At 54.6% G+C, this 55,000-nt stretch overlaps 1 protein-coding gene across 1 annotated transcript; it reads left to right on the top strand.

Annotated features, from left to right (window-relative positions):
* Positions 1-6,094: 6,094 nt before the first annotated feature.
* Positions 6,095-54,985, top strand: LOC133755553 (general transcription factor 3C polypeptide 1-like; the record flags this gene model as incomplete). Its single annotated transcript, XM_062185631.1, has 23 exons — positions 6,095-6,507; positions 11,652-11,861; positions 13,775-13,951; positions 14,200-14,343; positions 16,390-16,486; positions 20,738-20,861; positions 36,113-36,274; positions 37,634-37,749; positions 38,681-38,990; positions 39,422-39,633; positions 42,023-42,156; positions 43,108-43,261; positions 45,928-46,076; positions 46,479-46,663; positions 47,775-48,032; positions 48,546-48,691; positions 49,965-50,062; positions 50,382-50,478; positions 50,577-50,754; positions 52,991-53,132; positions 53,468-53,603; positions 54,369-54,450; positions 54,566-54,985. Coding segments are annotated over exons 1-23 (4,144 nt in total), but the record flags the coding sequence as incomplete, so codon positions are not given.
* Between the last annotated feature and the right edge of the window lie 15 nt (positions 54,986-55,000).

The following is a 55,000-nucleotide window of genomic DNA, read 5'->3' as shown; positions in this document are numbered from 1 at the left end:
GTCACCCACACGGGTGCAGGGGCCCAAGCACTCGTGCCATCTTCTACTGCTTTCCCAGGTGCATTAGCAGGGAGCTGGACTGGAAGTGGAGTGGCCAGGACTTGAACCACTGCCCACATGGGATGCCAGCGCCGCAGGCGGTAGCTTTACCCATTATGCCACAGCGCCTGGCCCCCAAGGCTAAAGTTTTTAAAGACTTGTATCTTTAAACAAATTCACTCTACAGAAAAGTTCCAAGAACAGTACAGTGAGCTGCTATCTCCCCTTCCCCTGGACTCCGGCTGACTCGTTTTGGCATCTCTGGATTCCAGTGCACAGAAGGCACTGAAATGCTATTCACTCACGGAACAAACACCATCAGGGAAAAACAAGCAAAACGAAGTGTGCCAGGTTCCGGCGAGCAGCAAGCTAAAGTGGCGGGGCAGAACGCACGCTGAAAAACTTCGAGAGGAAAAGACAGGCATCAGATGGACAGACAGGAGCAATGAAGACAACAGGACAGACACACAGACCACGCGGAACGCACATTTATTTGGCCTACTGAATGTTTGCTTGGGTTTATTCTGTCTGGTTTTTGCCTGGTTTATTCTGAGTAGCAAGAGAAACACACAAATCACCAGGAGCCCAGGTAAATATCACACAAGACAGAACAGGCCAGACACACAGACACACACTTGCATCCAAACCTTACCAATCACCCAGCGCCTTTTTTATAGTTTGGGATTATTTGGACAAGCCGGGTGAAATTTCATGTTGGTATTATTAATTCTCTGAGAAAGTTTGCTAAGCAAATGAACAGTACAAACAGGCAAGTGTTGAGTATTTGCTCTGGGGCCAGCAAAAGCAAATGCACAGCTTTAAAATCCTCCCTAATTACACGGATGCGCTGAACTGCTGTCTAATTATTATGTTCCTCAAAGACCGAGTACTTCTTTTTTTCCCCCTAAACCATCTCATACTTTAAAAGCACTGGGGAAAACCTGACTTTAACACAAAGGTGAGCATTTTCAGAAAGAAGACTCAAGTCCTGCCAATTACCTTTATGTAAATTTAAAAAAATGTCAAACATGGGGTTTTGACTTAAGCAAAGAGTGAGCTAATGACAAAGGTCACTAATTGCTAGAGACCTTCCTCAGAAGTGCCTCCGTCTCCTCTGAGCATGGCGGAGGGAAGCTGCAGACAATCACAGCACCCGCCGCCATGTAGAACCGTGTTTTTATGCACCAGACGGGGCCGCACGCTCTTTCATCCACTCTTCACTGACGGGGGTCTTCTTCATCATCCCCATTTCACTGACAGCAAACCTGAGGCTCCAAGAGGACAAAGGACATGTCTGGGATTCAAATCCACGGCTGCACGGCCCCTAAGACCTCAGCGCATCACACACTGTGTCACCGAGACAGACAGGCGGGAGCTGCTCAAAGTCAAATCCGACGGGCCAGGGAGAATGTCCTAGAAAGCTGTAGTGATCCTGGCATGCAGAATCAATCAGACTATAACCCGGATGGGGGCACCTGCTAGACATGGGGGGCTTTCATCAGTCTGGGAAGTAAGCATCTTTTTTTTTTTTTTTTTTTACAGGCAGAGTGGACAGTGAGAGAGAGACAGAGAGAAAGGTCTTCCTTTTTCCGTTGGTTCACCCCCCAGTGGCCGCTCCAGTGGCGCCCTGCGGCCTGCGCACTGCACTGATCTGAAGCCAGGAGCCAGGTGCTTCTCCTGGTCTCCCATGCAGGTGCAGGGCCCAAGGACTTGGGCCAATCTCCACTGCACTCCCGGGCCACAGCAGAGAGCTGGCCTGGAAGAGGAGCAACCAGGACAGAATCCGGCGCCCCGACCGGGACTAGAACCCGGTGTGCCCACACCACAGGCGGAGGATTAGCCTAGTGAGCCACGGCGCCGGCCGGAAGTAAACATCTTTCTAAGAGGGCCAGGGTTAGCTTCTCTGGGTGGCTAGAATCACAATTCCTTAAGGCCTGCTTCACTTTACCCAATAGATACATGCCTATACAACTATGCATAAATCACAATTTTACAGACTGGGAGGGGCCGGCGCTGTGGCATAGTGTGTAAAGCCGCAGCCTGTAGTGCTGGCATCCCTTATGGGCACCAGTTCATGTCCCGGCTGCTCCACTTCCCATACAGCTCTCTGCTATGGCCTGGGAAAGCAGTAGAAGATGGCTCAAGTCTTTGGGACCCTCCACCTTTGTGGGAGACCTGGAAGAGGCCCCTAGCTCCTGGGTTTGGATCGGCGCAGCTCCAGTCATTGCAGCCAATTGGGGAGTGAACCAGCAATGGGAGACCTCTCTCTCTCTCTCTCTTCTTTCTCTCTCTGTGTAACTCTGACTTTCAAATAAATAAATCTTTCTTAAAAAATGAAAAAACCTCTTTCTCTGTCTCTCCCTTTCTAACTCTGCCTCTCAAATAAATAAATAAAATCTTTTAAAAATTATGTATTTACAAAAAAAAAAAAAGATTGGGAAAGAAAATGGGATTCTTTGAAGGTCATAGCTAATCTCAGGGTAAATGCTTTCTTAGAATAAATTATTCCCCTTTGTAAGCAATCTGAAAATCAACAGATTCCTCCCCGGGGCCACAGGCATATTCTAGGAGTACAGAGATAAAGAGACAAGACAGGCTTCTTGAAAATGGTCTATTCCAGGGCTGGGGAACCCTTTGCCACCAAGGGCCATTTGGACATTTATAACATCAGTCATGGGCCACACAAAATTACCAACTAAAGCAGCCTGCTTTAGATCTACTAAATTTCAAGTTCTACTTTGTTGGGGACAGACCAAATTTCTTGGGCCTTCCCTGGTACAGCAACGTTTCTCAAAGCGTGTTCCACAGATCCTAGGAGGAGGAGAGGAATGCAAAGAGAAAACTGCTCTCATCATAATTCTAATCCTTCTTCCCTAAGCAAAGCCAAGTAACCTGGGTTAGAACTGCTTGTAGCTTGAATCAAGGCAGCACAGCCAAACTACACCTGTAGCCATTATATTGTTTACTGTCCCAACCTCGTAATACAACAAAAAATCACTTTCACTTCAGAATGTCCTCAGGAAACAGCAATGATTCTATTGAGCCTCGGCCCATGAGATTCTGCATAAAGACATGGGAAGTACACATAAAGCGTTTCTGTTACAAGCCAAGAACAATGGCTGATCCTAGAAAACCGACATGTGGTTGAGTTGCCAGCTGAACTAACCACCTTCAGTATGGAATGCCATTCTTCCTTGAATGAACAACTAACACACAAATTACAGTCACTCACAGCTGGGCATGGGGCAGACATTTTCACAAATATGAACCAAATGAGTCTGTCCCTTCAAGGTAACAACAGTATCTATGTCAATGATCAAAACTATTCAAGTGGAAAACTTGTTTTCATTACAGGAGTTCAATGGCTTCCCTATACTTAAAACTCTTTTAAAAAGTGAGATAGGTGATGATATTAACAAGTGTGACTTTGATTCCGTGCAATGACATTTCAAAAGTTAACTTGTGGAAGATTTGCATGCTTCAGTGAACCAACATTTTCCCAGTGACCAATAGTTTATGTTATAAAATCCTATGAGTGGGAGTCGGCGCTGTGGCACAGTAGGTTAATCCTCTGAGTGCGGTGCCAGCATCCTATATGGGCGCTGGTTCTAGTTCCGGCTGCTCCACTTCCGATCCAGCTCTCTGCTGTGGCCTGGGAAAGCAGTTGAATATGGCCCAAGTCCTTGGTCCCTGCACCCAGGTGGGAGACCTGGAAGAAACTGCTGGCTTTGGATCAGCTCAGCTCTGGCCATTGCGGCCAGTTGGGGAGTGAACCAGCAGATGGCAGACCGTTCTCACTGTCTATAACTCTACCTCTCAAATAAATAAATAAAATCTTAAAAAAAAAAAAATCCTATGAGTAAAATATTCAGTCAAAGGGCAAGATAGAACAGTAAATTTTAATGGAACAGAATACAAAAGCTTAATGATAAGGGTCTAGATATTGTGACTAAGCTTTAACATACTGCCACTTGCTAAGTTCTGTTATATTATCAAAGAGTGTCTACAGTTACCTAAAAAGGCAATTAAAAATATCCCTCCCTGGTCCAATGATATATCGACGATGTGTGTGTGCAAGTGCTTGTGTACTTCTTCGTATGTGTATTTCTTCGTATGTATATGTATTTCTTCGTATGTATGTCTTCATCCGCATCAGCCCAAATAACATGACAAAACAGTTGGGATGCTGAAGCCGACACAAGTCTAGCTCCTTACTATTAAACCAGACACCACAGAGATTTGAGAAAATACAAAACAATGTCAGGGGTGGCACTGTGGTGCAGTGGGTCAGCCTTCGCCTGCGGTGCCAGCATCCCCTATGGGCTCTGGTTTGAGTCCCAGCTCCTCCACTTCTGACTCAGCTCCCTGGTAATGGCCTGGGAAAGCGGTAGAAAATGGCCCAAGGGCTTGGGCTCTTGCACCCAAGTGGGAGACCCAGAAGAAGCTTTTGATAGGCTTAGCTCCAAATGCTGCAACCATTTGGGGAGAGAACCAGTGGATGGAAAACTCCTCTCTCTCTCTCTCTCCCTGTGTCTGTAACTCTGCCTCTCAAATAAATAAATCTTAAAAAAGAAAAAAAAAAAGTCATTTTTCTTACTAAATTTTTAGCGGAAATGCAACTACTTGTCCATTAAAGATAGTATCTATATTCGGATGTAACAGGTTTATTCTTGACCTGTTTAAGTGAATCCATAAATGAACGTGTTGCGATTCTGTTTCAATTTCTGACATGGCAAATGTCACAGATGTAAAACATGTAAGCAAAGCCCTTTGGAGGCAGGAGCATAAAGGCTTTCTGAGGCCGGAAGGATTGAGTATTGTTTGGTAGCAACAGTGGGTTGTCCTTTCCAAGGAGCAAACTGGTGAGAGACATTCTAGAGCACCTCTGAAGGGCAAAGGGCAAAGGGCAAAGGGCAAAGCTATCTTGACAGCTCAAGCCAGAACGTTCCAGTAAAAGCACTCTTCCAGGCTGTGTTCAGTGTGTATCAAAGGCAGGCAATTTCTTCAGGGACAAATTCCAGAGACACCAGGGGCAGTGGCATAAAAAGAATCTAGCGCTCACTCTAAGGCATGAGTCGGGCCCATATATCTGCGAAGTCAAATAACACTGCACTTTACATTCATGTTCTTTCCCGTGGTCAAGGCCATGATTCCAATCAAGGATCCCTGAATGGTGGCCCACAGGCCACCTCTGGCCTTCAGACGGGTGGGCCAACTGGGTATTTTGAGAAACACCCTACAACTGGCTTGGAAGCTGCCTGATCAGCTTCCGGTTCACAGCCCCAAACCAGCCCAGGAGCCTCGTCCTTGCAGACACTCGCGTTTGTTAGCCTCTGGACTCAAGGGCTCCCCGCAAACCCTGCCACATCTCAGACTCCGTGATCCAGCTCCAGAGTCAGAGTGCCCGGGTTCCCCGCTCACTCTGCCGCTTGCTGGCTGTCCGACTTTCGGGAGTTACTGAACTTCCGGGAGCCTCCGTTTTCCTCGCTGTAAAATGGGATAACCTTGACCTCACACGGCTGCTAGGAAGCTTAGAGAGGTGCTCGTGGGCTGTTGCTAACACTAGACTGCACACTCCCGTGCTAAGTCCCTTCCCAGGAGCGACGACTGAGCTACCCACAGTCACACTTACCTCTACCCAAACTCCCAGATCCCACAGCTCCAACCTCCCGGGACACGCAAGGTCCTCCTCGGCCCTCTACTTCTCCTTTCCCGGAGACCCTGGCCAGTCCTGGGTTCCCACACGACCACAGGTTCGGTACCGCTGACCACTCCCCCAGCCGCTTCTCCCCAACCCGGACCACTAACTCTCCCTTTCCCTCAGATCGGAGACCGCCTTGAGTCAGGAATTGGCGGTCCAGGAGTCTACGGCCTAGGCCCTTGTCTGAAGAAGACTCAGGAATGTTGAAGAGTAACTGCCCGCCCTCCCGGAGGGGCCCTTAGACACTCACCGTCCATCCTTAAAGGCGGCGGTTACGGCGGTTACGGGTGCTCGAACCGGAAGCTGCCCCTACACTGTTTGCAGTTCCCCTGGTTACTGCAGGGCTCCCGACCAATGGCGGTGGAGCGCCGCTTGCTGAGCCCGCCTCCAAAGCGAGTGACGTCACGGAGGCGCGCTAGAACGCCTCCTCAGATCCCGGGGTGCGACCCGCCTCCGGCGGCCACAGATCCTTGTGCGCAGGCGCGCTGGGAAAGGCCGCCTGGCGCCGCGGTGCGCAGGCGCCGGGGGCTGCTAAGTGAAGCGGCAATGGACGCCTTGGAGTCGTTGTTGGACGAGGTGGCCCTGGAGGGGCTCGATGGCCTATGTCTGCCCGCGCTGTGGAGCCGCCTGGAAACGCGCGTGCCGCCTTTCCCTTTGCCGTTGGAGCCCTACACGCAGGAGTTTCTGTGGCGGGCCCTTGCCACGCACCCAGGAATCAGCTTCTATGAGGAGCCTCGGGAGCGACCAGACCTCCAGCTCCAGGATCGGTGAGCGGCCTGGGCCTGCGGGCGGGCGCAGGGCCCGGGTCCTGATAGGGTTGGGGAGGGGGCAGGGAATGGAGCGAACCGGGGCGGGAGAAACCCAGACCCGGAGTGTGGTGGGCAGCACCTGATGTGGGGACCAGGTGGGGCCCAGGAGCTGGGGATCATCTGATGGTAACCCCGTTATATCCGGGCGGGCTGCATTCAGAGAGTATTTCCATGAAATTGGACGTAGGACGGGAGCAGGAAGGCAGTTCCTGTGGAACGCTCAGGGTTGGACCAGGGCAAGTGCGCACAGCAGCCAGTTTAGGAATCGCGCTGATAACCCGAGCACGGACCAGGTACGACTCTGCAGTTCCGTTTTAGGAGCTTGGGGAGGTCGGTCCACACCGTGACCCCCTGGAAGTAGGTGCTGTCGTCTGTCCCACTTTACAGGGGTGTAAACTGAGGCGTGCACAGGGGACAAGCAAGGAGCATTGATTTGAACTCTGTATGTCTCTGGAGTCTTTTTTCTTTCTTTTCATTGATTTGAAAGACAAGAGACAGAAACAGCGGGCTGCCATCTGCTTGCTCACTCCCCAAATGCCCGCAACAGCTGGGCCTGCTGGGCTAGCCAAAGCCTAGAGCCTGGAACTCCATCTGGATCTCCCACGTGGGTGGCAGGGCCTCAAGTACTTGAGCCATCGGCTGCCTCCCAGGGTGTGCATTGGCAGGAAGCTGGACTGGAAGCTGAGGCAAGCAGGAGCCCTGGGGACTTCCATGTGGAATGCAGGCCTGGTGGTGTCTTTATCCCTGAACCAAGTGCCGGCCCCCAGAGTCTGTGCTCTTCTGCCATATTGTGAGGGTGGGGGCAGTCCCCAGAGGTGATACCCAAGACAAGGCTTGGAAGTTGGATTTAGGCAGCCGGTTGGCAAAGAGAACGGTGGACAGAGAGCGGGAATGTGAAAGGCCGAAGGAAGAGAACTAAGTTTGGCTGGAGTGTAGGGTAGAAGGACAGAACAAGGAATAAGGGTTGGCACACAGATGCATGTTAGGAGTTGGTACTGTTCTAAGATTCTTTGTTTTTTTAAGATTTATTTATTCATTTGAAAGAGTTACACAGAGAGAGAGAGAGGTCTTCCATCCGCTGGTTCACTCCCCAATTGGCGGCAATGGCCAGAGCTGTGCCAATCCGAACCAGGAACATTTTTTTTCCAGGTCTCCCACATCGGTGCAGGGGCCCAAGGACTTGGGCCATCTCCTACTGCTTTCCCAGAGAGCAGAGAGCTGGATTGGAAGTGGAGCAGCCAGGACTCAAACTGGTGCCCATATGGGATGCTGATGCTGCAGGCAAGAGGCTTAACTCCCTGCACCATGGCATCGGCCCTTAGAAGCTTAATTTGTTTTAAAGATTTATTTATTTATTTGAAAGTCAGAGTTAGAGAGAGGAGGAGAGGCAGAGAGAGAAAGGGAGGTCTTTCATCTGGTTCGCTCCCCAATTGGCTGCAACAGCACTTCATGCAGTGGCTTTACCTGCTATGCCACACTGCTAGCCCCGATTCTTTTTTTTTTTTTAAGATATATTTATTGGAATTTTGCCTCTCTTGGGGCTCCCCTCCAGGCCACTCTGGCTGGAGGTTTCTGTCTTAAATAAATTTTGCTTTTCTTTAAAAAAATTTTTATTTATTTGAAAGGCAGAGTTATAGAGAGATAAGGAGAGACAGAGAGAGGTCTTCCATCCACTGGTTCACTCCCCACAAATGGCCACAATAACCAAGACTGAGCCAGGCCAAAGCCAGGAGCCAGGAGCTTCTTCCAGGTCTTCCATGTAGGTGCAGGGCCCCAAGGGCTTGGACCCTCCTCTGTTGCTTTCCCAGGTGCATTAGCAGGGAGCTGGATGGAAAGTGGGGCAGACAAGACTCCAGTTGGTACCCATATGGGATGCTGGTTTGCAGACCCAGGCTTAACCCACTGTGCCACAGGGCTCACCCCCTAAGATTCTTTTATTTATTTATTTTTTTAAGATGTATTTATTTATTTGAAAGGCAGAATTACATAGAGAGACAGAGAGGTGTTCCATTTGCTGGTTCACACTCCAAGTGGCTACAACGGCCAGGACTGGGCCAGGCCAAAGCCAGGAGCTTCATCTGGTGGGTGCGGGGGGCCTAAGCACTTGGTCATCTTCCATTGTTTTCCCAGGTGCATTAGTGGGGAGCTGGATTGGAAGTAGAGCTGGCATCTACCAGTGTCACAGACAGCACCTTAACCCACTGCACCACAATACCAGTCCCTGTTCTAAGTTTCTTACATATAGTAAGTTGTTTCATTTTTACAACAACCTTAAGAGGTGGGTAATGTTACCCCTGTTTTCCTGAAAAGAACATCAAGGCACAAAATGACTTGTTCAAGGTCATCAACTAGCAAGAGCAGAACCCACAGGGCCAGCGCTGTGGTGTAGTAGGTTAAGTATCCACCTGCAGTGCCTGTATCCCACATGGCATCGGTTCAAGTCCTGGCTGCTCCACTTCCGATCCAACTCTCTGCTATGGCCTAGGAAAGCAGCAGAAGATGGCCCAAGTGTTTGAGCCCCTGCACCCACATGGAAGACCCAGAAGAACTGGTGCCTGGCTACGCATTGGCCCAGCTCTGGCTGTTGTGGCCATTTCAGGAGTGAACCAGAGGATGGAAGACCTCTCTCTCTATCTCTCCCTCTCTCTGGCTGTAATTCTGCCTCTTAAATAAATAAATAAGGAAGAACAGAACCCAGAATTTGAATGCAGAAATTCTAGGTCCAGAATCCACTCTGCCTTGCACTGGAGAAGCTAATCAACCATCCTTTATTCCCATTTCTAGAGTTTCTCCCTTATCAAAAGGACAGTGGGAAGCCACCCAAGGGAGGGTCAGACACGGACAAAGAGTGAAGCTGAGAGCCTCTTTGCAGTCTGGTCATAGCAGCGAGGCAGGGGCCAGCTTGCCATCGTAGGTGTGGAACAGAGGCTAAGGAAAAAGGATCGAGACAGCCACAACGGCGGAGTCCAGAGGATTGGTGGCTGATCGGCTGTGAGGAGAGACAGGATTCTAGGAGGATGTTGGGCCCCTGAGTGAATCCCGATACCCTCCCCTGAGGCAGGGAACACAGCTGAGCAGCCTTGAGGTGTGCATCTGGTGGGGGCACACAGCTGGGGGTTGGGATGAGGCTCCTTCAGGTTGTCCAAGTGCAAGCTCTGTTTAGTGAACATCTGGCCTCACGGGAGCTAAAGCAGGTCAGAGGGAGGGACCGAGCCAGACGTCGGTGAGTCATCCCCTGTCCTTGGTGATGAAAGCCGTTGGCTGAGATGATCCCTAGGAGAGAGCGGGGCCAGTGCTCCTGGGCTTGCGTTAGGTCTGTGTCCCAGTGAACCCAGGCTAGGTTAGAAGTGCATCCAGGCCACTTACCCGGCCTGGCACCGTGGCTTAGCCAAGCCACCCTGACCGTGCTCAGGACACTTTACCTTACAACTGGGCAGAATCATGAGCACAAGCCCGGTGTGCAGTAAGGCGTTTATGGAATGCTGTACTGCAGTGACAAGCAGGGTGGTTGTGTGCGGGTTGACTTTTGCACGAGGTCAAAAGTGAAAGCAGCACGTGGTGGGGATTGTGTTCTGGTCGGCGGCCTTCAGCGGAGCTCTGAGGTGCGTGGACATTGCAGACAGAGTGGAGGATGAGGAGCTTCAACAGAAGACAGAAAGGCGTCACTGCAGAGGGGCCGGGCAGTCTGGCCAGAGTGGTTACCTGGGAGCTGGGGAGAAGTTGGGATTTGAGAACGCAGAGGGGGGCCGGCGCTGTGGTGTAGCAGGGCATCATGCATGGACACCGGTTCGTGTCCACCTGCTGGTGCGGCTGTGAGGTTCTGCAGGGGGTGGCCCAAGTGCTTAGACCCCTGCTGCCACGTGGGAGACCTAGAGGAAGCTCCTGGCTCCTGGTCTTGGCCTAGCCCAGTCCCGGCTGTTGGCAGCTGTTTGGGGAATGGACCAGCGGATGGAAGACCTCTCTCTCTGTCTCCCTCTCTCTAACTCTACCTTTCAAATAAATAAAAGTAAACAACAACAACAACAAAAATAGAAGAGCACAAAGGTCCCAGAGGGGGCAAGAAAAGGCTTGAAAAGTGGATGTGGACCAAGCCTCAGCTAGACTGGTGCAGGGTGTGAATGAGATTTCAAAGGAAAGCTCACTCTACGGGGCTGACTGGCTAGGAGAGAAAGCACGTGTCAGAGATGCTGAGGCCAAGGGACAGTGTCGCACCAGGGAGGTACTTGATTGGAGGGGGGAGGGGCACTCACAACCTTGGATTTGATAGACAACTGGAGACATTGCACAGACAGGACTGAGGGTTCAGAGGTGAGAATGGTTCACATGAGCGTGATGGTTAACACCATGGAAGTAGATAAGGGTACCCAAGAGATGGACAGATGATGTCTTAGGGGAGGAATGCCCTGAATCGCTCAGTCCCAATGTGGTGGCCTGGAGTCCCACAACCACGTTTGGAGGGAAACCAAAGGGGGCCGTGACTGGGGCCAGTAAGGCAGTTTGGGTCCCAGCACCCAACTTCTTTTTTTTTTTTTTTTTTTTTTTTTGACAGGCAGAGTGGACAGTAGAGGGAGCCAGAGAGAAAGGTCTTCCTTTGCCGTTGGTTCACCCTCCAATGGCCGCCGCGGTAGGCGCGCTGCGGCCGGCGCACCGCGCTGATCCGATGGCAGGAGCCAGGTGCTTCTCCTGGTCTCCCATGGGGTGCAGGGCCCAAGAACTTGGGCCATCCTCCACTGCACTCCCTGGCCACAGCAGAGAGCTGGCCTGGAAGAGGGACAACCGGGACAGGATCGGTGCCCCGACCGGGACTAGAACCCGGTGTGCCGGCGCCGCAAGGCGGAGGATTAGCCTGTTAAGCCACGGCGCCGGCCCCAGCACCCAACTTCTGGGGCCAGCTTGGGAGACCCTGGGAAGGTCCGCATTCTCTCTTCTCTGTTGTTAAAAGGCAGGACCCTGCTTGTCAAGGCTGTTTGCATCTTGCAGTAGGGACACTGCAGTCTCAGCTCTTTCTCTCTGATCTCGGCTAGAGCCTGTCAGAGGCACTCACTGCGCAGGCGTCATTGCCGAAGCTCAGCTGGGTTTGCCGCCTGTGCTTTTCCCCTTAGGTACGAGGAGATTGACTTGGAAACTGGCATTTTGGAGTCCAGGAGGGACCCGGTCCCTCTGGAGGATGTCTACCCCATTCACATGATCTTAGAGAACAAGGATGGCATCCAGGGCTCGTGTCGGTACTTTAAGGAGAGGAAGAACATCACCAGCGACATCAGGACCAAGTCTCTGCAGCCGCGTTGTACGATGGTGGAAGCCTTTGACAGGTAACTGGTTCACCCCCGTCAGGAACCCCTCACGTCAGGGGTGTGGTCAGAGCACTCGGCTCGGGTCTTTGGCCCCAGCGTCTCTTGGAGGTTGCCAACCCTGCTCTAAGCCAGCTCTTAGCCCGCTTCACCCCACTGCAGCTGGGCTGATTGAGGTCAGGGCTCCTATCTATCCCTCGGTTTGTGTGCATGGTTGTGGCAGGCAGCTGACATTTGGAAGTTGCCTTTTTGTTCTCTTGTCCTAGCTGGGCCCTGGGCCGCAGACCCATCCCTGTGCAAGTCCTCAGGAGGTCAGCCTCTTGAAGGTAGAGACCGGCTGTGTTTATCGTAGCGTTCTGGCACTTGGCTCAATGCTTGGGCAGTATCTGATGTCACAGTCAGCAAACCAGAACCAGCAGGAGTCACTGAGCCAGATAATTGCCAATGATGTCCAGAGTCATTGGAATTACAATGGTGTGGGCTAGGAAAGCCATCTGGGGAAGAAAACAAAGAGCAGCAAAGCCACTCCACTGCGTTCAAACTTTCTCCCAAGTGACCTCTTAGAATTTAACTTAGTGAGGGTTTTGAGAAAAAGGATCCTGAGTTTGTCACCCTGAGCGTCATGTGGACTCTGTTTACTATGTGTTAGCATCCACTTGGAAGACAGGCCATATGGTCCTCGCTGACTTACACAGACAACTCATTATAGGCCCAAACAGTGTATTGACACAGCTTCTTCCTTTTTCTTTTTGTCTGCGTGGTGGTGGAATCAGGGGGAAGGAAAGCCATCAGGCTAGACAGGTCTGGGCGGTGTGGCCAGGCTAGGGCCGGGAAGAAGGGAGAGGCGAGGGCTTGGCAGCCCATGAGCTGTGGCATGTGGACCCTTGGTGACTCCTTCACCCAGGAAAGGGAGGCCTCTGGTCCAGTAACTTGATACCACGTGGTAAGCGAGGGGCGTGCTCTCCACAGCACCTCCTGTGCAGCTCCCTGCTGCAGGGCCAGGGCTGGGCTCCTAGAGTGTGCATGGAGAGGGTCGCTCTGCCCCAGGCATGAGCCTAACTCAGGCCAGCCTCTGCTGGAGGTAGAGCTTCAGCCATCAGTGGGAGCAGTGGACAGCTTGGACTGTGGGCCCCTGCATGGGAATGAGGCGTCTTGCAGCACCTTGCTTGCAAACTTTTTACTTCTTTCTGGACATTATCTTTGACCCATCAGATCTGTTGTGCAGCAGAGAGAAGTCACTGACAGCACAGTTGGGTGTTGCTGACTCTGAAGGTCTATCAGTCCAGTGCACTTGGCATGGTCATTCACTTAAGTACACTTGCTGAGCACCCACCCTGTGCCCAGCTCATTCTAGGCACTCAGGGTATCCTTATGAACAAGTTGGGGGTGTGCCTGTGTTTGAATTAAGGAGGATGGACGAGAATGTTGCCCGCCCCCTCCTCCCCCCTTGGCTGTTTGTGAGTGCTAGGTGCTGTGAAGAGCCTGGGAATGGTTGAGTGGGACTGGAGCTCTGGCTGACGTTTTCTGGAAGGCCTGGGTGATGGGAAGGAATCAGCCATCTGAGGATCGGGGACAGGGCAGCAGCTAGGCAGACGGAAGAGCCAGGACAGTGACCCTGACACTTCTTACTGGCACAAGAAGGCCCCTGTGGGTGAAGATGAAGTGAGCGAGGCAGGGGGGGCCTTCCAGGCCGGGGCGAGGGTGTGGATTTGGTCTGAGTGCCTTGGCGAGCCCTGCAGGGCATCAGCCAGGAAGTAACAGGTCAGCCCTGTTCATTCAGCACACTGTGGGGTTCTAGGACGGCAGACCCACTTCGGAACATGATGGCCTTCTGGGAACCCAGAAAACGATAGTTCTAAATCTGCTTTTTCAGATTTCCATTTTCATAAAATCGCTTCGACCTGTTTCTTCACGTGGGTGTTTCTGACTTGCAGGTGGGGGAAGAAGCTGATCATCGTTGCCTCCCAGGCCATGCGTTACCGGGCCCTGATAGGCCAGGAGGGGGATCCTGACCTGAAGCTCCCCGACTTCTCCTACTGCATCCTGGAGCGACTGGGCCGGTCCAGGTGGCAGGGGGAGCTGCAGCGAGACCTGCACAGCAGTGCCTTCAAGTAAGGGGGAGGATTTGCATGTGGGGCTCACTGACCACCACAACCTGCCTCCCAAATGCAGGGGCTGCTGCCTTGTCTTCCCTGGGGATTTTTAAAAATCTCTGACTGTTCTCTTGGGTTGGCTGGGTCAGTGTGTGTCGGTGCGTACGTCTGGGGGAGAGACTCCCTACACTGTGGTGCTAAAACTACCAGCAAACCAAAACGACGTGACCCACACCCTCCTCCCCTTCCCCCTCCTCCTCCTCCAGGGTCGATGCTGGGAAGCTTCACTATCACAGGAAAATCCTGAACAAAAACGGGCTCATCACAATGCAGTCCCACGTGATCCGGCTGCCCACTGGAGCCCAGCAGCACTCGATCCTCCTCCTCCTCAACCGCTTTCACGTGGACAGGTATGCTAGAAGGGAACAAAGCCTTCGGCGACTTGTACTGCAGCCACGAGCATGATGCTTTCAAAAATCATTAGAGGCCAAATGAGAATATGACTGTGGCTTTCCAAAGAAGACATTTAGTTGTCTGTTTCTGTTGAAAATAAGTCCTGCTCACTTAGAAAGCCTGGAAATTAGAAAAGGACAAAAAAAAAAAAAATGCCTGCTACTCTGTAGCTCAACAATGGGAACTTTTATCATTTTGGTGAGAACTTTTTTAGTTCTCATTAAAGGTGAGAACCAAAGGTGTAAAAAAAAAAAAACATCAAACTTGAGTTGCTGTGGTGGCAGAGTTGTGGTTGGATTATGTCCATTTCAGATTGGAGGTTTTTGCAACACAACCGTGATAATCCACCCACTGGGATAAGAAGGCAAGGTTCTGCCAAGTGCTTACAGTGCAGGATACTCTAGCTGGGTATCATAGCGTGGGCTGTGCTATTGCACAGGCTGTTGTAATAGGCACACTCCTTTTTGAGGACCAGGATGTCTCTGAGAGTAAGTTACCTCTCACCCGTTAATCCTTGCTGTTGGGGAGACTAATTTCCTGGCACAGCGATGGGAGAAAGAAAGCTTCCACCACCCCGCAGAGGTCTCACTCTAATTCTGGCAGCCCCATGCCCTCCTGAGTGAGAAGAACAGAAGCCAAGTGCAGGGAGTGAAGGACAAGTGGGTGCCTTTGAGTGGCCCACGCCTGGCCACCAGTGCCTGGAGTGGAGGTGGGCAGACGGACAGGGTGGTTGAGGAAGTCCCTGCCCTTGACCCTGGTGGCCAGGGCCAGCCTCCAAAAGGAAGGGGAGTGAACAGTCAGGATTAAGTGTCCCTTTCAAGTTGACAGTGCCTACTGCCTTGCCCAGGGCTTGGCCCAGACAGTGCATGATACTCATGTGCAGCCTGTCCTGACTCCAAACCTCCAGGAACAAAAGCCGCCCCTGTGCTCCGGTCACGTGTCTGGTAGTCCTGACTCGCCTTCAAGCACACCCACCATCAAAATGTCCCAGACTCCTAGTTTATCTTTCAGTCTCTGTTTTGGAAACCTGCATTGAAGAGAATTCTGTTTGGTGAATTGGTTTCTAGTTTCTAATTAGTCACACCATCCATTAGTTACATGATGCTGTTACTGCACTTGAAGTTGGTGGGCGGCCTGTAATCTACAAAGAACGTAGGGTGAGAATCCTGGGGAAGGGGAGGAAGCTCCGGATGAAGTCAGGCACTGTACTCCAGTTACTGCCTTTCCCTTGGGCAAAGGTGCTGACCACTATGGACTGTGGTTTCTTCTGTGTAAGATGGCCATGACTCAGTGCTCCTACGCATGGTAGTTCATGTGCTGTACATATCTGCCCCTTCATTCATTCTTTCACCGATTGAGAAGTGGGTGCAATGTTGAGGTCTCATCCGTGTGCTCTGCCTTCCCCTTGGATGTGAGTCAGGCCAAGCTGCCCTCATGTGGCTGACCTGTGTCCCTGCTCCGGGCTCCCCAGGGCACACGCAGCCAGGAGCCCTGAGCTCTTCAGTTGAGTCTTTTGGTGACCATGAGCTTGGAAGTATTTATTGTAACATCCGCTTCATTATAGAAATGAGCTGACAGGTGGAATCGGGCACGCTGTGAAGTCAGATGGAAAGCAGCTCCAGATTGAGCGAAGTGTCAGGAGGGCGTGAAGTAAGCACTGGGTTTAGGGAAGGAAGACTCAGGCTAGCGTCTTGGACCTGAAGTTTGGAAAAAGCTGATTCACTTCTCGATGTAATTATCTCCATCTTTCTTTGCCGGGTGATTTATAAGGAAATGTTGTAAGAAAAGCTTCCTAGACTTCAAAGTGTTATAAAAATGTCAGGGCTCAGGGCTCACATTGTGGTGCATAGAGCATGTTGAGCCACCACTTGGAACACTGGCGTTCCATATGGGTGCTGGTTCTTGTCCCAGCTGCTCCACTTCCAACCTGGATGATGGTTGAGACCTTGAGCCTGGGCCAGACGGTGAGTTTGAAGAAGTCAACTGTGTGGTGTCTCTCGCAGGAGGAGCAAATACGACATCCTCATGGAGAAGCTGTCGGTGATGCTGAGCGCACGGAGTAACCGCATCGAGACACTGGGCAGGCTGAGGGAGGAACTGGTGAGCTGGGGGGGGGGGGCGTGGGGGGGGGGGCCCGGGGTGCCAGGCTGACCCTGACCTGTGCCCAGCCTGGCGAGCTGCCTCAGCCTAGACAAGGAATTGCAGCCCCGAGCCCTGCGGTGCACCCCAAAGGATCGGGCTGTCTTCCCTTTTGGAGGGTGAGAAAAGGCTCCATGCCAGGGCCCGATTTCCCTGCCCTCCCAGCCGTCGCTCTTGGCCCAGCTGTCAAGGTTCACACGGAGAGTGGTAAATCCTCAGGTTTACACTTCCTCCCGTGATTGTCCCCAGCGGGCTTAGGCTGCGATGACGGAGCAGAAGAGGAGAGGACAGGGCCCAGAGCACCTCGGCCCTGCCTCATCTCTGGTCCAGGAGCAGTGACTGAGTCACAGAGTGAGCACGAGAGGAAGAGCAGAAGGGAGGGGGGGTGCTGCTCCCTGCAGGAGTGCACGTCAGGAACAGGAGGGCGCCAAGACAGCCCTGGAGGTTGGAGCACAGAGCGTCGCATGTGAGGTGAAGGTTCGTGGGGACCTGCTCTGTGGTCACATATCACAGCCACAAGGACTGTCGTTGCCACTGGTCCTCCTGTGCCACACTGGTGCAGCTCTGGTCTCCGATTTCCTCGTTCGGAAATCAGAACTCGCTGCAGGGTCACTGCACGCCCAAGTCTCTTCAAAGCCAAGGTTATAAACCAGAGGCTTGTGGGTCACACCTGGCTTGTGAAAAATCAATTTGACTTAGCTTTTTCTTTTTTTTGAAAATGGAGATTTCATATACACACCTAGGTGTGTATGTGGGGAAAAAAAACCTCCATTTTCCTTTCTCCAGCTTCCCTTGAAAAATCCGCAGCTCTGAGCCTGCAGCCTGTCCTGACAACAGTGAGCTGGAGCTAGGTGTGCACTGGGCAGCCCCCGCCCCCAGCCCCCTCCTTTGTGTGACCCTCAGACCCCGAGGCCGAGCGTCAGCGCCATCTGTGATCACGTGCACCGTGCTTTCTAGCTGACTAACAAAAGTAGGAAATAAAAGGCCGCTTGAGAAGGCCTCTCTCAGGAGACCCTAGCCGAGGTGAAGGAAGTCCCGACCCCCCACACTGGCCCTGGCTGACTTCGGAGATTGGAGACCTCTGCCCTGGAGTCGCTGGGGCAGGGAGCTGTGGCTGCTGTGCCCTGGGGTCAGCACTGTGGACTGCATGAGAGACAAGAGTTGACTGCTGCAGGCCATTCTTTCACTTATCCATTCAACAAACACCGTAGCAGGTGTCTCCTTTGAGTCAGAACCGTGCTCCACCCTAAGAGGGCAACAGGGAACCAGGGTGACGGGTCTGTGTCACAGAGCTGTTCTAATGGAGGGGCAGGCAAAGAATGCCTCCGAGCTCAGTGACAGAGGCCGGGGACAGCTTCACAGGGCAAGTGACACTCCAGGGGGGCCCTTGCCCAGGCGGACAGGTGCATTGGCATTTCAGCCGAGGAGAGCAGCTCACGCAGAGGCCCGGAATTGGGGAGCCCGTGGGACATTTGTAGAGGTCACTGGGGGTGGCTGATGCTGGGGTGCTGGGGGGATGGCTGGAAAAGAAAGGGGACCTATGATGCTGTTCCTTGGGCCAAAGCACTGATGAGTGTTTGGGGAAGATGGACAGGCCAAGGGAGGGCCATTGAAATGGGTGGGGGTGGCAGCCGTGGCCAGGGAGGCCTGAATTATTTTGAGAAGCATTTTAGGGGTGAAACGAACCGGTGAGTGGCTGAGCCAGGATGTCGAGGCGCAGGAAGCAGAAGGACCTGAAGATGAAGTCCATGTAGCTTCCATGGTCAGAGCGGGTGCTGCTGGCCAAGGTGCCTGGGAGTTTGGTCTCGGCCGAAGCTCCTCGGAGAGGACAGTGCCCGGCCGTGTTGGGGCCTGGTGGATGTTTGTCAGATGGATGCGTGAATGAAGCACACAGCAGTTGGGAGAGAAGGAGGCACAGGACAGATTTGATTTTTTTTTTTAAAGATGTATTTATTTATTTGAAAGGCAGCATTACAGAGAGGCAGAGAAAGAGAGAGAGAGAGAGGTCTTCCATCTGCTGGTTCAATCCCCAAAAGGCCACAAGGGGCGGATCTAGGCTGATTCATTCCAAGCCAGGAGCCAGGAACTTCTTCCGGGTCTCCCACATGGGTGCAGGGTCCCAAGGACTTGGGCCATCTTCAATGGCTTTCTTCAGCCACAGCAGAGAGCTGGATCAGAAGTGGAGCAACTGGGACTCGAATCGGCGCCCATATGGGATGCCAGCACTGCAGGCAGAGGCTTTACCCGCTACGCCACAGCACTGGCCTGACAATTTTGATTTTAAGATTTATTGAGTGTGCAGATCTTCTGGGACATTCTGCAGGCCATGGCTGTCAGCAGCAGGAGTCAGAGAAGGCTGAGAGGGGTTTGGTGAAGAGTCAGTCTGGGATGAGGCTGGGGCCATGAACTTGGGTGCTGTCTCTTGAAGAGTGAGGAGGCTCCTGCTGCTGCTCCCTCTCTTTGCTGGGCAGATGGTACGAGTCCTTGATGACAGCCCCTGGAAGGCAGGATTACATCATCCTTGCTCACTTAGGGTGGTCCAGGCCTCGTGCCATATGTTGAGGGCTGGGGGATTGATGGATAAGTTTCCATAGGATCTTTCTGTGATGCTGGGGGCCCGGCTAGATTAACGATGGACGCCATTTACAAGCCACTGGGTCTGAATGGGCCCCGTGGGAGTCATCTGTGGTTTTGGGTGCCCATATGTTCTGCTGAGCGTCCACCTGTGTGGAGGAAGCCACCCCGGGCGTCTGTCTGCTCACTGCCTCTCTCTTGGAGGGTAAGAGGAAGCCTAGGAGAGGCACAGAGCAGCCCTCAGTCCTGCGTGCCTCCTCCGGTCCAGTCTACCTTAGAGCAGTGGCACCTTGCCTTTCTCTTCCAGGTGCTACACAATCCAATAGCAGCAGTGGTCAGGAGGGTGGGACACAGGAGCCAGATGGGCCCAGTGTAGGACAACGCTGTGATAGCGGTCGCCTTAGGAAATGCCCTTTCCTCTCAATGACAGCTACAGAAAAGCAGCCCAGAAATGGGAATAAACAGCAGCTGACCTTCGGTTTCACCATCCGCGGTTCTGATAGGGAGCATGAAGGCCGCGGCCCTGGGGACAGCATGTCCTGCTGAACGGAAGCAGCCGGTCCTCAGCTCGCGCCAACTCCAGGGGCAGTGGGGGCTCGGGCAGCTGCACTGCTGGCACTGGTTGCCAGATCTTACATCTTAAGGGAAACCAGAATCTGGTTTCTGGTTTTTTGTCCCCCTGATATGAAATCTTCCACCCTGATGTTGGGAAGTGAATTACTTTTTTCAGAAACACGTAGCCGTGGGCATTTGGCAGAGCAAATGAGACGCTAGTTAGGATGTCCACATCCCATATTGGAGGGCCTGGGTTCAAATCCCAGTGCCACTATCAATTCCCGCTTCCTGAGCTGGGGATGGCTGCAGTACCTGGGGCTCTACCGCCCACATGGGAGATCTGGATGGGGTTCCTGGCTCCTGGCTTTGGCCTGGCCCCGTCCCATCTGTTGCAGGCATTTGGGGAGTGAATCGGTGGACAGGAGCACCGTCCTCTGTCCCTGTCTTTGACTTGCTCCCTCTTTGTCTCTGCCTTTCGAATCAATACATAAACACGTAGAGGGAAAGGCGTGCCTTTGACGGCCCCTGCGGTGAGACAGTGAATGCGATCATTGTGGTCCTCTCCTGGGCAGAAGTAGGAGCAGTACCCTGGATGTACCCTCATCGTTTGTTGTAACGTCATAGCTGAACGACTTTCTTAAAAACACCCCAAAAGGCATTTTAAGATATATTTTCTCCTATTTGTTCCCCTACCTGTAGGAGATGTATGTGTGTATTTATTAATGATTAATTAATATTCTTACATGGTTAAAAAGATTCACACACTGTGCAAGGGCCCATGTGGAAAGTCTGCTTCCATCTCTGTGGTCACCTGCCTCATTCCCACCCTGTGTTCCCCTTGGGGATCTCGTTAGGCAGACACCTGTCCGCGTCTTGGCCTCAGAAGGTGGTGTTTGGAAACCAGGGCTCTGGGCCTCGTTTTATTCCTTGAGAGCATTCCTTGGCTGTGTTTGCTGGGCAGTGCCTCCAGCATTTCTCCACTCGAGAGCCCAGTAGCTCAGGTCCTGCACTGGCTCACGTCCGCAGCTCCCCAGTGGTTTCGGATTCCTCGCTTGCGCCTGACAGTCGCTTTTGTCTTGGCAGGGGCTGTGTGAAAGGACGTTTAAGCGCCTGTACCAATACATGCTGAATGCCGGACTCGCCAAGGTCGTGTCTCTTCCCTTGCAAGAGATTCACCCTGAATGTGGGCCCTGTAAGACCAAGAAAGGTAAAGATCCAAGGCTCGGCTCGGGTCCCGGGTGGGCTGGGCTGGGCTGGCCTATGGCTCCTGTCCGTCTTCCCAGCCCAGCCTTTCTCTCCGGGTACCCTCTGCCCTGCAGTGGGATGATTCACTTATTTATGCAACTCTTTACCCCTCCGTGCCTGGCTCAAGTCCTTCCCTGTAAGAAGCGTGTGGGGAATGTTTGCCGAATGGAAGCGGGGCAGGCTTGCACCCCCCAACATGCCAAGTTCGTGGTGTCCTTTGCTCCTTTTTTTGGGTGGGGGGGACTTAAAAACATGCTATTTTATTTTTACGTATTTGAAAGGCAGAGACAAAAATCTCTTCATCTGCTGGTCCACTTTCCAAATGCCTGCAACAGCCAGGGCTGGGCCAGGTGGAAGCTAGTAACCATGAAATCAATGCAGTCTCCCACGTGGGTGCAGGAATCCAAGTATTTGGCTTATCACCACCGCCTCCCAGGGTGTGCATTAGCAGAATCTGACGCCAAAGGTCGGATCCACTCTTTGCTATTTAGGTCAAGTCTCCAGAGGTCATTGAAAGCAGCATTGCAGCTACTCTGGGTGCAGCCTCCACTAAGCCTCTCTGTTCTTCAGCCAGCCTTCTCCAAGAACCTCTCTTTGTGCCACGTGGCCTTGTCGCCTGGCCCTGTAAGGTCGGTGCTGTTGTCACTTTTTCACATGTCAGAAAATTCAAGTGAAAATGCCGAGTAACTTAGGAGAGGTCAAGTGCTCTGTGTGGCAGAGATAGGATCTGAAGCTTCTAAAGCAACGAAATGAAAGACGGGACGCCCTAAAACCTCCTGGGGTCCCTTCTTGATCACTGTCAGTCCGGATGAGCCAGAACCATTTTAAAAGCTGGGAGTCAGAGCTTTCAGTAAAAGAGGAGGAATAAATGCATTCATTTGCCCTCTACCCGGACACCCCGGTCATGAAGAGAAGGGACTGGCAAGAGAAGATGGGACAGGAAGTGGCGGGGGGAGGGCTGGTGACAGGATTTTGGCGTCAGACACAGGTGGACTGATGGTGACTGACTGAGCACCTGGGGGAGCTGGGCGCCTGTGAAGGGTGGCAGTGTGGATGGATGGCTCAGAACCGGAAATAAATGGAACAGCTGCAGGTTGCAGGCACCTTGGAAGGCGCAAGGGTGGATGGGCCTGGCAGGGAGAAGACTGGTTGGCAATCTGTGGGAGAAGACATCCCCCTGGGCCCCCTTCCCTATACTGCTCAGCCTTTCCCACAAAGACAGAAGTCTGGCGGTATCCCAAGGCAGACATAGGACCAGGCCGGGGCCACTGCGGTGCAGAGAATGGGGACAGTGACAGTCTCTGTTGGTGAGAGTTCCCTCAGTCTCCTTTCCCAGTGGCGCTGCCTCTTGGTCTCTCCTGTCGTTTGATGGTGACATCCTCTGGTAGCTTCCTAAGAGGGAACGTGGACTCCTGGGACACTGACAGGCAGACTGCAGCCCCCTAGACCAAGGCTGGAGGCTGGCTGTTCTGAGAGAAGAGTCCTCCCAATACTGAAATCTGGGGGTCTCCCAGCAAAACAGCCACCTGTGCTGGCTCAGCCCACACTGGTGCCCACTCGATGACAGCCTGTCTCCTCCTGCTCCCCCCACTCCACAACACAGGACCTCGGCAGTGTTTTAGTTTATGTATATATGTATATAGTTTTACTTATTTGAGAGGCAGAAAGAGAAAGAAATAGAGAAAGGTATCTCCCAGCCACTAGTTCACTCCCTAAATGCCCCAACCACTGGGGCCGGGAGCCAGGAATGCAGTCCAGGTCCCCAGTGTGGGTGGGAGGAGCTCAGTTAACTGAGCTATCTCGCTGCCTCCCAGGGTCTGCATTAGCAGCAAACTGGAGTCAGAGTCGGATGTTGAACTCCACTGTGAGGGGCAGTCCCAGGAAGCTAGGCTCAGCAAGCGGTGGAACAGGTACTCTACTGTGGGATATGGGCATCTTCTTTTTTTATTTTAAAGATTTATTTTTATTTATTTGAAAAAGTTACAGAGAGAGGTAGAGAAAGAGAGAGAGGTCTTCCATATGCTGGTTTACTACCCAGATGGCCACAACAGCCAGAGCTGCACCGATCTGAAGCCAGGAGCTTCTTCCAGGTCTCCCATGCAGGTGCAGGGGCCCAAGGACTTGGGCCGTCTTCTACTGCTTTCCCAGGCCATAGCAGAGAGCTGGATCGGAAGAGGAGCAGCTGGGACTAGAACTGGTGCCCATATGGGATGCTGACACTTCAGACCAGGGCTTTAACCCACTGCGCCACAGCACATGCCCCATGGGCATCTTAACCACCTGACAAAATGCCCACCCCTAGGCAGCATCTTAATGCTTCACCAAATATTTGAGGAAAACTAACATTAAAAGAGTGGCGGGAGCCTGTGTTGGGGCATAGCAGGTTAAGCTACTGCCTGCCGTGCTGGTATTCCATATGGGTGCTGGTTCCAGTCCGGGCTGTTCTACGTCTAATCCAACTCACTGCTAATGCACCTGGGAAGGCAGAGGGAGATGGTCCGAGTGCTTGGGCCCCTGCCACCCACATAGGAGACCTGCATGGAGTTCCTGGCTCCTAACTTCAGCCTGGTCCATCTCTGGCTATTGTGGCCATTTGGGGAGTGAACCAGCAGATGGAAGAGCTCTGTCTCTCTTCATCCCTCTCTGTCAATCTGCCTCTAATTAAATAAATCTAAAAAGAAAGAAAATAACAAACAGGAAGTAGAAACAAAGTGGGGAGCAGAAGAAAATTTACAAATAAGAAAAAGATCCTCAGAAAAGAGAAGGTATAGCATCCATGAAAGTAGAGCAAGGGGCTATGAGCAGAAAATAAGAAAGAACACTTGGAAATAAAAGAATTCGGACTAATCGCAATGATAGATTTAGTGAAGAAAACCATCAGATAAAGTCAAATCTCCCAGAGAGAACAAAAACTCAGAAGAGATAGAACATGGAAGAAGCAAGTTGAAGAGACTGAGCTTAGAGGCCCTCCACCTACATAATTGGGGGTGGGGAGGAGGGAGCACACCTAGGACTGAAGAGGAGGTTATGAGAAACGACGCAAGGCGTTTTCTCGGCTCTGAAAGAACTACGTTTCCAGATCCCGAGGCCTGTCAGTGCCTGTCCTAATGAACACAAAGAAATTCACGCCCTGCAACTTCAGAAAACCTAGAGTAAGAAGCCTCCAGAGAGGAGACCTCCGAGGGCCCTGGGGTATCCGAAGCTGGGGGAGTTGGAAGTTCGAGGTGTTGAGCCTTGCCATCGGTCAGGAACCAGGACAAGTTCAGGCATGTCTGTACTCAGGGCCTCCTGTTAGAGGCTCCTGGCGGATGTACACCGTGCAACGATGGGTGACACCAAGAGATGGGGAACTGTGGGGTTCTAGAAGCAGGGGAAGGAAGCCAGGCCAGCGAGTGGCCAGCGAGATGGCCCTGGGGAGAGCAAAGCCCTGAGTGACAGGTGCCTGGCTCTGTGTGTGTGTCTAGGGTTAGCTACTCGTCTGTCAGAGTCATCATGAGTTAGTGGATGGCACGCAGGAAACCAAGCAAACATGAAAAAGCAAAGGCACTGACTCCAAGGAGAAGGAAAAGGTATACAAGAAAAAACTGCTTTGGACCCATGGGCTTGGCCTTGTGGGTGGAGACTGGTTCCAGCAACGTCCTCAGTAGGATGTGCACTGAGCCAGGGCAAACCCACAGCATCCCCAACACTTAGACCAGTGTCCTCGCCAGGGCCGGCAGCCCCATTTGTTGAGAGAGTGCGAGTGCCGGTCTATGGGAACTCTGCCCCTTGGTTTCCCGGCCACCCTGTCTAGCTTCCCTGGGGCTAAGCAGTCTTGTAGGGGAGATGGTGGGGCCTCAGTAGTACAAGGCCACAGGGGTGGGCACACGGAAGGAAGCCTCTGGGAGGTAGGGCAGCCATCCTGGAGTGGAACTTCATCCCTGGTTGTTCACACCCCCTTCAGTGCCGCGAGGATATGTGATTGACTAAATGACGGGCTCGCGGGGGGCGGGGTGCTAGCCTTGACGTGGGGAGAAGGTGAGGAGGGAGGGCTGGGTCCCATGGTGAGGAGGAAAAAGCTCCCGGAACCGAGCGGTGCCTTGGAGAACACGGCTGCTAAGGGATTCTCCAGTGCCTGCCGCAGAGGTAGGATGATCCACTGGGGCCTGTCTTATTCCCTGACCTGCAGGATAAAGGTTGTTCGGTGTAGACTGGTTTGGGCTTTGTTTTTTGTTTGTTTGTTTGTTTGTTTGTTTTGCTTGAAAGTGGAAAGAAAGCAAGGAGCAAGTTCAGTTCCCTAGAGAAGCCTTTGGCTGGGCAGTCGGCCCCAGGGAAGGCTGCTGTGTGACTGCAGGCCCCTGGAGATGCAAGGAACCCCTTGAAGGTCACAGGCGCCTGAGCAGACTGACGCGAGAGCCCTGTGCGCAGAGATCTCGTCTCCTCACTTCCTGTCAGGGTGACCTTCGGCACCTCAGTTTCCCCACAGTACACGTATTCCAGGGGTGTCGTGAGGCTTACAGGCCACGGCGTACACAGAACAGGGGCCGCACACTGGCCGCCCGCAGGCCAGCTGTCCCAGTGTGTTTGTTGAGGCTCCCACTGTCTCCTTTCATGGAGTTTGTTGCTGGTATTTAAGAAAAATTTTCACCCAAAAAGTCTGACCCCGAAGTGCTCTGTAAAAATACCATGAGGCAACCTTGAGTGACAGTTTGTTAATAGCGATTGGCTGGGCAGAGAAGCACCACCCCCTTTGCTCTCTGCCTGGCCCCCGGAGGGGTATCTGTCCATAGAACCTATCCATGGGAATGGGAGAAGGAGACTTCTGGAAGAAGGGTCAGCATGACTGGGAGCACCAGGAATGGGGGCTGTGTCTCCTCGCGTGATGAAGAGGGCAGGCCTCCGGTTAGAATGAGTAACACACGTGCACGCAGAGGCTCGCCCATTCCCAGGTGGTCCCGGCACCCACCCCTGCTGGCACACGGAGTCTCAGTTACTTATCTGTGTGGCTTTTTCCCAGCTAGGACGTGAGCTTCTCGAGGGTGGTAGCCCCACCCTATGTACTTTCTAACCATAAGGCCTGTGCAGTGTCTCCATGGCACAGCTCAAGCGCTAAGTCAGCGTGCGTAGCCAGTGTGATTTAATTAAGCACCACTTCAGTTACTTTTCCTGCACAGGTGGAAGGGTTGGCTGCAGTTTACAGGGGGTTTTGCCTTGAGCCTTGTCATTCTGGTTTGCAGATTAACATAAAACCTTCCTTCTAGGCATTGTGGGGTAGCAAAGGCTTAAGTGATAAATAAAGATGATGCATCACGTCATGTAAATTTGCAGGTGTGCCTGGATACACACGAATTTGCTTGAAAATTCCTGAAACAAAGAGTTTGGGTTTAGGCACCTTCCAAATGCATATTTCACTGTGTGAAGAGATGCAGTGCTCGGTTTTGCACAAAGCTAAAAAACCTTGGTCTTGAAAACAAGCACCCTGAGCTGATCTGTTTTGCAAATCGGGATTCTTCCCTGCAAGTGTTACCAGTCATCCTGTGTTTATTAAATTGTGTAGAGAAGGAAGGCAGGGAAATAGATGTGAACGTGACAGTCCCGCAGAAGCACAGTAGAATCAGGCAGTGCAGAACTGCGTTGATCACAGGTGGGAGTGACTGACGGGCATCGTGCTCCTGCAGCCTGAGGCCTGCGGCTGTCATTTGTAGACTCTCCCGTTCGGTGACAAGGAGAGTCCTGCACCGAGGTGTGCGTGGCAGACGGTGAGGTGTCCGCACTCCCCTGGTGATGACGTGGAGTTCTACCTTGCTGTGAGGATGGCTGGGGCCGGGCTGTTGTCTGCGTCGCCAGAAGGAATTCAAGGATGTAACTTAGATGAAAGGCAGCAAGGAAGCAAGATTTAAAGAGTGATTTACATTCAAGGTGGGCGTAACAGGAAGGAGTGTGGGCGTGCTCACAGGACAGCTGCACTGCACCAGGTCAGGGTCCATCCCTTTATTTGACCTAGAGGCATACAGAGTGTGTCTGGGGCAGGGTTAGGGTATAGCCTTTTCTAGAAATCGCCGAAGCGTCATGGCGTCAGGTGCCTGATGGGAGTGGGAGTGTCGGCCATGGTCATTTTAGTATAATGAGCAGAAGGTTAGCACAGGGATGCAGCCAGTAGCCGTATCGGATGCTTTTAGCCAGTGCCAGTTCTAGCAGCAAACACTGCAGAAGTTGCATTGTTTTTTGCCACATGGACGGGGTGGAGGGTTTGCATGCCGCAGGTGGGGCTACAGCCCAGGGGAGGCTTCAGGGAGGTGCTGGTGGTGTCAGCTCCTCCTTGCCAACATCACCGTGACTCTTCAAAAATAAGCAAGTTCAACAAAATCTCAGGACACCAGATGTTTGAAAATCCACTTTATTCCTAAATACTGCTAATGAGCAATCTGAAAATGAAATTTGGAGGACAATTCTGTTCCCCGTAACTTAAGAATAAATTTAACGAAAGAAGAACAAAATGTATACCTTGAAAACCGCAGAACGTGGTGAGTAGAAATTTACAATTGAAGTCAATGGAAAACATCCCATGTTCCCAGGTTGAAAGGCTTAACATCATGAGGATGGTAATTCTCCCCCAAATTAATCTGATTCCACACAGTCCATTTCAGAATCTCAAGCTGAGTCCTTTCTGGAAGCAGTCAGACTGTTTCTAAATTAAAATTCATAAGGAAAATCATAAGGGACCCGGAAAGGTAAAACAATCCTGAAAAAGAATACACCAGAAGAACTCACACTTCTCACTTTCACAGCTCACTGCAGCAGACATGGGGAGCCTTTTTCTGCCACGGGCCATTTGGGTAGTTATGACATCATTTGCCAGCCATTCAAAATTATCAGCTTTGTTAAAATTAGCTTGCTGTAGATTTATTGAATTTCGAGTTCTGCCTGTGGTTGCCTTGGCGGGGCCAGACCAAATGGTCTTGCCGGCCGCAAACGGCTTGTGGGCTCACTGTTCCCCAACCCCGCACTGTAAAGTCACAGTAAGCAGAACAGTGCGGTCTAGCTCAAGGACAGACATGTAGATCAGTGGAGTAGAATCGAGAGTCCAGAAATCAACCCATTGGTCTGTAGTCAGCTCATTTCCACAGGGTGGCAAGGTCATTTCCTGGAGAAAGAGTGACGGCTCACAAAGGGCCATTCAGATTCTGTACGGAGTCGCTGGTAGCCTTTGATGTGGATTTTATCAGGCCCAGAACCTCAGCCCACAGTGCCCCTGGAAAGATTAACTGGGAAGCTAAGGGAGTGGCGTGATTGAGGAAGGTCTCAGTGCTGCTTCTGTAAATCAGAGCCTCTGCGAGAACCCACAGGCAGGATTGCAGGCCTTAAGGTTCATCCGTCTCTCCCAAAGCCGATATCCCGGTGTTAGACTTCAGTCGAGATGTTTTCGGGAACTCACAGCCCTGATCAAACAAACTAATATCCAGTCTACCCTTAGAGCCATATGGATTGCAGTCTACCTTTGCCATTCCAAAGGAAGCAGGCTGGCCAATCAAAGGAAGGCCACATGTACTGTGGACCAACCAGAGGCCCACACACAAGCAGATCCCACCGTGCCTCCCCAGCTTGGAACTCTAAGATTCACTGCCTTGACTCCCGTGGGGAACCCAAGTGTTGAGCCTTGGCTGCCTGACTCTGTGCTGTGTGTTATGCAATAAATGTCTCCTTTTTTCCAATCACCCGATGCCCATGATTGGTTTACTGCACTCTGGGTGTGCAGGCCCAGTTTGGGGGGTTCTTTGGCAACCCCTCAGCTAGTTTTGGGGTAATTCTGTAACAGTTCCACTTTACAGGCAAGTCCAGAATAGGGACATGTGAAAGGAATTAGTGATTGCTATTTGTTTTTATAGATTTATTTATTTATTTGAAAGAGTTACACAGAGAGAGAAGGAGAGGCGGAGAGAGAAGTTTTCCATCTGCTGGTTCACTCCCCAGTTGGCCGCAATGGCCAGAGCTGTGCTGATCCGGAGCCAGGAGCTTCTTCCAGGTCTCCCACGCAGGTGCAGGGGCGCAAGGACTTGGTCCATTTTCTGCTGTTTTCCCAGGCCACAGCAGAGAGCTGGATCAGAAGTGGAGCAGCCGGGATTCGAATTGGCACCCATGTGGGATGCCGGCTCTGCAGGTGGCGGCTTTACCCACTACGCCACAGCGCTGGCCCCGATTGCTAGTTCAAGGGTAGAGGACTGACAGTTAAATGGGTTGGAGTAATGAAAAGGTTCTAAAAGGGACAGGTGAGGAATGCAGCCTGAGAATGCACTAAGAGCCATTGCCATGTACACCTTAAATGGGTAAATTCAATAAGACTGTTAAATTTTTAAGTAAAAACAAAGTGAAGAACAGGGTGCAGTAAATTACAGTCATTAAAATGGCAAAAGGGGACATTTGTAAAGCTGTAATAGGATTAAAGTGTACAAGCTGAGAAAAAAGAGAAATGAGTCATATTATGAATGACTACAGTGAAATGAAATAAAATGTAAAGACTTATACCACTTTGAAGCCAAAGAAACTGAAAATCAAACAAGAAGGATAAAAGGTGAAACAAACATAAAAGGAATAGGGAAAAATGATCAGAAGTTTTAAAAGCCTCTCAAAGTAGTGGTGATAGTGGGAAATGGTTAAAACAATTAAAATTAGCATAATTTCTTTAAGTTAAAAGTGACAAAAGTGGCATTAGCTTTAAAAAAAAAGTAATTACTGTAAGTAATTAAATGAGTAAAAGAAACAAGAACATTTTAATACCATTTTTAAAAAGTAAAAGAAAGGTAAGAACTGGAACTCAGGAAGAGTAACATTCCCCTCCTGCAGTGGAGAGGCCTGAGACGGCTCTCCCAAGGATGCCCGGGCACCCGGGAAGCGCTCTGTCAGGAACTGGGCTTTTCCTTCCTCTTCCTTAATCCTGCTTCTGTAGGTAGGAGGGTGTGCCTAATTAGCTATTCAGATGGGGTGGGGTTTGGGTGGGGCTTGTACTGCTCACTTCCCTGGCCCTTTGAGAATCTCAGGAGCATCCATGGTAACTCTGCAGGGGCTGGAGCACACCTGCCGTCATCTCTAGGGAAGGTGTCATGGGGTCTGGTGCGTGGTGGGGAATGGGTGTGGATCAGCAGGTAGGGGGCGGGGGCTGTGCAGTGTGCGGCCACAGCGCAGGTGCTGCTGGCAGGCTCTTAGTGCCTCGCTGCTTACTGAGCTACCTCCTTGCTTGCCTCAGTGGGAGCTATCACCTCTCAGCAGGAAAACGTGCTTGGCCAAACTGCTTTGGAAAGCTCCTGCTGGGGGCAGGTGGGAGGCCAGAAGGGACTGGGAAGAATCCCCGGGGATCAGACTGGGACAGGAGGGACCTTTCTAGGATGTGGCCTGCTGATGGCTTAGGGGGATTGAGAAGTGGTGCTTCCTGAGACAGGAGGAGCCAAAGGCAAGTGCAGGCCCTTGTGGGCACATGGATGTCCATCCAGGGTGACAGGTCTGGCAGCAGAGGTGTGGTCGGCTGCTGTTACCTTCTTAGATAGCACCTGACTCCGAGCCCTTGAGAAAGGTCCGCTACGGTCCTTGGGGTCAGTCGCTAACTCGGCCCCCGGATTTGGAGGGGTGATGATGCACAGGGTGTCTCCTGGTGACACTGAAATGCTAGACCAAAAACGTTCAGACTCGTACGGGTCCCTAAACCTTCACAAGCCCCCGTGTGGATTATTGTCAGCACCCTTCTTTGCTCAGGTGATTAGGAAGAAAACCGTAGATTCTTGCTGTCAGACATCCCCAAAACTGGTTGGCGGGGTTGGCTTAGAACCGCAAAACTGGGTCCACTTGCCTACCGCAAAGTGAGGCAATGCCTGGCAGGGGGGTGGTGGGAAAAGATGTTTATTGCAAGGTGCAGGGCAAGGAGTCGGCTGCCAGTGCACAGTCTGGGGGAGTCAAGGCAGTTGGGTGTTGCCATTCAAAGCTGGGTTGAGCCCTGTGTGGTAGGCTTGGGTGTGGGCCTCTGGTAGCTCCCAGTGCGCTTGGCCTGCCTTCCATTGGTCAGCGACGAGGGCCAGCTTTCCTTTGAGACGGCAAAGGTGGACTCCAGTCTGTCTGGGTCTAAGAATCACTTGGGGACTACTTTCTGAATTGTGACTTCCTGTGAAAACTCTCAGAATAGAGGTTAGCATTGCCATGCTTACTGTAGGGGCAATCACAAAGTTACCATAAGTGGTACATTTGTTGCCCAGTGGAAGTCTTTATAGGTGTCCTGTATATAAGACGATGGGACATAATTGCTTAAAAGAGGAAGGGACAAGGTGAGATAATGGCAGATTCTTCTGTTCTACTGTGTTCCATCTCGGGCGGGCAAGGGAGTGGGGATAGAAAGCCCATCAAGACCCTGTGGCAGACCCTGTGGCAGGCCCTGCGCTGCATGTTCTCTGTTTTACTCTAATCCTTCTACCAGCCCAGCCTGCCGGTTATTCTTTTCTCTCACTGCTCAGAAGGCAGAGGCACAGTTCAGTAGCCTAAGGCTGCAGAGAGGGTGGAGTGTGTGTCTGGAGCCTGGCAGCTGTCCACACCCTGTGCTGCCTCCCTGGGACACTGGGCGGAACTCCTGAGAAAGGGGGAGTCAGGCAGGGGAGTGCCTGGGGTCTGAGCGAGGCTGAGGACAGCTCCCAGGGGCCTGAGAGTCAGCAGGTATGGCCTCCCTTCAGCCTCCATCCCACTGGCCCGTTGTCCTCATCCACCACAGTGACAGCTGCCAGTCAGGCCTGAACATCAAGCCTACAAAATAAAAATACGGTGGCCTTTGCATGGCACGCACAACTTCCGCTGTCTGCCTTTCTCCTCGTTCTTCTCTCTCCTCCCCTCTGCCCCACCACCCACTTCCCAAGAGGCCTGGCCGTTTCCACCTCTGAGCCTTTGCTCAGACTGTTCCTCCTGCCCAGAATGCCTATCTGTTTCTGTCTCAATTGCCCGATCTTACATGTCCTTTAATACCCCACCCAGATGTCGTCTCCCTGCTCACCCTTCCCCTGCCTGGCCCCAGCCTGTCTCTTTGTCCTTTCCAAGCTCTATGCATGCAGGAAATAAGACCCTGCAGTTCTACCTTCTTGCCTGCTTTTATTTGGCCACGGTTATACAGCCAGCAAAGACTGGTAGAAGCAGGTGCACACCACACACTGACCCTGGAGTCCGGGCTTTTAACTTGGGTGTTGCCCTCCTCCATTATTCCAGTGCCACCCTCACTTCTGGGCTCCCGGCCTCTGGTCAGGTCTCTGTGCAGTCATCTAAAGCAGTCACCTCCTCCAGATTGTCCCTGGAGCACGTGTAGGCATTTCCCAGACTGTCAGAATGATTCCCAGCACCGACCAGCCGAGCCCTGGGTCGGTGTGTGTGTCTGTGTGTCTGTGTGTGTCTGTGTGTGTCAGGGCAGGGAAAAGGGGATGACTGTCTGCATTCTGGGGCATCTGCCTAGCTCACCAGTCAGACCTTGCCTCTACCTGTGACCCTGGAGTCCCTCTGTTCTCATCTGGCCCTGGTTCTTCCCCGGGCTACTCACACCCTTTGGCTAGGCACCCCGATGCGCATGCTCGCTGGGAATGTGAGAAGCGCTGGCTGCTGGGTCCCCTTCACAGCCACACTGGCTTTTCCTGGATGCTGAGCAGTGCTTTCTGGCAGAAACTGAAATTGAAGGTAGCCTCGCCAGGTGACCTCACCTGCAAGACCCAAGCCCGACCCCACGACCCCTCAGAACCTCATCTTTTTCCCAAAATGGCGGTCATGGCACAGTTTGTATGATAGGTAAAATTGGTTTTAAAATCACCTTGCATGATGCCTGGTTCTTCCTGGGCGCTCGGTAAGGATTTGCTGCATCCCCTCTCCCCCTCTGCACCTTCGGAGTGTCTGGATGTATCCCGCTCTGCCATTGTCTTGCCAAAAGCCCCAGGTGTCTGTGAGCATGCGTGGTGGCTGGCTGCCCCCTCCAACCTTAACTTGTGTGGGGACCAGGCAGGCCCCAATTCCACCCAGGGCCTTCCTTGTAGTGGCGGGGCAGCTCAGAGTGACAGGCCCATGAGCCAGACGAGAATGGTTCACCATGAAAATGGAAAACCCAAGGCTGGTACAACTCTGGACAGTGGGGAAGGATGAGAGGGCTGTGAAACTCCCTGAGCATGGCCCTGTGGACTCAGGACGTGTGGGTGGCACTGTTCTTCCTTTACCTGCTTTGTCTCTCCGGGTGCCCCCTGCAGCCCCACGAGGCTGGATGCCATCACTAGCTCCAGTTTGCAGGCAAGATGGTGGAGGCTGCTGGAGGTCCCCCAGCCTGCCCAAGCTCCCTGACAGAGGCAGGGCTCACACCCCAATCCGTGAACTGTGCTCTGCTGCCATGGATGCCAAACGACGAGGCCCCAGGAGAGAGCTCCATGGTCAGCGTGACAAGACAGACACAGCCTGGGAAGTCAAACAGGGCTTGCTTGTCTGACGGAAACAGCAGCACATCAGAGCCACACAGCACGTGGCCTTAAAAGCTCAGCAGCTGCCCCGTGGGTGCAGCACTCCAGGCCTCCCAGAATCAGCACACCTCACTGGGCCCAGTGTAGATGTGCGTGAGCAGACCCACCTGCAGCTCTCTTCTGCGTGGCGTGCTCCTTGTCAGTCCTGGGCTGAGGTGAAGGCTGGCAACAGCTCGTAGCTCTCAGCTGTCACCCTCAGCCACCTTTGTCTTCCTGAACCCCATGCTCTGAAGCAGAGCAGGAATGAGGTCCCACTCCTGTCCAGGAGCCAGGCCACTGTGACTACTGTCCAGCAAGGGGCTTGGCCTACAGAAAGATGGGACCGATTCCATGCTAGGTGTGGTGAGCTCATAGTGGCTGAGAAGCTTGTCTGGAGGCAGAGAGCCTGGGCTTAAATCCTAGTTCTGCCGCCTTGAGCCGTCCTCTTACCACTCTGGGCCTCAGCTTCCACTTCTGTAAAAATGGAGCCTAGAGGGTCCTGCCTGCCGCAGGCTTGTGAGAGGTTAAGTTGTGCACTGCGCTGGTATGGTGCCTGGCCCACAGCAGGTACTCGGTTCCTCCCTGCCCACACCTTCTCTCTGAGCCCCTAATATTTGTCATTATCAGCCTGTTTACTGACCGGAAAGTGAAGGGTGTTACACTCAGGGACTCCCAGGGCCCCTGGAATAGGAGGCTGCAGAGCTGGGCTGAGAACCCTGCCTGCCTGCCCCCGGAGCCCAGTTTATCCCTGCACCCCCTGAGACACCCACCCCGGCTGTCAGTAGAGGAGGCTGTGGCGCCCTTCCAGGATGGCAGTGATGGCAGATGCCAGGGCCTGCCGTAGGGTGCGGGCAACTTGGCTCCCTTACCGTGAGAAGAGCAGGAGCCGCCAGCCACGCTGCTCCGCTTCCCCCCATGTTTCCTTTGGGGCTGTGTCCTTTCCTGGCTCATCAGCCCCCCAAGGAAGGAATGATGCTGGGTGCGGGCTGCACCTCCCAGGTCTGCCCCCCATCCACCCAACCCCCCTGTGCCGTCTTATACTACTGTTCAGGCAGAGGCTGGAGCCCCTGGCCTCTGAGCCACTCGGCTGTCCCCAGTGCCCTTGCCCTCCTGGAACCAGGGTGCGCCTCATCAAAGGTTTAGACCTGAGGCTGCAGAGCCACACAGCCTGGTAAACCCCAGCCCCTCACCGTCTCAGGGATGTGGGTTTGGCAGATCCACTGCTCCTAGGTGTCACGTTCACCCCGTGGACGATGGGCATGATAGCGCCTCCCTAGGGTTGTGGGATGGTCATCGTGGGTCATAGAGAGCTGGGGCAGTGCCCAGGACCTGGTTCACGCTGACGAGTGGTCCGAGTATTGTTATCAGGAGCAGTCGGTCGCCCCTGTGAGTGCCATGGTAGGGACAAGGGGTTGGGAGGGGTTTGACCAGAGGAAGAGCCAATGGGGCATGGCTGGGTGGGTGGTGGTCAGTGCCTGCTGGCTGTGCTGGCCACCAGCTGTTGGAGGTGCCTCCCCATGGATGTCTCTGGCAGGGGACCCAATCCCAGGTACCCAAGAGCCCCTTCATCCCCGTGGCCCCCTTCCTGGTTGCTTGAGGCTCCCATCCAGAGAGAGAAATGGCAGGAGAGGGTGAGACAGGGCCTGGGCCAAAGGGCAAAGCTTGGGGAAGGGAAAGCAGGAGGACCAGGCAAGAATGGCGGAAATGAAGGCTCCCTGAGCTTTGTGTTTCTTCCGCCAAAAACTGGGGACGGGAGACTTCCTGTCTTTGTGAGCAGGGAAGCATTCCGTGCCAAGCTGATGCCCGAGGCCATCGTCCCCACTCTCCTGTGAACCCTTTGCCCTGGGCCAGCCCTCCCAGAGGTCTCCGAAGGTGGCCTTGATGTTCAGTACCCTGAACTACTTTACTGCTTGCCAAGAGGGGTTGGGTTACAGGGCCCAGTCTCAGTGCCCCATCCTTGGAGTAGCATCCCTGTGTGTACACATCAGTCTGCTGACTAAGGCTGGTGGGGAAACTGCCTGGGCTGTTGTAACAGTGCAATGCTGTGAAGGCAGGCGCTAGTCCCAGAGAGCAGGGTGCTTGTCCCTGTGACTTCTGGTCGTCCCCCGTGGTGCTCTCTTTGTGTTATTCAACCGGGCTCAGGCCACAAGGTGCTAGAACGGACCCATCACTGCTGGAGGTAGCCTGCACGTCCCCTTGAGTCTGAGAATCCATTTGCACCTTGGGATCGCTGTGAAGTCCCCTTGAAACGTCCTATAAGCGTACAGGTGCCCTGTCCTCTCCTGCCTCACCTTACCGACAGCAGGTATCAGCCTAAGACGAGGCAGGTGGCTTTCATTCTCTCGGCAAACACTGCCCGTGTGTGGGCTGTGTGTGGATTACTGCGGAGGCCTTGTGAAGGGACTGACAGTTTCCTGTCGCTGTGGAACCTGTCTCCAGCGGGAAGGGGTTGCTGTGTGCTTAGCAGGACCAACGCAGCACCTAAGTCCTTCCCCTCTGCTTTTCTTGGTTCCTGCATTCCATTCCAAACGGAAAGTGGTTTTGCGCTGTCAAGGGTCAGGTCTTGTCCCCTCAAATGTGCAGCTTTGAAACACTCCGGCCGTGACAGTGTGGGTGACCTTCCTGGGCGGGGGGTTGGGGGGGTGTCTCTGTGTCTGCACAAGTCTCTGCGGTGACAAGTGAGCACCTGTCACCTCGCCCCGCACAGCCCCGTCCTGACTCAGGGCCGGGGAACTTGTGTTCCTAGGGACTGACGTCATGGTCCGCTGCCTTAAGCTGATGAAAGAGTTCAAGCGGAAGATGGACGACGACCAGGACGATGACGAGGACGAGGAGGTCATCTCCAAGGCGGTGCCGCCGGTGGACATCGTGTACGAGCGGGACATGCTCACGCAGACCTACGAGCTCAGTGAGTCCTGCCCGCCTGCCAGCTCCCTGCCAGAGACCCGAGGTGCCTGTCCGTGCACTCAGAGGGCTGTGCTCCGAGTGTGACTTGTCGAGACACGCCGGGCTTCCCTTGGAGGGTTTAGGCCTTTGCTCCAGGTTGGAACCCATGCTCTGCTGCTAGGATGAATGACGTTGGTGAGATCTCTGAGCCTCACTTTGCTTATCTGTAAAATGGGGAGAGAGGTGGGAGTAGATTAACTGGGGCCATGGGCCCATGCAACCATGGAGGAGGCTGAGAAGTCCCAGAGAGACTGTCTGTAGGCTGAGACCCTGGGAAACCACCGTGTGGCTCAGGCCAACTCTAAAGGCCTCAGAACCAGGGGAGTCAACTCAAGACCAGGAACCCGGAGTTCTGATGTCCAAGGGCAGAGCCCTCGTCCCAGCTCCAGGAGAGAGGGAGGCTGTGTCTTTCCTCTGGGTTTGCTCCCTGTGGGCCCCAGCTGCTTGGATGGCACTGTCCACAGCGAGAGCGGATCTTCCTCCACTCAGGCCTCCGATTCACAGCCCAGTGTCCTGCAGATGCACCGAGACGCTGGGTATTTCTTCGCCTGGTCACTTGATGCCTGAAATTGACTCGAGCACATTCCAAAGATAAGCAGCACAGTATTCAAGTCCCTAGGATAGGGCCTGCAGCACAGAAAGCACTCCGTGGGGTGAGCTGCTGGTGTTACTGTGCAGAGATTTCACAGCCACCTGTCACCTTCCAAGATTGGTTCCGAGTCACCACAGGCTGGGGATTCTGGTGATGAAGGGCAAAAAAAAATCTGTCTCCTCCTCCTCACCCTTCTGGACCCCCTCAAATCTCTGCAGGACAGCAATGAGCCCGCGCCATAGTCCTCAGTCCCATTTGGGAGAAGGGACCGAAGGGGGCCCTCAGAGGCACTCCCCTCACCGGCAAGGCCGAGAGCCACTGCTGGCGACAGGGCAGGAGGTGACAAACCGCAGAGAGCAAAGAGCAGAGCCCAATTAAGAAGGCCCTTCATTAAACGTCACCTTCCTTGACGCTTCATAAAGCGGCTGATTTCATTGCTCTGAAAAAGTCCATTTGTGCAAAAGAGCTCATTTCCCATGGCGGGGCCTGGGCACAGACAATGTAGCTGGGTCGTCCACTGGCCATTGGTCAGCTCCCTCCGCCAAGTGCGTTCCCATGGAGGAGTCAGCCAAGGCCTTAGAGATCGGCCGCTGGCGCTCCTGCTGGCACAGTAGGCTGTTAGCCTCCGCGTCCTGGGTGCAGAAGGAAGGGGAGGGTTTAGTGGCTGTGCTGTGGCCGTGGGAGCCGCCCCGTGCCAACGCCAGGACTCAAGCGTGTTGTTTCCCACAGTCGAACGCAGAGGCACAAAAGGCATCTCCCAGGCTGAGATTCGTGTGGCCATGAACGTGGGGAAGCTGGAAGCAAGAATGCTGTGTCGGCTCCTCCAGAGGTTCAAGGTCGTCAAGGTAACACACACACACACACACACACAGCCCCAGTTCCCTGTCTTGGGGTGTGCACTGTGTGATTATGAAGGGAGCAGGGGGTGGGCTCAGACCGGCAGGAGATGAGACCGGCTGCCCTGTACGTTAAGCCAGTGCACACAGGCTGCATGCAGGCCATCCGCAGGTTCTGTCTGCCCCTCGCTGTGGTTTGCACTTGATAAAAACCAAAGGGATGGCCAGCGCCGCGGCTCAATAGATTAATCCTCTGCCTTGTGGCACCAGCACACCAGGTTCTAGTCCCAGTTGGGGCACCGGATTCTGTCCCGGTTGCCCCTCTTCCAGGCCAGTTCTCTGCTGTGGTCCGGGAAGACAGTGGAGGATGGCCCAAGTGCTTGGGCCCTGCACCCCATGGGAGACCAGGAGAAGCACCTGGCTCCTGGCTTCGGATCAGCGCGCCGGCCACGGCGGCCATTGGAGGGTGAACCAATGGCAAAGGAAGACCTTTCTCTCTGTCTCTCTTTCTCTCACTGTCCACTCTGCCTGTCAAAAAAAAAAAAAAACAAGGGGATGGTCAGCATGAAAAGTCAGGCCACATGAGTGCAGCATGGGGGGACAGTCAGCTGGAGGCTGCTGCGTCCTCGTCCCAGGAGACAGAGCCGTGCCCTGCTGGCTGCACAGCCCCCACCTGGCCGCCTCTTGCTGACACCTGGCTCCTGGGGACGTGATTGAGTTCTGTGTGCCAGGCACTCACTGCTCACCGACCGCTCTCTGGGGGCTGAGTGCTCTACCAGGCATTGAGGGATGACGAGACAGGAAGGCCCACTGGGGCACATGCATGGGCCTGACCAGTGGCCCAGGCAGTGAGATGGAAGGTGCTGGTGAGAGCCAGACTGGGGGGGGAACAGGTCGCTGGCCCTCTTCGGAGTGCAGTCAGCACTTCTCATCCCCCCAGGGCTTCATGGAAGATGAAGGCCGCCAGCGGACCACCAAGTACATCTCCTGCGTGTTCGCCGAGGAGAGTGACCTGAGCCGCCAGTATGCCCGGGAGAAGGCCCGCAGTGAGCTGCTGGCCACCGTGAGCCTGGCCTCCATGCAGGAGGAGTCGCTCCCGCCCGAGGGCGAAGACGCCTTCCTCTCGGAGTCGGACAGCGAGGACGAGGGCGGCAGCAGCAAGCGGAAAGGCCGAGGGCCCCAGGGGGATGCCAGGGCCTCCGGCAGCCTCGGGCTGGGGGCCCAGCCTCATCACTCCACCCCCACCAAGGGTAGGGGCACTCGGGCAGGCAGGGCGGGGGCTGTGGGCTTTCTCTGGTGCTGAGTCTGGGGTGCACAGGCTTGGTGGACATGGCTGTGTGGCCCACCCTGGCGGCTTGCTAGGCGGCTGTCCTTGGCAAATGTTCTGTAGTTTTATCATGAGGGGCTGAATTTTCGAAGCTTCCCTCTAACAATACTTTAAAGAATCCCTCAGGGTTTTAGCTCAGTTAGAGATTTATTTATTTATTTATTTTTTTAAAGCACGCATGGAGGGCGGGGGCCAGGGACAAATTTGGCATCTGGAGTCCAGGTAAAGGCAGGGCTGCCTATAACGTGACCCTCCATGGATCTCCTGGCCTGCGTGAGTCTGCTCGGGCTGCCGAGCCCAGCCGAGACGGCCTCTCGCTTGCCCCTGACCCGCTCTGCTCCTCCCCTCGCGCAGGTGGGTGGAAAGTCGTGAACCTGAACCCTCTCAAGCGGCAGCCACCTGCCTTGGCGGGAGCTGCCGAGGGTGCCGCGTGCGGGAGCCGCACCGGCACCGACAACCTCCTGGACACCAGCAGCTCCTCAGAGCCCAGCTTCGGCTCGCACCACATGGAGAATGACACTGGCGACATTGCCTTGATCGAGGAGGTCCGGCTGGAAAACCCCAAGGTCAGTGCTCGCAGGGAGGGCATGCGTCCCTGGCAGGGACAGCTGATTGACATGAGACATTTTCCCAGCAGTGGGCCGGCGCCTGCCCTGTGGTTACCTGGTGTTTCCATTGGCTATAGCTAACTCGCTCTCTTCCCTTGTGTTCCTTTTAGAAGGAACATTTGTAAGGCTCATTTAGATCGGCTATTGGGTGAATTTCGTTCCCCAGGGACATCTGGCAATGCGGAGACATCTCCGATTGTCACGCTTAGGGAGGGGAATGCTACCAGCATCCATAGGTCAAGTCGTGGATGCTGATAAACAGCCCCACACAGACCCTGGACAATGCCTCACGCCAGAATTTTCTAGCCCAAAACAAAACATCAGCTCTGCCATGGCTGAGAAATCCCACTTTAGATGAAAGGGCAGTATCATTGACTATAAAAAGGAAGGGAATCAGAACCAACACTGCCAAAAAGCAAGCGAGTGTCGGCACATTCTGGCCACTGCGCTGGGTCCCGGTGTCAGAGACGCGGCAGGATCAGCTGAGTGCTTTTTGTCAGTGTTATCAGGAGGATGAAAAGGCAGTTGATGGAGAAACTCCCTCCTCCTGACACAGACCTCTTCACAAGGGTGGTGCAAACTGTGCTTTAGCAAGAAACTGTGCATAGATTTTGCAATTTTTTTTGCATGAAAATAAACCCATCTTTTAACTCCATTTCCCACTGACTGTTTGAAGTGACTTCATATGATTGGGTTCACTTAGTGCCATGTACCTTGTCACTTGTCAGGCCCTGGATTCTGCCAGGGGGGCCTCCAGCACTTTGGAGCCGCTCCGTGTGGAATGGACTTCTGATGGGGCGGGGCAGGGGTGGGTTTTGGAAGCTGTCACTGCTGTGTCCCTTGGGCTTCACAAGCCTTCAAGATAAACACCGGTGCCCTCTGGGAGGAGGAAGGCAGGGGCCCTGGGGAGGTGGTCAGCCACCTGCTCGGTGAGTGGTATTGTGAACGTTAGAGTGTGTGTGTGCACCCCCAGCCTGATCCTACTTGTCCCTGTGCTGGTGGGTCCCTGTCACAGAAGCGATGGGGCGTGGTGTCGATTTTTCTAGACCCTTTCAGCCCTTTCTTTGGTTGCCGTGACTCTCTGTCATGTCTGACTGGTCTCCTCTCTAGACGGATGGTCTCCCAGCTTCTTACCTGCCTTCCTTACCCTATGGGCCCCATCAGCAGGTCCTTTGTACCCCATCACCAGGTCCTGTGACTCCAGCATCTGCTCCCTCCAGGGCTCAGAAATCCAGCTGCTCTTTCCTAGCCCAGCGGAAGTCCATCGCTAGCGTCCCTGGCAGCATTGTGTCCCACTTTGTCACCCTTGCTCAGCCAAGTGGTGACAGAGCACGTTTCGCTTTGCCCTCGTGTGGCTTTCCCGCAAAGGTTCTGCGCTGAAATGCAAGGGAGCACAAGGGGTATTCTGCCTCTCTAGGGACACTGCCTCCTGCCCTTCTCCCATAGAAGCAGTGTGTTAGGCCGGGTGTGTCCACAGTTGGCAGGGACGGGAGCTGGGCTCTGTGCGTGCCACCATGTCGGATGGAGTAGCCTTCCCGGGTGCACTGACATTTTCTGAAAACGCTGCTTCAAGCGAGCAGGCGTGGAGGGGAACGTGCCCAGGGCTGCCGTATGGCCCTGCTCTGTGTGGGAGGTCTGCAGGGAGCATGTTAGAGTTTGCGTTTCCCTCCCGTTCGGGCCTCACGTTGGGGTTGTCAATATTTTGATCCAAGGGCAGATGGAGCAAGTGCATTTTAAGCTCAAGGGGAGGCAGGAAGGAGCCACACAGAGCACGGCGTGGGCCTTCTGGCAGGGATGAATGAGGAGACGCCGGTCAGCTTTTCTCCTCTCCTCTGTCACCAGTCACCCTGATCACTTCCAGAAACATCTCTGGCTTCCAAAGACCGCCTGTGCTCCCCTGGCTCCCCGCCTCTTCAGCCAGAAGCCCCGAGCTTGCACACGTGTGCAGCCTGTGTGGCTCCAGACCGCGCCTTAGCCTCCCCGCACCCTGGCTTCCACGTCTGTACAGTGGGAGCCGTCATCCTCAGGTTGCGGAGAGTTGTCACCGATGTCACGTGGAAGAACCAGGGGACATGGAGCAGGTCCTTTCAGCTGCCTGGGGTCGCTGTAGCAGACGCCTCTGAGTTCTGTTCTGGACTCAGCTGAGTGGCCCACGTCCTCTGCTGACCCACGCCTTGGCTCCTTCCAAGCCTGCAGTGATGCGGATAGGAGGCCAGATGGACGCCTTGGTCCTCCTGCTTGAAACACGGGCGTGGGAGTTCCCTGAAGGGAGAAAGAGCCCGTGGGAGTGGTATCCGGGCCCCGGGTGCTGCTGAACCCCTGTGCCTTGCGCTCTGCTCTGTTCCAGGAGAGCAGCGGTTCCCAGAAGAGCGGGAAGCACGGCCCCGGCCAGGACAAGCATGAAACCTACCGGCTGCTGAAACGCAGGAATCTGATCATAGAGGCCGTCACCAACCTGCGTCTGATCGAGAGCTTGTTCACGTAAGCTCGCTCTCGCCCGCCCGCCCGCCCGCCCGCCTGTCTCTCTTGCACTGGCCACACCTCTCGGCCAGGTGGTCAGCACCAGCCACAGAAATGACCGAAGGACATTTGAGTGCCTCCTGTGCCCTGGGTCTCCTTTTGTGACTGTTTGGAGAGTGTAGATGGCAGGGCTCATCCGTACACCAGACAATGGGGCCCTGATGGAGCAAGAACAGAGACAAGGGGCAGTGGGCTTGCCCTTCTCCATGCCTGGGAAATTGCTGGTAAGAGAGGGCTATGGGAAGAAGCAGGCAGGTGAGATAGTGTCACTGACAGAATTGTGCTTGGAGTCTGTTCCTGAAGCTAACCCGAAGCAAGTACAGGTGGCACTTCAGTGTGGGCTGCAGTCGAGGCTCTGGCCTCTGGTCCGTTGGTCTGTGGCACTCCCTGTCCCCACCGGCCATGCCGCTGTTCCTCCCGGCCACTCAGTGGGAAGGAGCTTTGCTCTCCAGTCAAGGTCATGGGGGCTGCATGCTCCAGCTAGGGAGGGATGGGGACACCTCGGTCTGCGGGGTCCTTTGAGGCCCTGCCACTCTGTGCCCAGTGCTCTAGAAATACCAGTGTAGAGACAATGAGAGCGCAACTGGGGGCGTGGCCAGAGAGGGAGCAGTCAGGAGGGGACGGTGGCGCACCGGAGCGTTCCGTAGCAGGAGGCCCAGCCAGCACGCACACTTGGTGAAGACAGCTCTGCACACGGTGCTGGCTTTCCCTGCCATCGCCCTCCCACAGCTCTCTCACGTGGAGCGGCTGTGTGTAGCAGCTCATTCACCCCAGAGAGAGAGGATCTACGCCATCTGCCCGGGTGGGGGAGACCTGCGCCAGCCCCGCCCCTTGCCTGGTTGGCTCCGTTAAGTGCATCTCCATTCCCTGTTGGGGCGGAGAGCATGAGCTGCTTATTTTGTGGTGCCCCAGGATTCAGAAGATGATCATGGATCAGGAGAAGCGGGAAGGCGTGTCCACCAAGTGCTGTAAGAAGTCCATCGTCCGCCTGGTGCGGAACCTCTCCGAGGAGGGGCTCCTGCGGCTCTACCGGACCACGGTTATCCACGATGGGATCAAGAAGAAGGTGAGCAGGGCCCTCGCGGTGCCCACGTGCAGCCTCACGCTGCCCGAAGCACGCCGGGCTCGCCTATCCCGGCCTGGTTATCAGGGACTCGGCGTTTCCCACCTCACCTCCTGATGTGGGAAGCAGGCCTTCCATCCCCACTTTGTGTATCCGCTGGAAAGAGAGAGCAGTAACAAGCTCGGGTCTCGAGCCAGGCGTCCAGCCCCGCGGCCAGCCGTGGAGGAGACGCAGGAAGGCGAGCGGCTCGAGTTGGGCAGAGTGCTGCTGGGAGATGTTTAATAACCCTGGCACGGTGGGAACTGTGGACTCAGCAGCGCGAACGTTCTCCACGGAGGTGGGAGGCCACGTATCCCCAGAGAGAACAGTGGCAGTGGCTCTGTGGGCACACTCCGCCAGGGTTTTCTAGTGGGGAGTGAGCCATCTCTTCCTCTCAGCTGGGCTGTTTCTGTACAGTTTCAAGTTTGGGGCCATTCCCATAGCAACTGCAGCCCGGCAGCTCTGCCATCTCAGGCTCAGGTTTTTCGGGGTCAGAGCAATTTGCGACAGCACAGCGGGACAGGCCACTTCCTTTGCCTGACCTTTTTCCCTGGCGACATTTTCCCATCTCTGCCTTAAGAAAGCTCTGCTTTGATCTTTTGTCTCCTTAATAAGCCAGCAAGGTCATTTCTGCTTTTGGACTTGAGCTTGTCTTGAGGGGGTTTGAACAGTACAGAGCGGGACGAGACGACGTAAGAGGCAGTACACTGACGCTCTCATCGGTTTTATATCGGCGGTGCCCCCCAGGCAGCCTGCCTTGCCTCCCTCCAGCAGGGGCACTAGGTCCCGGCACTGACTTCTCTCTCTCTCACTGTCTCTTCTCTCATTGTCTCTGAAGGGCAGGGGAAGCCCCCCGCCCATCTGCAGCAGCGCCTCTGAGTTCTGCTGCTCTTCACAGAGCGGTCCCAGAAGGCAGAACACCTCCCCCAGATCAGGGTGGGGAGCCGCAGTCCAGCTCAGGTGTCTGCTGTGTGTCCAGCTCTGTTGGGCCACGTCTACCAGGCTGTGCCAGAGGGAGCCAGTGAGAGGATAGGGTGAGATCTGAGAGCAGCAGGTGAACCTTGGGGGATTCCATAAGCTCCAAAATCTAAGTGCACGGTAGTGGCTCTGCCTCCCCCCACCCCGGGCCATGAGGTGCCAGTCCAGTAGCCTGGAAAAGGCTGTGGTATGTATGTGTGCTGGAAAGAGCTATGGTATGTATGTGTGCCCTCAGAGCGGGCTGCAGTTTCTCACCCAGCCTTTCTGTAGTACCCATAGCTCATGCTGCAGCCACATTGCTGGAATCACCACACCCACACCAGCCTCTGCCTCTGCCCCCATCCAGCCCTGGCTACTGGGCCGTTGGAAAGTAGCTGGGCCATTCAGTCATAGAAAGTAGAAACAGGAACGCTGTGGATTTGTATTGTAGATTTTTTTAAAGGATTTATTTATCTGTTAGAAAGGCAGAGGTCGTGAAAGGGAGAGATGGGGTGGAGAGTGGCATGGAGAGAGGTCTTCCATCTGCGGGTTCACTCCCCAAATGGCTGCAATGGCCAGGGCTGAGCTAGGTCGAAGCCAGGACCCAGAAGCTTCATCCGGGTCTCCTACGTGGACGCAAGGGCCCAAGCACCCTGGCCGTCTTCCACTGCTTTCCTAGGTGCATTAACAAGGAGCTGGATTGGAAGTGGAGCAGCTGAGAATCAAACAGGCACCCATGTGAGATGCCAGTGTCACAGGCAGCAGCTTTACCTGCTACGCCACAGCACCAGCCCCTCTACTGTGCTTTTAAATCTTGGAGATGCCTCCTGTCTCTTGTACAAGTCTCACAAAACCACAAGGGAGTTGGCAGCTGGGAGAGAGGGGTCCCTGTTTCACAAATGAGGAGTGGGAGAGGCTAAGCCAGGTATGGCCATTAAGACTCCTCATCTAGGTATTGCTTCCTGTTCCTTGTCCCCAGCCTATCTGAGCCCATTTTTGGCATGAAGCCGCTAGCCAGAGCTGACACTCTGGGCAGAGCAGTGACCGAGAGAGGAACCTGGTTTTCTGGGTGCCCAGGCCACGACACCGCTGACACACGCCCCCCACTCCACTCAGCTCCACCTCTCCTACTGGTGTTCCGAGTGTTGCCCTTCCCCATGGTTTCCATTTTGCAGCCGTGTAGCTCTCCTAAAATGAGAACCACCTCAGCCGTTCAGCTTCAGTACCTCCAAAAAGGTAAAACAACAAAAGCAGCTCTGAATCCTCCCCCGGTTTGTCTGGGAGCGCGCTGGGCACGGGTCCCACCGTGGCGCTCTCAGCCAGGCCAGATTAATGAAAGCCGCTTACCTTTTCCAGATGGAAGCCCTCAGGACTCCCGAGCAGCATTGGGAAAGTCTCAGCTCTCAGGGGTGGGCTATGGGGAGCCGCCTGTCAGGAAGTGGCAGGGAGCAGTGGGCTGTGACAGCCCGGTGAGGGCCCACAGGGCCATGGCTCCCGTCCAGGATTTGATCGCTGGTCACTTGAGGGGTTTTGGTGCCAGTTGCTATAACAACAGAGCGTTGAGCGACAGATTTTGCTGGCGTCTCCTCTTTGCTTTTGGAAATGCCAGTGACATCAAATAGAACCGAGGGTCCCCCGAGGACCCTCTGGGACAGCCCGACCTCTCTCTGCAGGTTGATCTGGTTGTGCACCCATCCATGGACCAGAACGACCCTCTGGTAAGAAGTGCCATTGAGCAGGTTCGCTTCCGGATCTCCAACTCAAGCACAGCCAATAGGCAAGTGGCAGACAGGAAGGACCGCTCAGCAAGGCCACCAGGCTCGTGAGTCCCAGCCCGATGCCCCCTTCACAAAACCCTGGTGTCTACCTTTGCATGCAGGCCTGGGTTCAGTGGGTTAGGTCTGTGGTTCACGCATCCCGAGTCTAAGCAGGGGTCGGTGTCTGGATTCAGTGAGGAGCAAACTCCCTGCTGCTTCTGCTCCATCGGGCCTTCCAGTGTCTGGAACACTCTGGGTCTCAGAAGGGCTCCCAGCGAGTGTGGTTGCCTTGCAGGGGTGTTCTGTGGTTTCCTTCCTAGACTGACTGGTGGCCGCCAGATGAATCAGCAGTGGGGGAAAATTCCTTCTAGGAGTAAACCCAAGATGGCCCCTGCGGGTGGAGGGCTGTACGTCTGTCTGTCTGTCCGTCCATCCGTCAGTCACAGCATCCTGTATCTGCACCACAGGGCCAAAGTTCCCCCACCCCCGCCACCCCAAGAGGAAGTGGAAGAAGAAACTCCAGTGGCAGAGGCCCCCAGCGCATCGGGAGCCTCCCAGCTGAACACCTCCAATAAAGTAGAGAGTGCACGCGTGAAAAAGACAGACGAAAAGATGGGCATCACCCAGCTGAAGAACTACAACCCCGTCATCGGTACCAGCCCCTTCCTGGGCGGGCCGCGTGCGTTCCCTCTGTGGCTGGTGGGATGATGTGTGCGTCACCTGTGCTCCCCACCTGGGCTGTGGTCACTGGCTGAGGCGTGCTGGGCCAGTCCCGTGGCTTCTGCCCGTCTCCCTTTCCCTCCACCAAATGGGGAGAATTCTCCCTCTCACAGCCTGCAGAGATGCAGCTAAAATTATGTCAGATCCCAGCATGAGGAAGTATTCACAAATATCAGTTCCTTCGGGCGAGCGTTCTTGGGCTGGACCGTCCTGCAAGCCCTTGAGAGTTGCCCTTGAGTGTTCACATCACTTTTCCAGAGTCAGGTCTGAGGTGGCAATGTCGTCTGCCCCCTGGCGTCCTGGCGGGGCACGGCGACTGCGCTGTGAACCCACACTGAGCCGGTGCAGGTGCTCAGGGCATGGTAGGCGGAGAGCTCGGCTCCTCTCCTGACCTGAGCAGGGTGCCAGGCTCCACCCAGCCAGTGTCCAGTGTGGGAAGCAGAGACCAGGGAGGCCAAGCAGAAGAGCTGGTTTGCAAGACTTCCCTTTCCCAAGGTGCTGGTCGCACAGCATGGCTTCTGCTAGCGAAACCCAAGCACGCTGCTGTGCGGCCAAGGACCACGTGCACCTGACCACACCAAGGGCAGTGAGTGTGTTCCTCCGTGAGCTGGGCCTTGTCACCCTGCCTGGTCTCACTCCTTCCCTCTCTGCCGGGGAAAGGCAGGGGAAAGTTGTCTGTGTCCTCAGAGAAACATGCTCCTTTAGAAGAGCCCAGGGCTGAGCATGTTGGACACAGTCCGTTTGAAGCCAGGTGTGCTGAGCTGGTGGGCCCCTTCTCCGCCGTGCTCTGGCCTCCCACGCACTCCTTCCTGCTGCACCCCATCCCTATGGCCTCGGGGCCCTTCCTCACCCATTTCAGACACACGCTCATCTCAGGCCCCTTAGTTTGCCCTGGGTGCGTGTCTATAGGTTTCTCTGTGGTCCACTCCGTTAGCACCTTGGAGGCCTCTCCCAGGCCTCTCTCTAGAACGACAGCCCTCCTCCTGTCCTAGCGCATGAGAGACGAAACTCTCAGAGATGAGAGCCCTGTCCCTCTCTCCCAGTTCCAGGACTTGGCCGCTCTCTGGGGTTTCTGCCCAAGATGCCTCGCCTGCGTGTGGTGCACATGTTTCTGTGGTACCTGATCTACGGGCACCCTGCCAACAAGACGGCGCACAAGCCCGGCGGCGAGAGGAGGTCCCGACGGCAGGAGTCGAGCAGGATGAGGGCCCAGGCTGCCTCTGCAAGGCACACGGAGGCCTCCTCGGAGGGCAGGGAGACCGTCACCTGGGAGGCCGAAGTGGAGCTCGACACGGAGACCGGTGGGTGCCTCCGCCACGCCCACAGCGGGGTCCAGGGCGAGACATGGCTAACATTCCTTATCCTGTTGAAAAATGATTTTCATTCATTTATTTGAGAGACAGAGCTCCCATCTGCTGATCTGCTCCCTAAATACCCACAGCTGCTGGGGGCGCGGGGGTGGGGGGAGCGGCTAGATGAGGCCAAAGCTGGGAGCTGGGAATTCCATCCCAGTATGCCGTGTCGGTAACAGGGACCTACGCACTTGAGCCATCACCGCCGCACCCCATAGTCTATGTTAGCTGGAAGTTAGACCCAGGAGCCACTCAGATGTGGGTCTAAGCAGCGTCTGAACTGGCGGCATCCCCTCAGAGTCCCCTGATCAAAATGAAGACACCATCCAGTCTTCCAGAGCCCCTGGGCTGCCCATCTCCTCGTGCTTTGTCCGAGCTGGCAGTGAGGGGGTCACTGCTAGGCGCCGTCGCCATGATGGCTGGCTCCTGGCTGCCGAGGAGTGACTCGGGTTTTGTTCCTAGTGTACGTGAATGAAGTCTCGTGGATGCGCTACGTCCCTCCTATCCCGGTGCACAGGGACTTCGGCTTTGGCTGGGCTCTCGTCAGCGACATTCTCCTCTGTCTGCCCCTCTCCATCTTCATCCAGATCGTGCAAGTCAGCTACAAGGTACTGGCGACTCGGGCCGCTGCAGAGCCTGGGGCTGGCCCCTCGGCTACAGGCTGGGGACCTACACTCACCTGGCCGAGAGTTGCCTGGGCGGATGGGCAAATGGGTAAATGGATGGACAGGTGGTCCTTCGAGAGGAACTGCAGCAAGGATGTGTTCTTATAAGTAGACTTGATCAGGCGACTGGGTGGATAATCAGGGGGAACTGCATAAAAAATCATTATTCTACATCTGTTTGTCAGTAGGCAGGTAGGTAAAAAAAAATAATAATTTACAGTGCAGCAATGAAGTGTGATGTTTTTAGAAATATAGGAAAGGGAAGAAATAGAAATGACTGTAGCCTCACCGCTTAGAGATGATCACTGCTAAAGGTTTCAGTACCTTTTCTTCTGGTCCTTGTTTGCTGTGCCATGTTTGTGTGTGCTTCGTGTGTCTGGCTGTGTGACCTCCCTTTTCTCTCAACTGAGTTGAGATTTTATTTGCTCTTTGTAACCTTTATCTTCATTGTATTTGAAAGTTAGAGAGGTGGGGGGAAGAGAGATCCTGTGTCCTCTGTTCACTTCCCCAAATACCCACAACAGCCAGGGCAGGGTCAGGCCAAAGCCAGGAGCCCAGCACTCAGTCTGAGTCTCCCACATGGGCGGCAGGGACCCAAGCACGTGACCCATCACCTGCTGCCTCCTAGGGTGCACAGTAGCAGGAAGCTGGGGTCGGGAGTGGAAGACCCGGGACTCAAACTGGGCAGGCGTCCCCAGCACTGCGGCAGCTTCACTGCTGCATGAAATACCCAGCGCCATTCACTCCGTTACGACCTGTTCTTTCCACTGAGAAATACATCACATTCCCCACATCGTTAGATTCCTTATCCTGACGGGAAGTGGATTCATAGTATTCCTTCTTCTGAGTGTACTCTGACTTACTTCATCAATGGCATTTTCTAACTGGAGTCATTTCAGTTCCGATTCCTGGTTACTGTAAATGACATGTTGATGAGTACCTTGCGGTGCACACATGTGTGGGCAGCTCCAAGATGGTTTCCTGTGGATGAGGATGGAAGTAGGCTCCCCGGCTTCAAAGGGAATGTGTGTTCTTCCTCTCGAGTTGAATTAGCCAGGTGCATCCCCAGCTTGCCCCCTGGAAGTGTTTTAGCAGAGTCTGTGCCCACAGGTGCCCGAGCAGCATGGGATGTGGGGGGCCGGGGCTCAGGAGAGGGCTGACAGGCAGGTTCGAGGCTGGCCTCCAGGCTGACCCAGCCTGAAAATCCCCTGTGCAGGTGGACATGCTTGAGGAGTACCTGAACGACCCCCTGAAGAAGCACATGCTGATCCGCTTCCTCCCCAGGGCCCTCCGGCAGCAGCTCCTGTATAAGAGGTGAGGGCGCTGCACTGGATCTAGGCTGCAGTGGGTCCCCGCAAGCCCTGCGAGTCAGGGCTGTGGACTCATCCACCAGGGAGGGGCCACAGCTTAGCCCCCAGCCCGGAACCGCTGGGGCTGTTTATGAATTACAGTGAAATCTCCGCTAAGCACCGCAAGCCCTGGAGTCTTAGTTGCTCCCTTTGCTGTGTTAATTTGCCAAATCAAATGCCAAATGGGGGATTGACACCCCGTGGCCTTGGGCGCCTGGGGGGTGGGCCTGGGCCTCTGGGGAGCACCGGGGAGGAAAGCCAGGACGCCCACCCCTGTTTCCCAGGCGTTACATTTTCTCGGTGGTGGAGAGTCTTCAGAGGCTATGCTACATGGGACTGCTGCAGTTTGGGCCCACGGAGAAGTTTCAGGATAAAGATCAGGTAAGGGCCCCCGTCCTCGATGAAGACACTCCCCGGTGAAGTGGTGAGGCCCAGTGCTGACTCGGAGCCGCTCCGCGCCCCTGTCTGTGTCTCCTTAGGTCTTTGTTTTCTTGAAGAAGAACGCGGTCATCGTGGACACCACCATCTGCGACCCCCATTACAACCTGGCGCACAGCAGCCGGCCCTTCGAGCGCCGTCACTACGTCATGAACTCCATGCAGGACGTGGAGAACTACTGGTTTGACCTGCAGTGCGTCTGCCTCAATACCCCGCTAGGTACTGTCTGTGGCTCAGCATCCTCCCTCTTTGCAATGTGACAACTGGCATTTTTTTTTTTAATTTTGCTTATTTATTTGAGAGACAGAAAGGTCCCCTCCCCCCACCTCCAGACTTGGGGGACTTCTTCGAGAAGCTGTGGTGTGGCTTTGAGTGGGAAGTGGCAAGATGGCTCACCCTGGCTGCTGTGACATCGAGGGGGCAGGGGTGGGCCTGGAAGTGTTGGGGAGCAGGGTCAGTGCAGCCACAACCCTGTGCTCCTGCCACTTTCTTCTCCCTGCACAGCCGGCCACCCCTGCTCCAGGCGACACCTCTGGGAGCCCAGCCTCCATCCCTGGCCCCCTCTCAGTTCGTTCCAGGAGTTCCTTTCCCCTGAGTGTCCAGTCCCCATCCCAGAACTGCTTGTTGGACAGAGGCAGAGATTTGGGGGAAGTGACAGCTGGCACCTCCCTCCACCCCACCTTGGCTTGAAGCTGTTCTCTGGTCAGTTCTTGCCCCCTGCACCGGGAGAGAAGGGAGCCACGTCCTGTTTGAGCAGGGAGCAGAGTCGGCTTCATCCCAGGACTGGCAGTTCAGTGTCCCCCATGATTGTGGCAAAGCGGGAGGCCCGGGTGCATTTGCTAGAGTGGTTCACTGCCAGCAGGTAGTGAGCACTTGCATTTAGAGCCCACAACGTGCACACACATTTTACAGCGACGTGCTCTGGAGAATCTTCGGGCATCTGGTAGCAAGCTGGGCTTTTATCGTCATTAGATTGTTAAAGTGCCCCAGTTTTTCCCGTGCGAGCCAGCGTGTCATTGCAGGCTCCAGGCTTGGTGGATTGGATTTGTAGCCCTCAGAGCGTTTGCAAGCGTGGGAGTGTCAGAGCGGGCTGAGTCTGTTAATCAGGCCCTGATTGTCCTGGCCCTCAGCAGGCGTCTGCAGAGACTCTGCCCCGAGGTCCGTGGGAAAGTTTCAAGTCGGGATCATGTCATGGAGCAGCCGCTGCCCAGTCTCGAGCCTGGTTGAGTCCCCAGAGTGCCATGTTCCAGTGCTGAGGGCTGGGCCCTGCCCAGAGAGCAGAAGAAATGGCCACCCCGTGTGCTTTGGGTGTGAGAAGCACTGTGTCACGTGTCCATTCGGATGAGTGACCCTGGGCGGGCCATTCATGACCTCGTGGAGTCTTAGTGTCTTCCCTTTCTTTGTTTTCTGTAAGATTTATTTTATTTATTTTGAAAGGCAGTATTTCAGAGAGAGAGAGAGAGAGAGAGGCGGAGACGACATCTTCCATCTACTGATTCACTCCCCAAATAGCTACAATGGCCAGGTTTGGGCCAGGATGAAGCCAGGAACTCCATCCAGGTCTCCCACGTCAGGCAGTAGGGACCCAAGTACCTGGGCCATGTTCTGCTGCCTTCCCAGGTGCCCTAGCAGGAAGCTGGATCAGAAGCAGGGTAGCCAGGACCCACACCTGTGCTTCTATGGGATGCTGGTATTACAAGCAGTCACTTAATCTGCTGGGCCACAGCTCTCCCCCGTTTCCTTGCTTCTAAACTGAGAGCACCATCACCCACAGGCCGGCTCAGCGAAGACTTGCACAAGGTATCTATGGGGGTTCCAGCCGAGAGGTGCGGGGCAAGAGCTTCATGCTGTCCCTGCCCCTGCCAGCCATGCCACAAAGCCTGTAGCGAGCGAGTCTGACCGTCTGCACGCTCCCGGAACCTGTCCTCACGCACTCCAGCAGTGGTTTTCATTGTCTTGTGTTTCCCCGCAGGAGGTGTTCCCTTTCTCGTAGAATGGCTGAGTGCAGTTTGTCGGCAGCACTAGTGCACCTCTGAGCACTCTGGGAACGTCTGTGTGCCCTGAGCTCTCCCAGCCGTGGCCCCTGCTCCTGCCCCCAGTGCGGTCCTTTCTGCTTCTCACTGCCGCCATGTTGGCCCGCAGCAATTCCACAGGGCCCTCCGTTCCCCACAAAAGGAGGCCCGGTTTCCTCTGCTCTGAGCTCCCCAAGCCTTTTGGTGTCTCTGGTTCCTGCCTACCTCTGTCCTGGATAGACTTAGCCAGGGCGAGACCCTCCTCTTGGGCGTGATCCCACTTTTTAACCTGCCTGATTCCATCGTGCACGAAGAGCTTCCGGCAGTTCCAGCCGCCCGGGCTGGGTCGGGAGCCTTTTCACAGGCGGGAAAACAGCTCTCTGCTCCCGGCCTGCACAGCGGCAGGGAGGCATGAGCACAGAGCGTCGCGCTTGCTTTTCCAGGTGTGGTGCGCTACCCACGCGCGCTGAAGACCAGCGGCTCGGATCAGGGTAGTGATGAGGAGGGCACCTTGCGGAAGGAGCAGGAGAACGCCGTGGACAAGCACAACCTGGAGCGCAAGTGTGCCTTGATGGAGTACAGCACGTGCGTCCCATCTCCCCGTGCGCATGTGCTGAGGGCAGGCCATGTGGGTGGCCGTGGGCTGGAGCTGGCCACAGGCGTGCTTCTTTTGAGCTCACCTTGTTTTAAAAGAATTCAGTCCGTTCTCAAGATTCCAAAGTTGGGAGTTTCACATAAAAATCGGATTTTGTTTGTTTATTTTTGCTTAACTTGCCAGAGTACCTCGCAGCCAACGCTAGGAGTGCAGGTTGCTCTCTGTCAGATGTTGTCCTAGGAGGGTGGAAGCCCCCACCCCAGGCCATGGTGCTCTTGCCCGTTACCAAGGGGGACCCTTTCTCGGCTTGCTTCCCGCCTCCCAGGGGGAGCCGCGTGGTCGTGGATAAAGGCGTGATCCCCGGAGACGGGCTGGGAGCCGCTGGCCTCGATTCCAGCTTCTACGCTCACCTCAAGCGCAACTGGATCTGGACCAGCTACATCATCAACAAAGCCAAAAAGGTGGGCGCTCGGGCCCACCGCCTCGAGGCCCCCATCTGGTGATGGTCATCCTCCGCCCGTCCCCTCCCAGCTCATCCTCTCAGGATTGGTAAAGTGATAAATCACATAAAAACCTACTTCATCTGTCCTGAAGATGTGTCAGGCCCCACGAGTATCTGGCTGGCGTATTGTTTTTATAGATTGATTTGTAAAGCAGAGAAAGAAAAGATAGAAAGAGAAGGCAGGCAGGCAGAAAGAACTCCTATCAATCAGTAGTCCCCTGCCTCACCGCCTGTGACAGCTATGGGTGGGCCAGGCCAGCAGCAGTGGCATAGAACTCAGGGCAGGTCTCACCTATGGTGGCAGGGACTCAAAGATTTGAGCCGTCACCGCTGCTCCCCAGGGTCTGCCCCAACAGGAGCTAGGACCAGCCAGAGGCTGCTGGTTGAACCCAGGGCTCCCGTCTGGAACGGGGGTGTCTCAGCTGTTAGGCCAAATGCCCTGCCCCTGGCCTTTTTTCCCTGCCCCCCCCCCCCTTTGTAACTTGTCCTGTGATGATCTTGTGATCTGGACATTCTAGAGTAGGAACGAAAGTCCAGGTGCCACAGAGAGGAACGCACATGCAGTGCTGAAGTGGCTGAGCAGGGGCCCGCTCCCGCAGCCTCCACCCAGCAGCCCTGGGCTCGCTGAGACTGACGGAGGAGCCCCATAGTGCCTTGGCCGTTCTGGGCACCTGGGGACTCCTGCAAGTTCAGGGCTCATTCCGGTGCTGCACTTGTCGTGTAGGAAAACAGCGCCTCGGAGAGTGGGCTCACCGTGAGGCTGCAGACGTTCCTGACCAAGCGCCTGTTGCCGCCCAGGGCTACAGGTGAGTGTGCCGCAGCTGCACCCAGAAGCAAATCCCCACCCCACCCCCATCCACGGGGGCCCCCACGCCCACCCAGCCGTTCACTGCCACCCCCACCCCATGACCCCCTCTCCAGGCAGCAGCAAGCTGGGTCTCTGGGGAGAAGCAAGGAAAGGCGCGAAGCTCTCCGCCGATCGCGATGAGCAGTGCGAGGTGGCCTGGGAAACGCTGGACAGGAACTGGCGAGTGAGGGGCGGCAAGAGCCAGAAGCGGAAACGGCTGAAGACGGACCCGGGCAAGACCAGGAAAAGCAACAAAGGTTGTATGAGCGCCGCTGGCACCTCCTGGCCTCGGCCTATGCGTCTGTGCCACTGCCTCCCCAGGCCGGGCCTGCGTTCTTTCTGTCTCCATGTCCCCTCCGCAGGTAGCGCTCCCTCTGAGCCGTGGTCGTTTCATTGTCCACATCCATCTGGCCGACCGGGAGAGGCTCGGGTTTCCCGTGCGCCTCCCCAGCTCTCTCTGTCTGTATTTTGTGCAGTCTTTAGGAAGTCCCTCGGTTCACATTTCTAAC

The sequence above is a fragment of the Lepus europaeus genome, unplaced genomic scaffold (genome assembly GCF_033115175.1).
Source record: "Lepus europaeus isolate LE1 unplaced genomic scaffold, mLepTim1.pri SCAFFOLD_555, whole genome shotgun sequence".
NCBI lineage: Eukaryota > Metazoa > Chordata > Mammalia > Lagomorpha > Leporidae > Lepus > Lepus europaeus.
The sequence above is the reverse complement of the archived record's forward strand: the minus strand, read 5'-3'. Positions and strand labels throughout refer to the sequence as shown.